Raw genomic sequence first — 72,089 nt, 5'->3', positions numbered from 1 at the left:
GTGTATTTTATGATTTTTTAATCTGATAGAGTATAAAACATATTCATGGGCCTTAACCATCAGCTTAATCTTTTGGTTGAGTTGGTCATCTAACATGTTATCGGAACCAACGTGACATAGAGGTCACGGGTTCGAATCTCATCCACCCTTCCTTCAAAGTGGAATTAATTCGCATCAGGTATGGGTGGGCCTCAACCACCAGCTTAAGCAAGCATTTGGTTGAGTTGGTCATCTAACATAATCTATACACCAATTTGCAACAGGAGCCAAGAAAGGGTTGCAAACATACGTCAAAATGAAACATATGAAGTCATCACCTCCTTCTTTTAAGTTCTTCAAAATCATTTACATTGAAATCGTCATTATCACTTATACCATGCTTTTGCTTCCACTCATTTGTAATATTTGCATGTTCTCTATTTATCTTGTTTCCTTCATTGAAAATTAACTTGTTTTCATATGCTTTTGGAAGCAAAAACATGTCATGAATAGTTGCACATTTTTAATGTAAACTCCTTATTGCACATTTTTATATTGTATTGCTCCTTATTATAATTTTTTTTTTTTTTTGAGAGTATATATTGTATCATATAAAGTACATAGTATTTATTTAAGTTGGATTAAAAAAAATAGAAAAAAAACAACTAAAGACCAATATATATTAATAAATTCTAATTTATTTAACAATGTATTACAATACTCACTACAAGAAAAAAATTTATTTGCTGCTAATAATTTGCTGCGTTTTGTGCTATTCGCTGCAAATTAAAGCATGTTTTCCCTTCTTTTTAATTGAAATTATTAATTTGCAGGGGTGAAACATTAAATCCGCTGCAAATCATTCATCTTTCCTATACCCCCAAACCCTTATTCCTTTGTCATTTCATTACTCATTCAGTCATTCTCTCACCCTTCACCGCCGCTCTCTTTCCTCTTTCCTCACCAGATCGACTTCATCTTTCTCGGTCACCGTCATCCTCACCGGCGCTAACCGTCATCTTTGCCGCTAACGCTTCACATTCTCTCCACCACTGTCAACACTCTTCACCGTCACGTTCTACTATGATCCTTCAATTTGCTCCTTAGTCTATCTCTTATACATGGATCCAATTCAAGTAATCTCACGTTCTCTCTCTATTTAAAGATTTGAACATGTTTGTATTTAAATTCTAGGTTTAATTTGATGAATACAATTGTGCGATTATATTTAATTGATTTTAAAGTTGATTATTTTCAACATCATTATTAGATCTGTTGTTGTATATAATCTGATTTGATTTTTAAGCTTTTTTTGTATTGATTTTGATCTTAGTGTTGTTTATTGTCTTGAATTTGTGATTTGCCTAATATCGAAAAAAGCAATCTGATGTGAGAAAGACAGGAACAACTAGTACGATTTCCAGCCAATTCATCGCCCTGCTTTCGCTGATGTTTAGTCTTTAGCATCAATTCCTCCGCCTATCGTCACCGCTACTAACTCTTGGAATTTCCTCGTATCTAAGTCTAATTCTACTCTCATATTATGATTTATCTCTTTATTCTCTTGTTCAATTAATTGATTGAGGTTTTTGTATGATGAATTTTGAATTTTCTGGTGATTGTCTTATTTGATTAATGTTGGTTGATTGACATAATTTGTGTTGGTATATGAACTTTAGGATGAATGACGGAAACTATGTGATTTCTTTTGTTGTTGTGGATGTTTTTTGTTCACTGGGGGTTGGGAATTAGTTAATGCATATGAAGTTTGCCTTTTGTAATCTCTAAGTTCTCTAAGTTATGGCTGGGATATATAAAAGAAACTGTCTCCTTCTTGAAGTTGGGTGATTAACTGCAATTGCCCTTTTGTGTTACCTTTTGTGTTATAAGATAAATCAACTTTTAAAATTTGTGGGGATATTTTAGTTAGGAAATTAAGCTTCTAGTAATCTGTAAAAATTTATGAATACAAAGAGTTTTGAAATTATTAAGGAACAAAGTGTGGGATGGTGAATCTATCATATAGAAAAATCGCGTAAATTGGTTATAAAAGGTGGGTTACAAACGGCTGGGGTTGATTTATTATGTGCCTTATTACTATACTTTAGAGATTAGCCATGATATTTCTTCTTTGCTATGATATTTGCCATCATACGAAGCAAAAAAAAAAAAAAAAGTATAGTGGTGACTAGTTGACTAGTGCATGTATAAATTTTACTAGTTTGAGTTTTTTTTCCCCCCTTTTCTTTTCTAATATTTGGTGTATATATATAATTCTTGGATTTGTCTTATAAGTATCAAAAGCCAATTAAACAACTTCAGATTACCATCTACAGATAGTGCCCTGTGCATTTCAGCTTTGTGTTCTTGATTATGTTATTTGGCTAATGTCTCTTGCCTCTCCATCATAAAATCAATAGTTTGCTGATTATATGCTGTTTTAAGGATAGTTTTTTTAACATATTTAACTTGGGATATTTGCTAATTGTATGCAGGATAAAAGCACAAATTTTCAATTGACAATGTCAAATGATGATCAAGAATAATTGCTGGCAGCTCGACCCCATTGTTGTTGTTAGCTGCTTGACGCCACTACTATTGCGGCTGCTCTTTTATTATGCTAAGCTGTTGAAATGGCTGATGTATTGTAATTTTTTTTTTTTTTTGATAAAAGTGTAATTATACAGGCTTTTGTTAATGGGAATATTTAAGTTATATATATAAGCCTTTGAGTAGCAATTTAAAGTGCAATTTGGTATTTTTCTTTTTACTAGTGCAATTACGTCTTAAGAGTAGAAATTTTTTATACAGCAGATTATTAGCATATTAGACAAATAAAAATCCAACAATAACATATTTAATTATTTGCAAATCAAAATATTAATTTGCAGGGGTTTATGGAATTAACCGCTGCAAATGAATCTATTAATTTGCTCAATTATTAAATTTTTCTCTATCCACTAATAATATATCTCAATTATTAAATCCATCAAATTGTACAATGTATAAAATTAAGGTGGCTAACACACATGATATGAGCATCGCCATAGCTACCCATTTCCAAAGAGCTCTTTTAATTGTTGGCAACAAATTAGGGAAAATATGTCAACAAATAATTTTAGTGATATAAATGTCCAAAACACACTATTTTTAAGAGTTTAAAAAGAGGCAATTAACGTTAATGATGTTGGGTTTCGGTAAGTCTAACTCACCACGGAAATAAAACCCGAGCCCAAGGAAAAACTCACAATTAATATAACCAAAAGACATAAATAACAAGATTAGAGAAAAGACTAAATTACCCTTGATGCGTGCTTCGCTCGGCCAACGGAGCTCTTACTTGAGAAATCTAAGCCTCACAAGCGCAACGGCCTTCGACAATATCCACCCACAACACGACCCCGATCGGTCTCTTACTTGGAGGTTAGCCAAGTCGGACAAAAACACTACTCGAATAATTAATGAGATTAAAGGTTTTCTCTCGATAAAGTGTAGATGCCTTTTTGAGCTCTTACTCAAGTGAACAATCCCAAGGTATGCCTTAACTATTTATAAGGAGTGCTTCCTTGTGAATTCCTCTCATCTTTCAATGTGGGACTTTTTCTCAAAAAGATCCCACATGGAAAAAATGTTGAATTCAATTCCTAGTTAAATAAACCAAGGAATCACTAAGTAACAAGTATCACATGGTTAGGTGAGGACCACTTCCTCACTTTCTCCCCAAGGCAACTCACATCCAAGATGGGTTCAGTTGGGCTGCCACCCTTCGGTCCACGTCCATGACCCGTCACCCGAGTCCACGGCCCGCTGCCACATGGTATGCTGTCATCGTGCGCTGCCAACGTGGTGCGCTTCCCTAGCCTTTCGCGTGGCTAGGGTTTTTACTTGTTACTTGAAGCATTTTCCCGTCTCGCCAATTCCTAAATTTTGGCTCGACTTTTGAGATTCGGTTCCGACACTCTAAGCTCGGAATCCGACGTCTTTGTTCATAATACTCGAGTGACTCATTAATTCCTTTTGGATTAATTCGTCGTGTCGGATCGTTAGTTGCTTGGGTGTAACCCGAAGGGTTTAGTCAAGATTAAGCTGTAATATTAATTATACATTAATATTACTGATTGGAAGTAGCCTCCACCTAGGCATTCCGATCACTTGAACTTACTGAATAGTTAGCTTTCTAATAGCTCCGAACCCTCTATCGGAATAATAAACTTGTTCGAAGGACACCATTCCTTTCAATCTCCCACTTGTCCTTCCGAACAAGTGTGCTTTTAGTGTACAACCTTTGTCCTATGTCACTTAATGTCTCTTCACACTACTAAAATTCGGTCAAATTGCAACCGTTTTTCTACGACTGCCATCAAAACGGTCGCAAAATATGAAATTTACGACCGTCTTAAAAACGGTCGCAGATTTGCGACCGTTTTGCCCTTTTAAACCGTCGCAAGGGTATTTAAAATAATTCTACATTATAAAAATCTGTTGCGACCGTCAAAAACGGTCGTAAATTTTGTAAATTGCGACTGTTTAAGAAGTTTGCGACCGCCAAAACCGGTCGCAAAAAGCTTTTTTTTTATAAAAGAAATTCGGGTATAAAATGTTACCCATCTCACCCCAACCTTAATTTACTAAACTTCACGCCGCTCTTCTTTCTCTTTCCTCTCCTCTCTTCTTTCTCTTTCCTCTCCTCTCTTTCCTCTCTCCTCTGAATCTCTGATTTCTTTCCTCTCATCTCTCTCCTCTCTGTTTCTTCTCTTCTCTTCACCGGTTTCTGCCACAATTTTTCCTCCGCCACCATCTTTCCTCCGCCACAATCTTCACTGGCTCTCCTCCTCCTTAAAGGAGTTTGGCAGCGGCGATTTTATTGGCGAGTTTGGGTTCGTTTTTCTCAACAAGTACAATTAATGGTTTTTAAGGTGGAATTCGACCATGAAAAGTCTAGATCTAGACTTTTCATGGTCGAATTTGGCCTTATTAAACCAAATTTGAGGTAAAATTCTAAGTTTGAGGTATGTTTTCATTTTTTTGATTTATTTTTTGTTTCGTTTTTGGTTTATTTTCGTTTAGTTTTTGGTTAATTTTCGTTTCGTTTTTGGTTGTTTTGTTTGATTTTTGTTGTTTTTTTTTTTTTACCTGGTTTGTTTTATTGGGTTTGATTTTGTTTTCGTTGATTTTTAGGTTTGAATTTCGGGTAATGTTGGTTTAATTTCGTGGTTTAATTTTCATTAATTTTAAGGTTTGATATTCAAAGTGAAATTGTTTGATTTTTGTTATTTTTAGATTTATTTTTCGTTAATTTTAGTTGGTTTAATTGGGTTTTATTTTCATAAATTTTGTTGAGGGGTGGCTTTTATTGTGGCTGATTGGGGTTTTCACGGCAAAGGGATGGAAATTGTGGTGGTTGGGTGAGATTTAGGAGGTGGCTGGTGGTGTTTTAAGGTGGGTAAAGGTGTTTTAGGGTAGGTAAAAGTGATGGGGCTGGCTGCATTCACAAGAAAGTGGGTGCGGTTTTTTCTTTTTTTTTTTGTTTTTTTAAAAACTTTTTGCGACGACCTTAAGCGGTCGCTAATTTCCAGATTTGCGACCGCTTTGTATACCGGTTGCAATTACATAAATTTGCGACCGTCATCCAAGCAGTCGTTGAAAATATAAAAAACGGTCGCAAAAAATTTACGACCGTCAAACGGTCGTAATTTGTTTTTTTTTGCGACTATATGAATAACGACCGCCACGTTACGACCGTTGACAGTCACAATTAATTTCAGCTACCGTTTTTGCTATTTTCAACGAGCGTCAGAGGCGGTCGCAATTTGGCTAAATTTTAGTAGTGTCATGAACTATAAGGTAAGATTATTCGTCATCCTTATTACATCCAGAAGTGTTTCTCGAAATCCGAGTTAAACTGTCAATAAACAGATGATTTCTAAAATCCATCCGAGCACGGCCATGCATTTTCACAGTCTCGCTCTTCGAGAGGCCTTGTAAACAACAAAGGCATGTTCCCTATTGTTAGTAGGGGGACATTCCCAGTCTTATAATGTCAACTTCTCTTACTAAGAGGACCTAGCCGCCCGAGTGTTGCCGTTATAATCTCCATGTACGACAGACGTTCGACTAACATCAAAACGGACTAGTACTTAAACAAGAGAACTCACAATACCCATGGTCGAAGAAAGAGGTTCCGATAGCCATAATGAGAAGTATACTTATGACGATTTATAAATCTCTTAAAGTATTCTCATAGGTCGATCCAGTATGGTTCTAAACCAATACCTGTACAAATGATTTAAGACAATCATGTCCTTGTAGCACAAGAAACAGTGCTATAAATCAAACTACACACTAATCTCAAGCGGTCATTAATAATCGTCCATCATTTAAATGACCTCGATTAGGGATAATTTTCGATTATAATATTCAATGTTCACTTAATAGGTGTTTCTTTATCCAAGACTGGTCTTGATACCCTGTTTTGAATATTCTCATAATCGAATGGACTCAATATTTAATTCTAATCACAATTAAATAGAAACGGAGTAATAAAATTGCATGAAATTAAATTACTCCAAAACCTGAATGGTTCATCTTAGTGTCTTACATTAAAATGTTCAAAAATTAATTAAAACACTAAACAAAGAAATCAAAGCCAATCTCCAACGTGCCTAATTACCATTGCCTCAACGTGCTTGTTGTGCTTCACTTGAGGCAGAGGTTTAGTAAGTGGATCGGCTACAATGTCGTCCGTTCTAACTTTACAAATTATGATTTTACCCTCTGATTTCCATTCCCTTATCATGTGAAATCGCTGCTTAACATGTTTGACCTTCTGATGCTCCCTTTATTAATCCAAACTACCTCCTTAGCCGCTTCAGCAGCTGCCATAACTTTTAATCTGTGACTCTGATTGGGACGAAACCAACGCCTAATTAAAGATAAAACTCGGGGCTACAGATCCATAGGTTGTACGACTCGTGGTTCTTCCTAGAACTCCGGCTATGACCAAAACAAGTTGACGCATGTGCAGTATACGAGAATAAAAATCCGGGTTGACTTAAAGGAACTATGACTCGATTTTAGGCTTATTTATTAGTTCAAATTAATTAATTAATTAAACAAAGTCTTTAACTCTTAGTGTATGACCATTGGACTTTAAGTTCCTAAACTCAATTAAAGACTTAAACATGGTTTGAACCATTAATAAACTGATAAACTGATTAGTAGACTGTGAATTAGACTCGTCGTGATGACTCGAGCAAGAGAACTGGACTGTCGCTAAAACAACAGGACTGTCGCCACTGTTTAGAGCCTGTCGCCAGACGACAAAATTGTCGCCAGGCGACAGACACTAAACTGCAGCGCCACAGTCCAAATTTATGTGCCATTGCTGGAACATTAATCTGGACTGTTTCCAGTAATTTTTCTCTACATGGACATGCCTAAAGTCATACTAAGTCGAATTGATTAATTTATTAGCCTTTAATTAATTAATTAATTAGACAAAGTCCTTTTAGTCATTAGTCAATTTATTTAGTCTTAATCACAAGTCAAACAAACGGTTAACACATACATAATATATACAAGCAAGGGTGCACAAGTAGTTCACATAGTCACAATATGATGAGTTTGCAACCTAACCATGGCTCTAGTTCTCTAAAGGTCGAGGATATGGGTTAAGTCAAAAAGGTCCATGGTTAAGAATCCATATGCATTGCACACAAGCCTACCGGGAGGGTTGGAGCGAATGGACAGGATTCCGCGAGTGCGTGATGAAATCGGACTCGACTCCATGGTTTGGTGGATTCACAAACATTACACGTACCCAAATCTGAACTTTGCACATGATAGTGGGATATTCCATTGGGCAGGTGAAGCAGGAACCCCCAGAGGGTTATTTCCATATGTAGAACACATATGGGTTCAGAAAACTGAGAAAATAACTCAATCAATAAGCAAAATCGAGCCAACAACACTAGAAATGGTCAAAGCAAGAAGGCAGACCCCTGGCTCGGTATTGGAAGAACTTGGCGCCAGACTACAGGGACTGTCGCCGCAAAAAAGCTCCTGTCGCCAGGCGACAGAAAATTTTTACGGGCGACAAGCCCTGTTTTCTAGACGCTAGTTCCTACATGCCTTGGCAAGTTTCTGTGTTCTTCGAATTTTCCAGATTTCGCATCATCTTTTCGATTCTAGTCATGAAAGATATTTCTCAAATTTCCTACGTGTAAAATTCCTATGGATTGACTCATGGGGTACTCCCATGAGGACCTTTTAATGCATATGACAATAATGTTAATCAAATCACGCACATGAAATACTTAGAATTTTTCGAGTCTCATCCGCTCATTCTAAATAATTGCCAAAATTAAATAAATTTCAGGAATATAAATAGAAATCCTACCCAGTGGAGTCGCCAAAAACTGTAGGGAATATTTCAAGCATTATGATAACCCCAAACTTGAACCCCACTGTGATCATACACTAAAGTACGGTGGCGTTCCAAAGGGAAAGACAAAGAGCAAAAAGAGTCGCCAACAAGTTTTAGGAACTTGTAAACCCAAAAGACAATCCAAAGGACCGTCAACTACTCCATAAGGTCTTGAACCAAACAGGGTCCGGGGATGAGGGTACGAATCCAATCTACAAAAGAAAGGACCCGCCCTATAAAATAGGCCTCTACTTTGTTCTGCTCGTATTCATGTGCGCTTTTCGAATAACATACAAACATTATATTAAACCTACCCTGTTTATCTATGTTGGTTGAATATTAATGCACAAATAATACTATTATTGGCGATCACTTGACTTAAAATCACATTAGCCTAAACCAAATTAATAATTATCTTATTAAGCGTGATTTCAAGTACAAATTCCCTTTAAACCTGCATAAAAGGCGTGATCAAGCAATAACAATAATATATATCAAGCAACATAAGCATAATAACTAATAAACAATAACAACGATGATAATAACATGATATAATAAAGCTTAAATATAATAGCAAGATCCTAGGCATGATACTAACAAGATTAATAACAAATCCTAGCATGTCACTAAACAATAAAGATCAAAGCTTTAAACCTAACATGGTACTAACATGATATTAGAAAGGGGCAAAGGCATCCTAAACATGACACTAGAAAGCATAAAATAACATCCTAACATGATACTAGGAATCAAACAATAATAAACATGCTTTCTACATTGTGAAAGAAATAGAGAGTAAGCTAATCTACTTACTTTGAAGCCTCGTACCTCTTTCTAATAACAAAATACACAAGTTAGTAAACTTCAATGAAAATAATAAACAATAATTAAATAATTAAATTGAAATCAAATTAAATAAAGTTTAAACTAGTTTTGGACCAAACCCTCAGAAATTATCAACCTTTCACGTCTAGGGCGAAGGCAACTTCGAACTTGGCTAGGAGATTCAAGATCTTGTGAATGCGGAATATTTTATTTAAAAAGCTAGTTTGGAAAAAGAGAGAGAAAAAGAAGAAATTAAGGAAGAGTTAATGAGAATTGATCGAGAGAATTCATGATGAGAGTTGATGAAAGTTGATGAATTGATAGTTGATTGAGAGAATTGAGGAAGAATTGATGAATGATGAATGAAAACAGGGATTCGGACGCTATTTATAATGAAAATAATTTGGAGAATCATAGAATTTGATAAGGAATAAAACTCCACGCTGTCGCCAGGAATTAACTCTGTCGCGACGCGACAATGTCTGTCGCGAGGCGACAGGGTCTGTCGCGTGGCGACAGAGTCTGTCGCGTGGCGACAGACTTGTCGTTTGGCGACAGCCTGTATTAGCGCGTTTTTCTTCACGCGGAATCCGATCTTCAATCAACTTGATCTACGGAATCCGTACAGAAGATAAAATACGTATTTTTAAGATAACAAAACAATATTTTATTCCAAATAAAAATCTTTTAAAGATAATTAATTATTAAATCTAACAATATTAGAATTAAAAGGAACTTTCTAGAAACTTCTAGAAAACTATAATTAATCCTAATAATTTTAGGAATAATAATTAATATTGGGCCCTCCTCTAGATCATTGGGCCGTATTAAAATAAATAACTGGGCCCAGTTTAGTATTTTGGCCATAACTTCCTCAATATTCATCGGAATTGGGCTTATAATATATCGTTGGAAAGGTCTTATAAAGCCCCATCCAACTACACCATTATTGGACCCTTATCATGGACCAAAATAAACTGAATTGGACGTTTTTTATAAAATAGAGTGGGTTTTCGAAAACAGAAAGAAGGATTTTAATAAAAACTAACCGCAACACTTGACTTTTCACACTTTTACCTCATTCGATTATGTTTTGACGCAAAAGGTATTCATCACTGGGTTTGGTTTTGGGGAGACACAAATGGGTGTCTACAGAAGCCCCCACTTTGACTGAGTTTGAAGAAACTTAGGTTTCGAAAACGAAAGTCAAAGTAGCGACAGGGACGGAGAATGATTCAAAACGTTCTGCGATCCCAAATCATTCTTATAACGCCGATACCTGTAAAACAATCATTAGTTTAAACAGATAAAAGAGGTAAGAAACGCGTATCTTGCACCGTCGAGCACACGTCTCTGAACGTAACCGTTTTGCTGTTGCTTCATTTGTTGTTTGTGACAACACCCACAGTGCCTCGTGAACGCCATCGCTGAAGATAACCATATGTCGTCGCCTTCAGTATCCTTGGTGACAATCCTCCACAGTATTTCGGGAACATCGTCGAAAATAACTGTATGTCGTCATCTTCTAGGTTGTGGTCGTACGTCGCCAAGGCAGTGCATCGCCGCTATAGACAATCTCTTCTTTACCTTGAGGGACCGTCGAAGGTGACCTTGCTTCGCCATCTTCAAAATTTGTGACAACTCTCCACATACTAGGGAACGCTGTCTATCATTGCTGCTACATCTCGAGCTTTTCCTTGAATCATGGTGACAACCTTCCCAATCATAGCGAATGTCGTCGAAGACCGCCTCATCACGAACCGCTCCTCTCAAATATAGGTGACAACTTCCACAATCTTAGCGGGCATTGTCGAAGACCGCCTCATCACAAACCGCTCTTCTCAAATCTAGGTGACAACCTCCACAATCTTAGCGAATGTTGTCGAAGACCGCCTCATCACGAACCGCTCTTCTCAAATATAAGTGACAACTTCCACAATCTTAGCGGACATTGTCGAAGATTTCCCATCTCGTGCTATCTTCTCAAATCTAGGTGACAACTTCCACAATCTTAGCGGGCGTTGTCGAAGATTACTCATCTCGTGCTATCTTCTCAAATCAAGTGATAACCTTCACAATCTTAGCGAAAGCTATCAAAGACCGCTTTATCTTGAATCGTTCTTCTCAAATAATAACCTCCCCAATCATAGTGAAAGCTATTGAAGGTCACTTCATCTTGAACCGTCCTTCTCAAATCCAAGTGATAGACTCTTTTTAATCTTAAAGCCCCCTGTTGAAGGCTTCGTCATCTTGAATCTTCAAATCTTCTTCCATCCTAGGAAATCGTTGTGAACCGTTACTTTGGTGCTTGCGATGAGCCAATACTTAGGCTCTTTAAGCTAAGTGAGACGATATTTTGTCAGGTCGATCACTTATTGTGATTGTAATCGAGCCGATTACTAAATCATGTCAAATTGCTTAGAGGGGCTAACTGGCGTACCAAGGAACCCAAAATTGCTGTATAAGATCCATATGACCACATCATGAAGCCACGTGACCTGTCGCCGCACCGGCGCAAGCCAAAACCTTTTGTCGCCGCGATATCGTTCTGAACTTTCAATTTGGTCGTTTCCTTACAACCAAATCTGCTCAAATCTTTTGCAAATCAAGGCTCTTCATCTCCATATAATTTTGCTCAAACTTCTCTCATCTTGAAAGAATCTCATATATCTATACTCGCGGTTTTTCGAAAAAATCCGGAAACATTCTTGCTCGCTGGAATGTACCTGCATCTATATTTCAGACTATAGGACTTTGCTCATCTTTTATTATCTTAGGGTTGACCTAAGGCTTAGTGTTTCTTGACTCATTGACTTGTCATGACTCGACTCAAAGCGTTTGACACATGTGTAAGACTCCACTCGATGTGATATGACACAACATGACTCAAAAACAAAAATTTTCCGTCATTTTTGTGGAGGGTACCGACTTTCTCTTGAAAAAGAAAGACGCGAAAAAGAATCGAAGTGTTTGATGGTGCATGTTGAATGAGCTTAATCAAGTATATGCATTTGATACTATCCCTCAAGGTGCAAGGAGTAACCCATCCTAAACTATCTTAGTTGACTCGATTATGAAAGTATTTGGGTAACTTAGGCGCGGAGGCTAAGTACTTCATACTTTGATACAATGATGATTATAAGCGATGAGTGATGTGTGATATGACAAAGCATGCTTCAACGTTATGCTAAGACTTCATGGCAAAAGGTTCCTAAGGGAAGTATCTATTTGGTCATGTATCTGTGATGTGTGTGAAAGTGACACTAAAGTTAGGCTGCAAAGGCTAAGTGTATGGAAAAGTATTATTTGATAAGAGTCAAATAATGATGACTCTTAGGCTAGGTAAGCTAATGATGTAAGGATCAAGCCCCCAAGTCTAGCTCTAAGTAAATAGGGATGAGCATTGGAAATCCCTTGATATGATCATGGTGTAAGTGTGTGAATGTGAAAATGAATGCATTTTTATTATGGCCGCACCTCAATATGAGGTTGCCTACGTATCCGTTAGGAATCAGGCCAAACCTAGCTCTAGCCGAACCTCGCACAAGTGTGTGTATACCTCAAAAAGGTCTTTTAAGGGTTGTAACGTGGTTAGGCTAAAGTTTAGAGAAGAAGGGGATAAAGGCTCAAGACCCTAGATAAGCCCCCAAGGTGTGCAACCTTGCTTTTGAATCTTTTTTTATGCTTGAGTTTTCTCATTTTTGAGCTTTTTTTCTTTTTTGTTTTTGCTCTTCTTTTTTTGCTTTTTGCATTTTTTCATATTCGCATTTTTTTTATAAGTGTGGACAATCCCGATCATGCGGTCTATCACTCACTTGGCATTCATGTTTCTCAGGCACGGTACCGAGCACTCGATAAGAAACGCAATCTGAGACATGTTCTTATCAAAGATATTTTTATATCCAAGACATTGGAACACTTGCCCTTTTGTACACTTTTATTCATTTTTGCTTATTTTTATTTTACTCTTTTGAGATCACTCAAGCTTTCATATTTGGAACTTGCATAAGTTACACACCATCCCATCCCAAGGTTAGGTAGATATGGGTTGAAGAAAAAAGAGGTCTATCGTTAGACGAGGCTCAAAGTGGTTTATCAAGAAAAGGATTATATATTTAAAGGGTGAGAGATATGATATGGCTACAAGAGGTGCCTCAAATCATTGGTATACCTTGTGCTTAATTCGGCGTTTTTTTTCTTTTTTTTTTAATAATGCAATGATCATATGCAAGAAATTAAAATGCTCATTATATTAAAGGGGAACAAAATAAAAAACCTATGTAATAAATCTAAGGTAGACAAAGGGTGCCTATGCTAGACTTATGGGGGAAAGGTTTGAAAAAAGAAGAAGAAAGCATGAAATCTTAGTGAGAATCTTGCCTTGTGTTTTGTCTCATCATTACTCCTTTTTTTATTATTATTATTGTCAATCACATGACTCGAACTCGATTCAACATGCATAGATGGGAAGAGATCATGAAAGAATGAAGGGAATGATATGTATGGAGAAAGTATTATGTGGAGAGTGGGAAGATGATGGAGATGGAGAAATATGGAAGAAAGTATGTGGATAATAGGAAGAAGATGTAGATGAAGAAATATTGAAGAAATAGGAATAGAATGGACCCTCACTCAAATGACGGAAAAACGACTCATGCATGAACCTAAGACATGGTCATAGTGTGACAAACATGTTATGTGTGTGCTAAGACTAATGAGTGTAGGTGACATGTTAAGGCTTGTGTCATGACCATGTGGCTAGACTATGTGACTAAACTTAAGCACAGACTAAATTAAGACTTCACGTATGTGCATTAAACTGGACAGGCTGTGGTATTTTAGTCATAACTTTTAATCTGTGACTCTGATTGGGACGAAACCAACGCCTAATTAAAGATAAAACTCGGGGCTACAGATCCATAGGTTGTACGACTCGTGGTTCTTCCTAGAACTCCGGCTATGACCAAAACAAGTTGACGCATGTGCAGTATACGAGAATAAAAATCCGGGTTGACTTAAAGGAACTATGACTCGATTTTAGGCTTATTTATTAGTTCAAATTAATTAATTAATTAAACAAAGTCTTTAACTCTTAGTGTATGACCATTGGACTTTAAGTTCCTAAACTCAATTAAAGACTTAAACATGGTTTGAACCATTAATAAACTGATAAACTGATTAGTAGACTGTGAATTAGACTCGTCGTGATGACTCGAGCAAGAGAACTGGACTGTCGCTAAAACAACAGGACTGTCGCCACTGTTTAGAGCCTGTCGCCAGACGACAAAATTGTCGCCAGGCGACAGACACTAAACTGCAGCGCCACAGTCCAAATTTATGTGCCATTGCTGGAACATTAATCTGGACTGTTTCCAGTAATTTTTCTCTACATGGACATGCCTAAAGTCATACTAAGTCGAATTGATTAATTTATTAGCCTTTAATTAATTAATTAATTAGACAAAGTCCTTTTAGTCATTAGTCAATTTATTTAGTCTTAATCACAAGTCAAACAAACGGTTAACACATACATAATATATACAAGCAAGGGTGCACAAGTAGTTCACATAGTCACAATATGATGAGTTTGCAACCTAACCATGGCTCTAGTTCTCTAAAGGTCGAGGATATGGGTTAAGTCAAAAAGGTCCATGGTTAAGAATCCATATGCATTGCACACAAGCCTACCGGGAGGGTTGGAGCGAATGGACAGGATTCCGCGAGTGCGTGATGAAATCGGACTCGACTCCATGGTTTGGTGGATTCACAAACATTACACGTACCCAAATCTGAACTTTGCACATGATAGTGGGATATTCCATTGGGCAGGTGAAGCAGGAACCCCCAGAGGGTTATTTCCATATGTAGAACACATATGGGTTCAGAAAACTGAGAAAATAACTCAATCAATAAGCAAAATCGAGCCAACAACACTAGAAATGGTCAAAGCAAGAAGGCAGACCCCTGGCTCGGTATTGGAAGAACTTGGCGCCAGACTACAGGGACTGTCGCCGCAAAAAAGCTCCTGTCGCCAGGCGACAGAAAATTTTTACGGGCGACAAGCCCTGTTTTCTAGACGCTAGTTCCTACATGCCTTGGCAAGTTTCTGTGTTCTTCGAATTTTCCAGATTTCGCATCATCTTTTCGATTCTAGTCATGAAAGATATTTCTCAAATTTCCTACGTGTAAAATTCCTATGGATTGACTCATGGGGTACTCCCATGAGGACCTTTTAATGCATATGACAATAATGTTAATCAAATCACGCACATGAAATACTTAGAATTTTTCGAGTCTCATCCGCTCATTCTAAATAATTGCCAAAATTAAATAAATTTCAGGAATATAAATAGAAATCCTACCCAGTGGAGTCGCCAAAAACTGTAGGGAATATTTCAAGCATTATGATAACCCCAAACTTGAACCCCACTGTGATCATACACTAAAGTACGGTGGCGTTCCAAAGGGAAAGACAAAGAGCAAAAAGAGTCGCCAACAAGTTTTAGGAACTTGTAAACCCAAAAGACAATCCAAAGGACCGTCAACTACTCCATAAGGTCTTGAACCAAACAGGGTCCGGGGATGAGGGTACGAATCCAATCTACAAAAGAAAGGACCCGCCCTATAAAATAGGCCTCTACTTTGTTCTGCTCGTATTCATGTGCGCTTTTCGAATAACATACAAACATTATATTAAACCTACCCTGTTTATCTATGTTGGTTGAATATTAATGCACAAATAATACTATTATTGGCGATCACTTGACTTAAAATCACATTAGCCTAAACCAAATTAATAATTATCTTATTAAGCGTGATTTCAAGTACAAATTCCCTTTAAACCTGCATAAAAGGCGTGATCAAGCAATAACAATAATATATATCAAGCAACATAAGCATAATAACTAATAAACAATAACAACGATGATAATAACATGATATAATAAAGCTTAAATATAATAGCAAGATCCTAGGCATGATACTAACAAGATTAATAACAAATCCTAGCATGTCACTAAACAATAAAGATCAAAGCTTTAAACCTAACATGGTACTAACATGATATTAGAAAGGGGCAAAGGCATCCTAAACATGACACTAGAAAGCATAAAATAACATCCTAACATGATACTAGGAATCAAACAATAATAAACATGCTTTCTACATTGTGAAAGAAATAGAGAGTAAGCTAATCTACTTACTTTGAAGCCTCGTACCTCTTTCTAATAACAAAATACACAAGTTAGTAAACTTCAATGAAAATAATAAACAATAATTAAATAATTAAATTGAAATCAAATTAAATAAAGTTTAAACTAGTTTTGGACCAAACCCTCAGAAATTATCAACCTTTCACGTCTAGGGCGAAGGCAACTTCGAACTTGGCTAGGAGATTCAAGATCTTGTGAATGCGGAATATTTTATTTAAAAAGCTAGTTTGGAAAAAGAGAGAGAAAAAGAAGAAATTAAGGAAGAGTTAATGAGAATTGATCGAGAGAATTCATGATGAGAGTTGATGAAAGTTGATGAATTGATAGTTGATTGAGAGAATTGAGGAAGAATTGATGAATGATGAATGAAAACAGGGATTCGGACGCTATTTATAATGAAAATAATTTGGAGAATCATAGAATTTGATAAGGAATAAAACTCCACGCTGTCGCCAGGAATTAACTCTGTCGCGACGCGACAATGTCTGTCGCGAGGCGACAGGGTCTGTCGCGCGGCGACAGACTTGTCGTTTGGCGACAGCCTGTATTAGCGCGTTTTTCTTCACGCGGAATCCGATCTTCAATCAACTTGATCTACGGAATCCGTACAGAAGATAAAATACGTATTTTTAAGATAACAAAACAATATTTTATTCCAAATAAAAATCTTTTAAAGATAATTAATTATTAAATCTAACAATATTAGAATTAAAAGGAACTTTCTAGAAACTTCTAGAAAACTATAATTAATCCTAATAATTTTAGGAATAATAATTAATATTGGGCCCTCCTCTAGATCATTGGGCCGTATTAAAATAAATAACTGGGCCCAGTTTAGTATTTTGGCCATAACTTCCTCAATATTCATCGGAATTGGGCTTATAATATATCGTTGGAAAGGTCTTATAAAGCCCCATCCAACTACACCATTATTGGACCCTTATCATGGACCAAAATAAACTGAATTGGACGTTTTTTATAAAATAGAGTGGGTTTTCGAAAACAGAAAGAAGGATTTTAATAAAAACTAACCGCAACACTTGACTTTTCACACTTTTACCTCATTCGATTATGTTTTGACGCAAAAGGTATTCATCACTGGGTTTGGTTTTGGGGAGACACAAATGGGTGTCTACAGAAGCCCCCACTTTGACTGAGTTTGAAGAAACTTAGGTTTCGAAAACGAAAGTCAAAGTAGCGACAGGGACGGAGAATGATTCAAAACGTTCTGCGATCCCAAATCATTCTTATAACGCCGATACCTGTAAAACAATCATTAGTTTAAACAGATAAAAGAGGTAAGAAACGCGTATCTTGCACCGTCGAGCACACGTCTCTGAACGTAACCGTTTTGCTGTTGCTTCATTTGTTGTTTGTGACAACACCCACAGTGCCTCGTGAACGCCATCGCTGAAGATAACCATATGTCGTCGCCTTCAGTATCCTTGGTGACAATCCTCCACAGTATTTCGGGAACATCGTCGAAAATAACTGTATGTCGTCATCTTCTAGGTTGTGGTCGTACGTCGCCAAGGCAGTGCATCGCCGCTATAGACAATCTCTTCTTTACCTTGAGGGACCGTCGAAGGTGACCTTGCTTCGCCATCTTCAAAATTTGTGACAACTCTCCACATACTAGGGAACGCTGTCTATCATTGCTGCTACATCTCGAGCTTTTCCTTGAATCATGGTGACAACCTTCCCAATCATAGCGAATGTCGTCGAAGACCGCCTCATCACGAACCGCTCCTCTCAAATATAGGTGACAACTTCCACAATCTTAGCGGGCATTGTCGAAGACCGCCTCATCACGAACCGCTCTTCTCAAATCTAGGTGACAACCTCCACAATCTTAGCGAATGTTGTCGAAGACCGCCTCATCACGAACCGCTCTTCTCAAATATAAGTGACAACTTCCACAATCTTAGCGGACATTGTCGAAGATTTCCCATCTCGTGCTATCTTCTCAAATCTAGGTGACAACTTCCACAATCTTAGCGGGCGTTGTCGAAGATTACTCATCTCGTGCTATCTTCTCAAATCAAGTGATAACCTTCACAATCTTAGCGAAAGCTATCAAAGACCGCTTTATCTTGAATCGTTCTTCTCAAATAATAACCTCCCCAATCATAGTAAAAGCTATTGAAGGTCACTTCATCTTGAACCGTCCTTCTCAAATCCAAGTGATAGACTCTTTTTAATCTTAAAGCCCCCTGTTGAAGGCTTCGTCATCTTGAATCTTCAAATCTTCTTCCATCCTAGGAAATCGTTGTGAACCGTTACTTTGGTGCTTGCGATGAGCCAATACTTAGGCTCTTTAAGCTAAGTGAGACGATATTTTGTCAGGTCGATCACTTATTGTGATTGTAATCGAGCCGATTACTAAATCATGTCAAATTGCTTAGAGGGGCTAACTGGCGTACCAAGGAACCCAAAATTGCTGTATAAGATCCATATGACCACATCATGAAGCCACGTGACCTGTCGCCGCACCGGCGCAAGCCAAAACCTTTTGTCGCCGCGATATCGTTCTGAACTTTCAATTTGGTCGTTTCCTTACAACCAAATCTGCTCAAATCTTTTGCAAATCAAGGCTCTTCATCTCCATATAATTTTGCTCAAACTTCTCTCATCTTGAAAGAATCTCATATATCTATACTCGCGGTTTTTCGAAAAAATCCGGAAACATTCTTGCTCGCTGGAATGTACCTGCATCTATATTTCAGACTATAGGACTTTGCTCATCTTTTATTATCTTAGGGTTGACCTAAGGCTTAGTGTTTCTTGACTCATTGACTTGTCATGACTCGACTCAAAGCGTTTGACACATGTGTAAGACTCCACTCGATGTGATATGACACAACATGACTCAAAAACAAAAATTTTCCGTCATTTTTGTGGAGGGTACCGACTTTCTCTTGAAAAAGAAAGACGCGAAAAAGAATCGAAGTGTTTGATGGTGCATGTTGAATGAGCTTAATCAAGTATATGCATTTGATACTATCCCTCAAGGTGCAAGGAGTAACCCATCCTAAACTATCTTAGTTGACTCGATTATGAAAGTATTTGGGTAACTTAGGCGCGGAGGCTAAGTACTTCATACTTTGATACAATGATGATTATAAGCGATGAGTGATGTGTGATATGACAAAGCATGCTTCAACGTTATGCTAAGACTTCATGGCAAAAGGTTCCTAAGGGAAGTATCTATTTGGTCATGTATCTGTGATGTGTGTGAAAGTGACACTAAAGTTAGGCTGCAAAGGCTAAGTGTATGGAAAAGTATTATTTGATAAGAGTCAAATAATGATGACTCTTAGGCTAGGTAAGCTAATGATGTAAGGATCAAGCCCCCAAGTCTAGCTCTAAGTAAATAGGGATGAGCATTGGAAATCCCTTGATATGATCATGGTGTAAGTGTGTGAATGTGAAAATGAATGCATTTTTATTATGGCCGCACCTCAATATGAGGTTGCCTACGTATCCGTTAGGAATCAGGCCAAACCTAGCTCTAGCCGAACCTCGCACAAGTGTGTGTATACCTCAAAAAGGTCTTTTAAGGGTTGTAACGTGGTTAGGCTAAAGTTTAGAGAAGAAGGGGATAAAGGCTCAAGACCCTAGATAAGCCCCCAAGGTGTGCAACCTTGCTTTTGAATCTTTTTTTATGCTTGAGTTTTCTCATTTTTGAGCTTTTTTTCTTTTTTGTTTTTGCTCTTCTTTTTTTGCTTTTTGCATTTTTTCATATTCGCATTTTTTTTATAAGTGTGGACAATCCCGATCATGCGGTCTATCACTCACTTGGCATTCATGTTTCTCAGGCACGGTACCGAGCACTCGATAAGAAACGCAATCTGAGACATGTTCTTATCAAAGATATTTTTATATCCAAGACATTGGAACACTTGCCCTTTTGTACACTTTTATTCATTTTTGCTTATTTTTATTTTACTCTTTTGAGATCACTCAAGCTTTCATATTTGGAACTTGCATAAGTTACACACCATCCCATCCCAAGGTTAGGTAGATATGGGTTGAAGAAAAAAGAGGTCTATCGTTAGACGAGGCTCAAAGTGGTTTATCAAGAAAAGGATTATATATTTAAAGGGTGAGAGATATGATATGGCTACAAGAGGTGCCTCAAATCATTGGTATACCTTGTGCTTAATTCGGCGTTTTTTTTCTTTTTTTTTTAATAATGCAATGATCATATGCAAGAAATTAAAATGCTCATTATATTAAAGGGGAACAAAATAAAAAACCTATGTAATAAATCTAAGGTAGACAAAGGGTGCCTATGCTAGACTTATGGGGGAAAGGTTTGAAAAAAGAAGAAGAAAGCATGAAATCTTAGTGAGAATCTTGCCTTGTGTTTTGTCTCATCATTACTCCTTTTTTTATTATTATTATTGTCAATCACATGACTCGAACTCGATTCAACATGCATAGATGGGAAGAGATCATGAAAGAATGAAGGGAATGATATGTATGGAGAAAGTATTATGTGGAGAGTGGGAAGATGATGGAGATGGAGAAATATGGAAGAAAGTATGTGGATAATAGGAAGAAGATGTAGATGAAGAAATATTGAAGAAATAGGAATAGAATGGACCCTCACTCAAATGACGGAAAAACGACTCATGCATGAACCTAAGACATGGTCATAGTGTGACAAACATGTTATGTGTGTGCTAAGACTAATGAGTGTAGGTGACATGTTAAGGCTTGTGTCATGACCATGTGGCTAGACTATGTGACTAAACTTAAGCACAGACTAAATTAAGACTTCACGTATGTGCATTAAACTGGACAGGCTGTGGTATTTTAGTCATAACTTTTAATCTGTGACTCTGATTGGGACGAAACCAACGCCTAATTAAAGATAAAACTCGGGGCTACAGATCCATAGGTTGTACGACTCGTGGTTCTTCCTAGAACTCCGGCTATGACCAAAACAAGTTGACGCATGTGCAGTATACGAGAATAAAAATCCGGGTTGACTTAAAGGAACTATGACTCGATTTTAGGCTTATTTATTAGTTCAAATTAATTAATTAATTAAACAAAGTCTTTAACTCTTAGTGTATGACCATTGGACTTTAAGTTCCTAAACTCAATTAAAGACTTAAACATGGTTTGAACCATTAATAAACTGATAAACTGATTAGTAGACTGTGAATTAGACTCGTCGTGATGACTCGAGCAAGAGAACTGGACTGTCGCTAAAACAACAGGACTGTCGCCACTGTTTAGAGCCTGTCGCCAGACGACAAAATTGTCGCCAGGCGACAGACACTAAACTGCAGCGCCACAGTCCAAATTTATGTGCCATTGCTGGAACATTAATCTGGACTGTTTCCAGTAATTTTTCTCTACATGGACATGCCTAAAGTCATACTAAGTCGAATTGATTAATTTATTAGCCTTTAATTAATTAATTAATTAGACAAAGTCCTTTTAGTCATTAGTCAATTTATTTAGTCTTAATCACAAGTCAAACAAACGGTTAACACATACATAATATATACAAGCAAGGGTGCACAAGTAGTTCACATAGTCACAATATGATGAGTTTGCAACCTAACCATGGCTCTAGTTCTCTAAAGGTCGAGGATATGGGTTAAGTCAAAAAGGTCCATGGTTAAGAATCCATATGCATTGCACACAAGCCTACCGGGAGGGTTGGAGCGAATGGACAGGATTCCGCGAGTGCGTGATGAAATCGGACTCGACTCCATGGTTTGGTGGATTCACAAACATTACACGTACCCAAATCTGAACTTTGCACATGATAGTGGGATATTCCATTGGGCAGGTGAAGCAGGAACCCCCAGAGGGTTATTTCCATATGTAGAACACATATGGGTTCAGAAAACTGAGAAAATAACTCAATCAATAAGCAAAATCGAGCCAACAACACTAGAAATGGTCAAAGCAAGAAGGCAGACCCCTGGCTCGGTATTGGAAGAACTTGGCGCCAGACTACAGGGACTGTCGCCGCAAAAAAGCTCCTGTCGCCAGGCGACAGAAAATTTTTACGGGCGACAAGCCCTGTTTTCTAGACGCTAGTTCCTACATGCCTTGGCAAGTTTCTGTGTTCTTCGAATTTTCCAGATTTCGCATCATCTTTTCGATTCTAGTCATGAAAGATATTTCTCAAATTTCCTACGTGTAAAATTCCTATGGATTGACTCATGGGGTACTCCCATGAGGACCTTTTAATGCATATGACAATAATGTTAATCAAATCACGCACATGAAATACTTAGAATTTTTCGAGTCTCATCCGCTCATTCTAAATAATTGCCAAAATTAAATAAATTTCAGGAATATAAATAGAAATCCTACCCAGTGGAGTCGCCAAAAACTGTAGGGAATATTTCAAGCATTATGATAACCCCAAACTTGAACCCCACTGTGATCATACACTAAAGTACGGTGGCGTTCCAAAGGGAAAGACAAAGAGCAAAAAGAGTCGCCAACAAGTTTTAGGAACTTGTAAACCCAAAAGACAATCCAAAGGACCGTCAACTACTCCATAAGGTCTTGAACCAAACAGGGTCCGGGGATGAGGGTACGAATCCAATCTACAAAAGAAAGGACCCGCCCTATAAAATAGGCCTCTACTTTGTTCTGCTCGTATTCATGTGCGCTTTTCGAATAACATACAAACATTATATTAAACCTACCCTGTTTATCTATGTTGGTTGAATATTAATGCACAAATAATACTATTATTGGCGATCACTTGACTTAAAATCACATTAGCCTAAACCAAATTAATAATTATCTTATTAAGCGTGATTTCAAGTACAAATTCCCTTTAAACCTGCATAAAAGGCGTGATCAAGCAATAACAATAATATATATCAAGCAACATAAGCATAATAACTAATAAACAATAACAACGATGATAATAACATGATATAATAAAGCTTAAATATAATAGCAAGATCCTAGGCATGATACTAACAAGATTAATAACAAATCCTAGCATGTCACTAAACAATAAAGATCAAAGCTTTAAACCTAACATGGTACTAACATGATATTAGAAAGGGGCAAAGGCATCCTAAACATGACACTAGAAAGCATAAAATAACATCCTAACATGATACTAGGAATCAAACAATAATAAACATGCTTTCTACATTGTGAAAGAAATAGAGAGTAAGCTAATCTACTTACTTTGAAGCCTCGTACCTCTTTCTAATAACAAAATACACAAGTTAGTAAACTTCAATGAAAATAATAAACAATAATTAAATAATTAAATTGAAATCAAATTAAATAAAGTTTAAACTAGTTTTGGACCAAACCCTCAGAAATTATCAACCTTTCACGTCTAGGGCGAAGGCAACTTCGAACTTGGCTAGGAGATTCAAGATCTTGTGAATGCGGAATATTTTATTTAAAAAGCTAGTTTGGAAAAAGAGAGAGAAAAAGAAGAAATTAAGGAAGAGTTAATGAGAATTGATCGAGAGAATTCATGATGAGAGTTGATGAAAGTTGATGAATTGATAGTTGATTGAGAGAATTGAGGAAGAATTGATGAATGATGAATGAAAACAGGGATTCGGACGCTATTTATAATGAAAATAATTTGGAGAATCATAGAATTTGATAAGGAATAAAACTCCACGCTGTCGCCAGGAATTAACTCTGTCGCGACGCGACAATGTCTGTCGCGAGGCGACAGGGTCTGTCGCGCGGCGACAGACTTGTCGTTTGGCGACAGCCTGTATTAGCGCGTTTTTCTTCACGCGGAATCCGATCTTCAATCAACTTGATCTACGGAATCCGTACAGAAGATAAAATACGTATTTTTAAGATAACAAAACAATATTTTATTCCAAATAAAAATCTTTTAAAGATAATTAATTATTAAATCTAACAATATTAGAATTAAAAGGAACTTTCTAGAAACTTCTAGAAAACTATAATTAATCCTAATAATTTTAGGAATAATAATTAATATTGGGCCCTCCTCTAGATCATTGGGCCGTATTAAAATAAATAACTGGGCCCAGTTTAGTATTTTGGCCATAACTTCCTCAATATTCATCGGAATTGGGCTTATAATATATCGTTGGAAAGGTCTTATAAAGCCCCATCCAACTACACCATTATTGGACCCTTATCATGGACCAAAATAAACTGAATTGGACGTTTTTTATAAAATAGAGTGGGTTTTCGAAAACAGAAAGAAGGATTTTAATAAAAACTAACCGCAACACTTGACTTTTCACACTTTTACCTCATTCGATTATGTTTTGACGCAAAAGGTATTCATCACTGGGTTTGGTTTTGGGGAGACACAAATGGGTGTCTACAGTTTGGAAGCTTGCGTCGGTATAACCATCAACAACTAATTCTTCTGAGCCACCATATACCAGGAATTTATCCTTGTTCCTTTTCAGGTACTTTAGGATATTCTTGGTTGCAGTCCAATGCGCCTCTCCTGGGTCTGATTGGTATCGGCTCGTAGCACTCAAGGCATATGATACATCTGGCCTAGTACATATCATGGCATAAATGATCGATCCAATTAGCGAAGGATATGGAAGCTGATTCATCCTTTCTCGCTCATCAGGTGTCTTTGGACACTGCTTCTTGCTTAAGGTTATGCCATGTGACATGGGTAGGTGACCTCTTTTAGCCTCCTGCATACTGAATCGTGCCGGTACCTTATTGATGTAATTACTTTGGTTCAATCCAATCATCCTCTTAGATCTATCCCAATAGATCTTGATGCCCAATATGTACTGGGCCTCTCCTAAGTCTTTCATTAAAAAACATTTACCTAGCCAGGCCTTCACAGACTCTAACATCGGAATGTTATTTCAAATGAGCAATATGTCATCGACATATAAGACTAGGAAGGCGATATCACTCCCACTGACCTTCTTGTAAACACAAGATTCATCTGGATTCTTTGATAAAACCAAACTTACTAATGGCTTCATCGAATCGGAGATTCCAACTTCTGCTACCTTGCTTTAGCCCATAAATGGACGTTTTAAGCTTACACACCTTCCCATCATTGCTTTGATCGACAAAACCTTCAGGATGTGTCATGTACACAGTTTCTTCCAAAATTCCATTGAGGAAGGCGGTTTTGACGTCCATCTACCATATTTCATAATTGTAATATGCAACAATCGCTAGGATGATCCATACGAATTTAAGAATTGCGACCGGAGAAAATGTTTCATCGTAATCAATGCCATGAATTTGCCTGTAACCTTTTCCTACCAGTTTAGCTTTGTAAATGAATACATTTCCATCTTTGTCGGCTTCTAATTTGAAAGTCCACTTACATCCGATAGGTGTGTAACCTTTGGGTAAGTCAACCAAGTCCCAGACTTGATTTTCAAACATGGAATCCATTTCAGATCTCATGGCCTCTTGCCATTTAGCAGAGTTGGTGCTCGCCATCGCTTGCTTGTAGGTTATCGGTTCGTCTCCATCCACTACCAGGATGTCCTGATTCTCGGTTAACACAACACCAAGATACTTATCAGGTTGAGATCTCGTTCTCTGCGACCTACGTAGGGTAACGGACTAAGCATTTGCATTGTCGGTTTGACTTTGCACATTTTGACCAACGTCAATAGATGTTGTTTGAGCACTTTGACTGTCAATTTGATTTTGTTGTTCATCCTCTCGAACTTCATCGTCTTCGATTTTCCTCCTACTTGTCATTTTGGAAAGGTGTTCCTTCTCCAAAAAGACACCATCGTGAGCAACAAACACTTTGTTATCGGATTTGTTTAATACCCTTTGGCTTCTTTTGGGTAGCCCACAAAGAAAACCTTGTCAGATTTGGGGTGAAGATTGTAAGAAATTAATTTCTTGACATATGCTTCGCATCCCCATATCTTGAGAAAAAACAACCTTAGAGGTTTCTTCGTCCATAGCTTGTATAGAGTCTTTTCTACAGCTTTTGATGGAGCACGGTTCAGTCTTAGTGTCGCAGTTAGAAGTGCGTGTCCCCAGAAAGATAGGAAGATCACTAAGACCTATTGTTGATCGTACCATGTCTAGCAAGGTTCGATTTCTCCTTTCGGATACTCCGTTCCATTGTGGAGTTCCTGGATGTATGCCCTTTTCTTTCAGATGGTCATCGAATTCTCGGCTCAAGTATTCACCATCTCGATCCGATCGAAGGGCTTTGATTTTCTTGCCAAGCTGATTTTCAACTTCACTCTGAAATTCTGTGAACTTTTCAAACGATTCAGATTTGTGCAACATAAGATAGACATATCCATATCTACTATAGTCGTCTGTGAAGGTGATAAAATATCGACGGTTGTTTCTTGTGGTTGTGCTCATTGGTCCACATACATCGGTGTGTATTAGGCCCAACAAGTCACCTGCCCTTTCTCCCAACTTGGAGAATGGTTGCTTTATCATCTTGCCTAATAAACATCCTTCGCAATTCTCAAACGATTGTAAATCGAATGAGTCAAGAACACCTTCATGTACTAGTTTCTTGATGCGTTTGATGTTAATGTGGCCTAGACGACAATGCCCACTAGTATGTCTCATTTGACTCAATGGTCTTAGCTATCTTAGTGGTATTGTTAACATTATAAACTTTCTTGTCTAACGAAAGCACATAAAAGACCATTTTCGGAATGTGCAATACCATATAAAACATTATCGAGATAAAACGAACATTCATTGTCCTTTACTAGAAATTAAAAACCTTTGGCGCCCAACGCCGAAATTGAAATAATGTTTTTGGTAATGTTGGGAACATAATAACAGTTTTCAAGTTCCAAAACTAGCCCCGAGGGCAAAGACAAACTGAGAGTTCCTACGGATACGGCCGCAATTCTAGCTCCATTGCCGACCCGAAGTTCAACCTCTCCCTTCGCTAGCCTCCTAGTGATCCTTAGTCCCTGAGAATTGGAACAAAGGTGTGAGCCACATCCGGTATCTAATACCCATGATGCTGAGCTAGTGAAGTTTAAGTATATAACGAATATACCTAATCCAGAAGTAATGGTTCCGTTCTTCTTATCTTCCTTGAATTTAAGGCAATCTCTCTTCTAATATCCCTTCTTCTTGCAATAGAAGCATTCGAAATCAAATTTAGAAGATGCTACCTTCTTATCCTTGTTATCTTTGGTAGCTTTTGGCATAGGAGGAAAGGTCTTCTTACCCTTCCCCTTGAAGCCTTTCTTCTTCTTGCCTGAGCGCTTGAACAGCTTGCCCTTTTTATCATGAGCATATCATGCTTCCCCTCATCCTTGACCGTTTACTCGGCTTGCTTCAACATACCATGAAGCTCGGTGAGGGTTTTCTCCATGCTGTGCATGTTATAGTTCATCTTGAACTGATCATAGCCTTTGTGCAGCGAGTGGAGAATGATGTCAATTGTCATCTCAGTTGAATACCCTGCGTCAAGCCTTTCCATGTTTTCAAATAATCCTATCATTTTGAGTACATGTGAGCTGACCGGCTCTCCTTTCTTGAGCTTACTCTCAAGGATCTACCTGTGGGTTTCAAACCTTTCAATTCGGGCCTGCCCGTGGAACATGTTTTGCAACTCATAAATGATCTCAAAAGTTGTCTCCTTCTCAAAGAAAGTCTTTTGTAGGTCGGGAGACATTGTGGCAACATGATGCATTTAACATCCCGATTGGCAGTTTGCTATCGGTTCAGGGCAGCCTGAGTCACTTCCTCATTGGGAGTCTCAGTCATTTCCTCATCAAGGACATATTCCTTTTGCTCTTGCATGAGAACTATACGCAAGTTCCTTTGCCAATCAAGAAAATTTGTCCCACTCAACTTCTCCTTGTCGAGAATTGAGCGCAACGAGAATTGGTTGTTTAAGTTATTTGCAGACATGGTTCTACAATTGAAAGAATTTGAAATGAAAAACCATTCATAATACTTAAATAAGATTGAAGTCATGCATATTTATTAAACTTATTTAAACATCTTATTCACACATTAAATTGTCCCTATTTGGTGAAAATAAGTCGATTCCAAGATCCAAATAATCAATGAGTAGTTAAGCATGCTTTGGCTTGTCTTAACACTTAATATTCTAAGGTAAGCAACTCTTTGATAATGGCTCCAAGCCACTCTTGGTTAGATAAATCGTCGCATCTAATGCTCTCTCAACAATTTATCCACTTTGCCACGACATGTTAGGACTCCATTACTCATATCATTGAGTATAACCAAAACCAACATGTAAGCGATGTCTTGCTTTGGCAAACCCATTAACATACCCTACGTTTCTAGGAGTAATAGTGATGCCTCGCTTTGGCGTAGCCCATCACTACTCTCATTAGGTCGATAAGTGTTGTTTTGGAATGGCAAGTTTTACTCAATATTTTAGGGACCTAGGGTTTCTATGTTGGTTGATTTAAGTGAACTTAATTAATCATCACAACATTCGAAATCCTAGACATGCATCTAACATATTTATTCATATATATAAGCATAAATATATATCGAAAACATAAGTAAATGATGCATTTGGCAACTAACATGACCCCTTGAGTCTTCAACTCTTCAAACGTCTTGAATTGCAACTTCATGACTTCATATTCCAAGAAACTTCGTCTTCAAGACATAACCAAAATTGCAAATACTAGTATCTACGATTAGGACTAATCTGAATATTAAGGTACAAAAATACTCAACGGTTCGCAGACCGTATTTAGATTTACAAAAATACATGACGGGACGCAGTCCATATTTTCTATCCTAATCAGGCTCCACTAGTTGCCATTTTTATAAAACCTGTGAGAGAATATACATTCCATTCATCCATTCACTATATGTGAATGGCCCATGCATTTTACAACGATAAACAAGTAACAATGCACAAACACGCGTAAACTAGTAACTAATTTAGGTGGTTAATCCGATTAACACGCCTAATTAAAACTAGTCAAAGTTGTTAACCAATTATGTGATTAAGCGCAATTAAAAATAATGAAGCTCCCACTAAATTTCGCATCCAACTTAATTAATCTGATTAATTAAGCCGGTAAACCCAAAATTTTGCCAAATAAAAAAAAATTTCAAGTGTCACTCAAACCCGAGGCCTAGCCTCATTTTAATTAAAATAAATAAACCAATTAAATAAAATAATTAAAATCGGCAAAATACGCAAAACATATAGCCCCTCACTTTGCTCGAGTGCCTAGCACCAAGCAACGAGGCTTGGTTTGCTAGGCACTGAGCCTCGACGCTTTGCGTGGCTTCTGCTCGCACAGCCTCTTGCTGCTGTGCAAGGCTCATGCTGCCTAGCAACCACAACCCGCAGCTTTCCGCAAGGCCTTGCCTTCACGCACCAAGCATCGCACCATCTACTCGCACACAATCACACATCGATGCACTAGCCACCAGCCTCTGCAGCCACATGCGGGCTGCGTAAGCAGCCCGGCTAGCCGAAGGCTTGCTCGTGGCTATTGTGCCTCAATTTGCGTGCTCGTGCTTTTCGGGTTTTTGTCCCGATTTTTGTGTGAAATTTATCATCAATTCTAAATTAATTTTAGAATCATTTTATTGAGCAAAATAAATGAAAATTATAACAAGTCCAACTTAATAAAATCATTCAAGTGCACAAACCAAATTAATTCCAAGAACTATTCTTTAATGAAATTTGGTTCAACTTGATGCAACAAAATGAATAAGGGCTATTCTCACTATCAATTTAACCAACATAAATTAATTATGAGATTTAACAAAATTAAAAGAGAGTTGGAATTATGAACATAAATATTCAAATAAAGATTCCAACTTTAACTTGTGAATCCTTGAAAAATTACATCTTCCAATATGAAGATTAATTAAAATTCTATCACAAGTTTGAAACTTTATGATTCCAATCAACTTAATAAATGATTAAATCAAAAAAAGTTCAATAAACATACATGGAATTTAGTAACACAAAGTTCCAATCACTTAAAATAATAAAAGATTGAATCTTTAGTACTTATGAGCCTCAAGATACAAACTTTTCACACTGAAAGCAATTTATTTGCAATTATGTGAAAATTTGAGCCAACTATTAAGCACCAATTACTACCAAGTAATTATGCTCAAAAGTGGTCTAAAATTGTAGAAGTATAAAGGAAAGAACCAAATGCATAATCACAATTAATATGCCATTAAGATTCAAGATTTAAAAGATTTCACCCAAAAATGGTCAGAATGTTTCCAGAATATCGATTCCGCCAAAATTCACTAGTCTTGGGCGAAAATCTGGTTCTGGAGCCAAAGTTCTTAATAAAACAAGATTAAAATTAATAAAATTGATCTACTAATCTAATTAGCAACATAATCAAAAATTAAATCCATTTTTAAACCCTTGAAAATTTTAGTTACAAAAATAAATGAGCAAGGCTCCGATACCACTATTGGTTTCAATAAGTCTAACTCACCGCGGAAATAAAACTTGAGCCCAAGGAAAAACTCACAATTAATATAACCAAAAGACATAATAACAAGATTAGAGAAAAGACTAAATTACCCTTGATGCGTGCTTCGCTCGACCAACGGAGCTCTTACTTGAGAAAGCTAAGTCTCACAAGCGCAACGGCCTCCGACGATATCCACCCACAACACGACCCCGACCGCTCTCTTACTTGGAGGTTAGCCAAGTCGTACCAAAACATTACTCGAGTAATTAATGAGCTTAAAGGTTTTCTCTCAAGTGGAGATGCCTTTTTGAGCTCTTACTCAAGTGAACAAAACCAAGGTATGCCTTGGCTATTTATAAGGAGTGCTTCCTTTTGAATTCCTCTCATCTTTCAACGTGGGACTTTTTCTCAAATAGATCCCATATGGAAAGAATGTTGAATTCAATTCCGAGTTAAATAAACCAAGGAATCACTAAGTAACAAGTGTCACATGGTTAGGTGAGGACCGCTTCCTCACTTGCTCCCCAAGGCAACTCACATCCATTGTGAGCTAACCATGTGGCACCCAACCTTAAGCCCCAAGATGGGTTCGGTTGGGCCGCCACCCTTCGGTCCGCGTCCATGACCCGTCACCCGGGTCTGCGGCCAGCTGCCACGTGGCACGCTGTCATCGTGCGTTGTCACCTGGCGCGTTGACAACGTGCCGTGCTTCCCTAGCCTTTCGCGTGGCTAAGGTTTTTACTTGTTACTTGAAGCATTTTCCCGTCTCGCCAATTCCTAAATTTTGGCTCGACTTTTGAAATTTGGTTCTGACGCTCTAAGCTCGGAATCGGACGTCTTTGTTCATAATACTCGAGTAACTCATTAATTCCTTTCGGATTAATTCGTTGTGTCGAATCGTTAGTTGCTTGGGTGTGACCCGAAGGGTTCAGTCAAGATTAAACTGTAATATTAATTATACATTAATATTACTGATCGGAAGCGGCCTCCACCTAGGCATTCCGATCACTTGAACTTACTGAATAATTAGCTTTCTAATAGCTCCAAACCCTCTATCGAAATAATACACTTGTTCGAAGGACAACATTCCTTTCAAATGAGGACAAATAAGTAAATAGGCGTTTTAAAGGGTATAATTGTCCAAACATTATTTATAAGAATTAAATCATTAAATCACACAAATAAAAAATAAGAGGCAATTCACATAATATCAATAGGGTCATATAGGTAAACAAATATTTTTATAATTGTCCTCACAATATTTTAAGTGTTTTCTTATACTTTTTAAAAGGTATAGGTAGATAAGAAAAAATGTGATCAAACTTCAACCCTCAAGATTTTTTTGGTTCAAATTTTAAGGGACCAAATACTTGGAAGTAAGGAAGAAGGTAAGGGAACCCTACCTCCAATAAGTACGCTCACTTGGTATGATTTGAACCTTATAGCTATAGGGTCTAAGGTAAATCTCTTACCAAGTGATCGAGCCAACACTTTTTTTGTTATACTTTTTTAATTCTTTATTGTTGATAAGGAGAAGGCCCAACGGAACCAGACTCCTTTACAAGTCCTCCCGACCCACGGGTTAAACACTTTGGGAGTTGGTGAAGGGTATGGGAATCCCACTCCAAAGTGTCTCTAGTAGCGTTTGATCCCATAACCTTTTGGTTGTGAAATGCAAACTTTCCCAATAAACTAAGCTGGCACTTTGGAAGTAGGGCCGTAGGGGGAGGGGGGACGGGTAAGGGAATCCACCTTATGATTGTGAGATACAAATTAAACTTTATAATTAGACTAAGCTATGCATAGTATAAACTTTTTTTATTGTATTGCTCATAATTGTACATTTTTTGAAAATATATATTGTATTGTATTATATGAAGTACATTTTTTTTTAGTTAGATTTAAAAAAAAAAAAAAAAAAAAAAAAAAAAAAAAAAAAAGCAACTTATTACCAATTTTAATCCAGTTAATATTAACTAATGATATTTACTTCGTTTAGTCAAACACAAATAAATACATTATTTAAATCTATAAAATAAAAAGTATAGCAACTAATTACAAAGGAGTGAAACGACACTAGCTAGATCATCAAGGAAACTTAGAGTTGAAGCTGAATATAATGAAAGTGGCTAAGTGTGCCCACACCATCTATAAACACAAAACATGGAATGTGCTAAACCTAGATCAAGTACTAGGCTTGATATGTTTTTGCTCCCCCTTTCCCTTTCTCATCTAACGCCTTTTGATTTGTCTCGATTACTGATTGCTGCGTTTCAACCACAACTCTAGACAAATTCTTCTAAATATACGAGTGTTCTATTTACGTACCCTTGTTTGATAATGTTCTTAAAACCTACTTTGTTTTGTACTTTTCTCAATCTGCTTTATATATTACTCTGTATTAACATATTTAAATCATAGGCAAATTCCTTTTATTACGTTATTAATCTTACCCCATATTTACACTTTATTTACTCAGTCTCTCTTACTTTGTGCACTTTTTACTTATACATCTCAGCGAGCTTAATACACTCTATTGTTAGAAAAATTATAGTGGGGTGAATCGGATATGTTCTTCTAGGCACGTAATTGAATGCCGCTTTCCTAATAGTAATTTACCGACCCCACTTAGAACAACGGAGTTAACATGGTAATACTATTGAGATACAAAGAAGACCAACTAGGCTTGGTTGTTCTTACAAGACTAGTCTAACAATGGTTTGTGTTATGTGTTTATCACAAATCTCTTAGAAGAAAACTCGAGAATAACTTATAAGAGAGAAGCAAGAGAATGATATATTTTTCATGACCTACATTTCACAAATGTGGCATTCTCTATTTATAGAGAAATAACATACTTGAACATACGTTTTTCCAATTAAGATAAAAGTCTTTAACATGCACCTAAACATTTAATATCCATTAAAAGATATGGTTCAAAGAAACATCACTTTTAATCCATAAACGTTTAACACCCAAAAGACACCAAAAGTTATTAAGTTACATAACTTTCATAATTTATCAAGTACTTTAGATAATTGACTATGTCATTTAACTACACAACTCCAAATGACATAAACATAAAAAACTTATAAGCACATTCATTACATAAATGTTCCAACATCTATCTCTTACTTTATGCACTTTACTGGTACATCTCAGCAAGCTTAATACACTTTATCTCTTACTTTATTCGAAATTTTCTTTATATAGTCTCCCACATTTATATTAACACCTATGCAAACAGTAAATGTTAAAGATGTTATGAATTAGAGGTGTTAGTTCAATTATATTATCTAGTCACCTACACTACAGTATAAACAACTTAGACAATATATAGTCCCATCAAACAATACCCATACCTGGATTATAAAGATGTGATATTTTTATGGACTTACATAATCTAACAACAAAATGGACTATTATAGTACATTTGACATCTTTTGTGGTTGTAAGAATGCAAGTTTACATTTCAGTTTTTAACTAGGTGATTGTTATATTTGTAAAAAAAATAAAAAAAAAGTCCGAAAGAAATTTGTGAAAATAATGTAGACGAGATTTTATGACTATTGTGGTTTGTTGTAGATGTACGCATTGACAATTTGACATATGGAGGTATAGATTATGCTAATGCTGATACTAATAATTTGAGAATGAAGGCTTTTAAACAAGCAACAATGAGTGCGTTGCACTGTGCACAAAGGCTGAAAAATGGCGAAAAGTGGGAGATGAAATCAGATATGTTATGCCCAAAAAACTGAAGGAAGAAAATCATTGATAAGCAGCAATGAATAAGTGCCTTTTTTCATAATGTTCTTATATATATTTTTATTTTTGCCTATATATAATGTTACTAAGATATATAGTATGCATCATTTGATTCATATCATATTTGATAAATTCCTTTTATTACCTTATCTTTCTTAGGCCCTATTCTCTTTACCTTAAAAAAGATAATATTAAGTAAAAATAATTTCAGTTCAGTAAAAATAAGTTCAGTTCGGTAAAATTAATTTGAATTCAGTAAAAATAAGTTTAGTTCAGTAAAATTTAGTATTCTTTAAGAAGAATTATAATAGAAAATCAGTAAAAATAATTTCAGTTCAGCAAAAATAATTTCAGTTCAGTAAAATTAATTTAAGTTCAGTAAAAATAATTTAAATTCAGTAAATATAATTTTGTTTCAATAAAAATAATTTCATTTCAACAAAAATAAGGTGAAGAGAACGGGGCCTTACTCTACAAGTCCACAATATATATACGACTACTTTGCAAGTTTACTGATTAGACTTTATTTTATGCACTTAAAGCATAGGCCCTACGGGTTATGGATATACACCATATGAGGGCACAATGACAATTTGATATCTATAAAGGTGATTTTTAGGATTACTATGATATTTAGGAGTAAAATCATTACAATATATGTTGTCTTACTGGTATTGTAACTACTTTTTTTTTTTTTTTTTTTTTTTTTACGAGAATTACTGTTATATCTCACATTAATATAGTATTTGATGACCATTTTCTCACGCATTCTCTCTCATTTATCAATTTACCTTAATTTTTGTGCAAGGTATGTTAGAGATACTATTTTTTTTTGACACAATATGTTAGAGATACTATGAAACAAATTAAGGTAGTAGTTTAATAATTTTATTTAGTCACATTCGAAGTATAGACTGATAGAGTAAACAACTTGGACTATATAGTCCCGTACTTAGGGGCTTGCCACGGCCCACTTTCTCACTTAAAAAATACTCCCATACTTCCATCAAACAAAAATTTACTAGGATTATAAAGATTGAGATGATATTTTATGGACGTACATATATAATATGTTAATCCAACAACAAAATGGACAAAAGTATAGTTCATTTGACACCTTTTGTAATTGTTGTATAAATAATTTAAGGGGACAATAATATGAATGAGATTCGATATTTATTGTGATTTGCCATCGACACTTTGACAAATGTTCTTGTATAATATGCTAATGTTACTACTATCTAAGAACGCTATTTAACAAGCAACAATGAGTGCATTGCACTGTGCACAAAGGTTGAAAAATGGCGTAAAGCGGGGGATGAAATCAGATATGTTATGCCCCAAAAAATGGAGGAAGAAAATCATTAATTAGCAACAATGAATAAGTATGAGTATACCCACGCTCTTTATCAAAGTATGGGGGGCCGGTTGGAGTAACTGATAACAGAGGGGACCTTTATATATACCTTCGCCATTATGTCAATTGGGATCTTAAGGACACTCGGCAAATATTTTGCAAACAACCAATTTTACCACTCTTATCATACCTCAATCCGGTTTTTCAAATCAGTATCTACAGGCTTAAGGCTTGTTCTGATTTACTGAATTGAACTGAATTAAAATGAGCTGAATTGAATTGTTTATGAGAGAAGTAAATTAGAAACTGAATTGAACTAAACTTAACTGAAATTAAACTGAAGAGAACAAGTCCTTAGTACATGGAATGGAATTAAAAGGGAACGGTAAGCGATTCATCCTCAAGTACCACAATTAAGAGGATTTGACCTTATGACCTCAAAATTACAAGGTGGATTCCTCACCAAATACACGAAACCTTGCTTGGTATTCTACAACTTCTTTATATGTACAGACATATATACATATATATTGATAAGCAGTTTCACACTTTTCTTAAAACCTAATTTACTCTCCTAACAGTTTTAGGGTAAGTCATTGTCAATTACATATAAATTGGTTTAATAATGAGACAGCTCCAGTTAATCTTTATGATTGACAAAATTTGTCAATCTAATGACATTATTGTTATAATAGAGAACAATAACTGATGCCACCTCATGAGCGAAGATAACGCTAATTTAACAGTTGCTTTGCCGTTACTCCACTGACACCACCATTAAAACTCTCTCTATTAGGATGAAAAACTTCTTGCCCATTAAAGCTTCCCCGACCTTGACCACTAAAGAAGCTTCCCCGACACCAACACCACTGAAGCTTCCTTGACACCAACATGAGATTCCCTGATGTCTACCCACCTTCCCCCGTCTTAAATGAAATTCCTATGAATGAAGGGTGAAATAAAGGGCATTATCAAGTTCAAAGGGTAGGGGTGGCCATGTCTTCCATTGAATCTCCCTCAATTGAGCTTGATTTTCGAAAATGATAAAAGAAGTGATGTCAGCAGCAAAGGGGAGGAGATAGCAAATGACAGTGATGATTGTGATAATGGTTGTGGTTGTGGTGGTGTAGAAGTGAGGTCGAAAACTTTATTGTTGAAGCTCCATTGTTGAGTTAGGGGAGTGAGGGGAGAAAGGAGAAAGCAGTAGGAAAGAAGAAGGAAAATGCTAAAACTAATGGACATCCTAGTGAATTTACAAAATTATCCCAAATAATTCATGAAAATGTCAATTTTACCCTTATGATTAACATATTTTGTCAATCATGAAGATTAACATGTATTAACCCTTTAAGAATTGGGTTGTTATGATTTCACCTAGCTAACTCATTTTAAATATTAGATATGTTAGATTTCGGAAAACTTCTCAAATTGGAGTGTATAGCATTGATCGATATATATAGAGTAGGAAACCTAGTATGATATGTTAGATTTTGGGGGAAAACTTCTTAAATTGAAGTGTGTGCCATTGATCAATATACTACCTCCTGTTCTTGTTACTCGCAACTTTCAGAGGAATTGCGAACTCCTAGGCAAAAGATCCTAAGCATGTTTATTGAAAGATAAGAGTATTAATCCAACTAAAGAGAAAAAAAAAAAAAAAAAAAAAAAAACAAATTCAACCAAATTTAAAATAAAGAACCACCACCACCAGCACCACCTAGTTGTACATAAACCACCCACCAGGCCACCACCACCACCTACCACCGAACCCAGCAAACCCAACACTGATGACCTCCGAACCAACAACCCAAGCACATTCGTACCCAACAACCACCGAACCTAGCACCGCCGAACCCAGGCCACTAACCTACGAACCCAGCAACCACCAAACCACGACCCCACCTAACTCACCAATCTCAGCCACGACCACACCAAACCCACCACAACAACCCACCAAAGGACGTACCCACCAAACCCACCGATCTAAAATACGGCGAACCAAACCCACCGATCTAAGAACAATCCACTAAACCCTCCGCAGCAACCCACCGACCTCAGCTAAACCACGAACCATCGACGATCTGGAATAATCGACGACTGGGAACTACCAACGAACCCACACTTGGAACACCGACGAACCCACCTTGAGAATGGGGTTGGAGGAGGAGAGAAAAAAAATTGGGGATGAGAGTAATTTAATTAACCTTGGGGTTTAATTTAATGTAATCATATTTGTAGTTTAATAAGGTTGATTAAAAAAAAAAGTAAGGGTAAAATGGTAAATTTAACACTAAAAACTTACCATAAAAAGGAAAGAAAAAAAGCTGCAAGTAACGTGAACCATCCAAAAATGGCAAAAGTTGCGAGTAACAAGAACCGGAGGTAGTATATAGAGTTTACAATACTAGTCTTAATCACGTTAGAAAACCTAATACAATAAGGATACAAAATATACATAAAACTTATCTTAATCTGTGACAAATATTATCATAAATATAATATCTATCACGATATATAAATGAATTAAGTACTAATGAGAGAAAAATGGGAGAACAAGAATATCTAATATCCCATACAATTGAATTTAGCAAGACAAATTTCTCCTTCAACCGATTAATTTTACGCAATATAATCACAAGTTATTAGATAATTCTACCAAACACTTTTATACAAACAGTTAATATAATCTGAATAGGTAGAACAGCTAATGCAATAAACTTATATTGTCTTATGACGCTTATCAACCATTTACTCGATAATGAGCAAGCAAGATCTAAAAAGCAATGCTTAGATACTTTAACAGCTAAATTGTAGCGACCATATAAACCAAGTGGTGCACCTAAGTTAAAACAAAAGTGATAGCTATACTTATTAAATAATGAATTGTCAAATTTTTCTATTGAATTTTTTTATACACCTAGATGTAAATCATGATTATTTTTTGCTCATTTGATGATATTCATCTATTTATTTCATCATCAAAATAACCCGAAAAAAAAAAAAAAAAAAAAAAAAAAAAAAAAAAAAAAACATTGATTACACCGTGTATCCTAGTGTATATTAATAGTTTTAAAAATTTGTCATCGGACTTGTTCAATTGTTCTGACCTCTTAGCATTCCAGCTCAAAAATAGACTACAACAACACCATATCTCAATTTGCCTGGCCCAAAGCAGCAAGCCCAAAGCCCAACGCATCAAGCCCAAGGCCCAAAACGATTTAATTTTTGTGTTTCCCCGCCAAAACGCTCACCAGTCAACCTTCTACACATTCTCCATTTCTTCCTTTTTCAAAAAGTTTCCACTACTCACTCTTACTACCTCCGTTGCATATTATTTGCAACGATTAGACATTTTCCCTCTCTACTTTATGTCAAATCGTTGCAAATAATATATAACAGAGAACCAAACGCCACTGAAATCATACCGAGTCACAACTCACGGCTCACTCTCCTCCCATCTTCAAATCTCGCTTTTCATTTCAATTCAAATTCCTCAATTAAATCACAACAATTCAAATTAGAAATTCCTTCCTTTTAAAAAATGGGAAAGAGATGGACGCCGGCGCCGCTGATTCGACACCAACAAAGACGATAGCGTACGAGTTAACCCAGTCCAGGTCTTGAACTCCGAGACTCTTCATTAAGGAAATGGTCATGAGAAATTTCAAATCTTGTGCTAGTGAACAAGGTGTTGACCCATTTCACAAGGCAAGTGTGTGGGATCACATTTAATTGTACCAGTAAAACCTTATATAATACCATTAGTTATTTAGTTATACTATATGAGTACGTAGTCAGTACTACTAAATGTATACTTCCTCCGTTTTTTAATACTTGTAACACTTCCCTAAAATGGAAATGTCACAATACTTGCAATACACTATAAATGGAAAAAATTTTGGGAAAAAGTTGTATTATTTCTCTTATTTAAAGCACATGACCCACTAAATTATACTCCAAATAACCTCTCACCCCATTTTAAAGTGTATTACTCCATTTGAACCCCATTTTTCTTAAATACCGTGAAAAAGTGTGTGTTGCAACTATTAAAAAACGGAGGAAGTATATAGTACCACAACATACGTATATTGTAACACTGAATATTCTCTGAAACTATTTGATCACCCAATAGTAATACCCTAAATTTAGAATATACATTTATGTGTAATTACACCCTTGCCTCTCATTATGCAATTGTTAGTGGATAACAATCCTCCCTTTGAATGCCTTCAAAAATTTGATACTTTCGAGTTTTGATTACAATTGAAGTAACAATAATGTTCTTTTCAAGAGAGAGAGAGAGGGAAAAAAAAAAAAATTGTTAACGTGATGTGCACTTGTCTAGCTTCATAGGTCACAACGTGAGGAAATGCTTGCCTCTTCCTTGGTAGTTGATGCAAAACACCAATTCCTTAACAAAAAAAAATTAATTAGCGTATCTATCATTGAATGAGTATATTATACGAGGAACAATACCAGGAGAAAGACTAATTATTAAACTCAAAGTCGAGATATGAAAGAACAAAACAATCCTTTGTAGTTTGTACTGGCAACGATATATGATTAAAGAGAAGCATACAACTATACAAGTATAATTCTTCCGTCTCATTTATCTATAATTTCAATTATTACTCCCTCTATTTTCATTTAAATGCCTCAATTTAATCGGTATATTTGTCAAATCATAACTTTGAGTTAAATCATAACTTTGAGTTATAATATCTTTAATTATCGATAAGTCTAAATTATAAAAAAGTAGATAGAGTATTTGAAAAAATACGCATTTCGACGATTCTTACAAGTACCCACATGATGGATTAACATTCCCTAACCCGACCCAAAGTTAATGAGAGAAACCCGAGCCCAAACAACCAGAATCAACCTGATTTGACCCAAATATCATATTTTTTTAACATTAAGTTTTATATTAGTTTTGATAGTTTTTAAGCACAACTCGAAATCAACCGAATCCGACTCATTGACCCGAATTGCCACCTCGACCCACATTATTATATTAAATCTTATTTATAAAGCAAAAACTTTGGTCAAAACAGTGCACGTAAATGCTGCCAAGTCAATAGGGCACTTAAATAAAAACGAATTTAGAGTGCATTATATTTTCTTTGCGTTTTGTGTGCAATTGACCAGTATTCAGTTGGCCATATCATGTGGCCGCTTGTAAAAGAACAAAATAGTATTCAAGAATTGGTTTTTTCCCAGTAGTACGTTGTTGAATTTTTGTCTTTTGATGGTATACCTAATTAAGGAAAATATTATCCTCTTAAACACCTAATATTTCGATTTACGTGTAGAATATTATTCGATTTGAAAAGTCATTTTAGAAATCGAGACATTTTTTGACGTATTTTCGATTTACGTGTAGAATATTATTCGATTTGAAAAGTCATTTTAGAAATCGAGACATTTTTTGACGTATAGAAGGAGACATTTAACGTGTGATTCCAATGCTACCATCGATTTCTTGCTTGGAAAATGGAACCTGAATCAAACGTTGTTCCTCTAGTGTTGGTCCACAAGCTTGGAGTTGGATTGAATCTCCATGAATGTTGGTTGATAGAAAGAATATTGATTTTTCCTCAATTTGGGGAGAGGGGCACCAGTTTGATAGAATTATGTAATCTTCAAACGTTCAATTTTCACTTAAGCATAAATATATAAAATCCTTATTATCTAAATTCTAAATGTATACTAGGGTGGAAAACTAATCATATTAATTTCCTCTTTCCAACGGCAACTATGTCCAATACCAACAAAGTGTTTGGAGGTAGATATTCCTTTATCCTCCCCTCTACTCCCAAAGTGTCTAGCTTATAAATATTGGACTAAAAAAATCGTGAGAATTGAAGTCTGATTAGAGTCATCCTTATTATTTTTTTTTTATTTTTTTTTTATAAATATAAAAAATACGGCCACTATGTCCAATATGGGCTAGGGCCTTAGAGTGTCAATGTCGATCCAATATAAGTACTTATATATTTTTTTTTTTATTTGATGCAATATGAGTACTTATATTGTGACATTATAGGATCCACTATCATTATTGGTCACTTGTAAAACTTCAGTTTCACTAATTTAAACGAACTTATTATCCTTGTATAATCTATGTTATACTCAAATATCTCCATAGTATTTATTAACCACACAAATGATTGAAGAGACATTTCCTTCAAAACTATCGCAAAACATCAACATTTGTGATTGTGAATTTATCAATTATTATGGAATAATTAACAAATGTGACCTAGTTTTTCATTATGAATTCACTTTATAAGGATTTTTACTCCTTATTTTATTTTATTTTATTTTTTTTTTAAATGGTATACTTTGAATTTATTACTATCAACGTAATGATTTTGACTATTTCACTAATTCATCAAAAAAAAAAAAAAAAAAAGGCCGGTGGCATGTCATTAAAAAACCAAGTAAACTACAAAACCTCAATGCATGATAATATAAATCATCCATACTCCCTAATAATATTGGTCAAAATACCATTAAACCTTAAACGTTTAAAACTTAAAACCACTAAAAGTCAAACATACCAAATTGAATGATGAATTCATCTACCATTAAGCAAATCTCCGAATGCTTTGTGAAGCCAAAATATGTGGTTGAAGAATCAAAATTGCCATACCACCTTTCTCCCACGGATTTATGCATGCTTTCTTTTCATCACATCCAAGCCGGTCTCTTGTTCACCAAACCTTCCCATCTAAGTGATCATCAAGAGTTTTCAATCCTTTCGTTCCTCGACGGACTTAAGGAATCACTCTCTATCACCCTCGTCCATTTCTACCCATTAGCAGGTCAACTTGTCTCGGAGGTAGATGAGGAGAACCACCAATGCCGCGTCTATGTAGATTGTAACAAGGGCCCTGGGGTCAGATTCATCCATGCCGCTTTAGGTATGGTCAATTATGACATTCTTTCTCCAAAGGACGTACCTTTGGTTGTACGTTCATTTTTTAACCTTAATGAAGAGGTTGTGAACTATGACGGTCACACAAAACCTTTGTTATCGGTACAAGTCACTGAGCTCTTAGATGGGGTGTTTATTTCGTGTTCTGTAAATCATTGTATCGCGGATGGAACTTCATACTGGCATTTTTGGAACAAATGGTCCGAGATACATAGAGCAATTCAAAATAATCAAAATTATGATGATTCAAGTCGTCTACCAATCCACAACCGTTGGTTTCCTAATGATTATACTCCGCCAATTGCCCTCCCCTTTACCCATCCAGACGAATTCATAAGACGATTTGAAGCTCCTCAACTTAGAGATCGGATCTTCCATTTCTCATCGGAATCTATAGCAAAACTAAAAACCAAAGCCATCAAGGAAAGTAATAACACCAAAATCTCTTCCTTTCAAGCGTTGTGTGCACTTGTTTGGAAGTCAATGGTTCGAGCAAACCGCTTACCTAATGATCAAGTTATCCATAACTACTTACTAGCTAATACCAGGCATAGTATACATCCACCCTTACCTGAATTCTATTTTGGAAACTCTATCAAAGCACTCGATACGAGTACTACATCCGGTGAATTACTTGAAAACAGTTTAGGCTCGGTTGCATCATTGTTGCACCACACAGTGGCGAATCTCAATGATAAACTTGTGCGTGACTTTGTGAATGAATGGTTGGAATCTCGTTGTTGTTTCCATCATGCAGACCTCCATGATTGTAACACGATAACAATAGAGAGATCGCCAAGATTTGACATGTATGGCAACGAATTTGGGCTAGGGAAAGCAGTAGCTGCTCGTAGTGGGTATGCAAACAAAGCTATTGGGGTGATATATGCTTGTCCAGGACACGAAGGGGGCGGAGCTGTCGATCTCGAGATATGTTTGCCACCTGATTCGATGAATGCTCTCGAATCAGACCAAGAATTCATGGCTTTTGTATCATTGCCGAAGTAAGGATAAAAATCCATGACTTTCGTAGTTTCGCATATTATGTTTTGTTGTGGTTTATTTGCATGGTTTAATGTTTAAGAAATTTCTAATTTTGTAAGCAAATTGTCACTTGTTAAGTGCCGCATGCTATTTCTATTTCACTTAATTATGTATAAGAGTGATCTACTAGCTTATTGTTCTTAGAACCATTTTGTAAGCTTCAGTTTTGATTGTTTATACAAGTTTATTTATTCTTGTTTTTACCTTCGACCTTAAAGTAATGTTAAAGGTTGTAATTTGCATCAATAATAATTTGTCTCAATTAGGGCCTGTTTTGATTTACTGAACTGAGCTGAGCTAAACTGAACTGATTGAAGCTAAATTGAACTGTTTATAAGAAAAGGAAATTAGGAAATGAAATGAAGTGAACTGATTATATCTAATTGAACTAAACTGAAATCAAGTTAAAGAGCCACGGACCCTTAATTTATGCTGTATAGTTATGTGACATTATTATATAACATAGTCTTGTGCGCCTCAACCATTGGTACCGTATAAAATTTGAATCACCAATATACTTTTACTGCTCCGTAGCAAATAAAATTCTCTAATGACTGGCTGAACTTTATAAATTTGTAACTTGCAAGGCCTTTATTTATTTTGGTCAAAATCTACTTGTAGCTCGATCTGATCTGTTGAGACAATGAGCTATATCATTCGCTAGCTTGTACTCGCTACATTTTAATGTATGCATCAATAATTGAGATTGCATAAGTTTGTGGAGGGTTTATGTCTTAATTTTTTAATTTTTATTTTTACATGTAATTTTTTATATGCATTACGTTTTATATACTTCCTTTGTTTTTTTTATAGTTGAATACTTTCTTAAAATGAAAATGTCATAATAGTTGCAATGCATAATAATTGGAAAATATTTTACTTCAAAAGTTGTACTATTATCCTTATTATAATCTCATAGCCCACTAAATTACACTCTTAACTATCTCTCTCCTCCATTTTAATTGTTTTAAATCACATGAGACCCACTTTTCTTAAATACCGTGAAAAGGGGTGTGTTGCAAGTATTAAAAAACGGAGGAAGTACGTAGTATGAAAGTATCATATTAGATGCATCCAATGGCGGATTTACATATATTTTTTATACTTAAATATTATTTAAAACTAGTGATAATATGATATAGACTTTTTTTATATATATATAGAAAGGCTAGTACGAGTATACTGTATTTTACTCAAAAAAATCTGTAAAATATGTCGATTTACTCGTATCTTTCAATTGGAGCAAGCTAAGCTTGGTCTTATGGAAAAGGTAGTACCTTCCAACCTTGAGGTAGGAGGTTTAATAAATCCCTACTAGAGGCATTTTGGGGTGGGGGTTTCCTTACCCTTCTCCCCCACTTCCAAAGTGTCTAACCCGCTAACCCGGACCGGGAAGACCCGTGAGAGGTTCTGGCCCGGTCAGGCCCTTCTCCTTACCAACGCAGTTGTTAATGGCCAAGGTCGACCTCAGCTAGTGTTGGCTGAAGTCGCTGCCAAAATGAACATATACTATAGTGAAAATGAACATGTTCTAACTGAACATATTTTACAATAATTTTGTATTCCTCAATAATCACATGTTCATTTTCATGCAGCATGATGTTCATTCTTATAAAATAAATGTTCATATCCATGCCGTATAATGTTCATTCCTATAAAAATAAATGTTCATTTTATTTTTAAATTAATACAAATTTTTGTGTTTGTTCAGTTGTATAAAATGTTTGTTTTTATAATTGTAGACACCCAAATGTGTCTCCCTAAAATCAAACCCAGTGATGAATACCTTTCATGCCATTTGATTATCGAACAAAGCGAAAATGTGAAAATTCTAGTGATGAGGATTTTTTTTATTAAAATATCTCTCTTTCTGATTTTGAAAATATTTCTTTTCTTATCCTATTTATGAAAAACGTGCATTTTAGTTTAGTTTGGTCCATGATATGGGTCCAATAATAGTGTAGTTGGATGGGGTTTGAAAAGACCTTTCCAACGATATATTATAGCCCAATTACGATGAATAATGAGGAAGTTATGGCCAAAATACTAAACTGAGCCCAAACCGGATTTTACCTACGACCGAATGATCATGTGGAGGGTCCAAATGTTTAATCCTATTCCTAAACTAATTAGGATTAATTAAAAGCTTCTATGAGTTTCTAAAAGATCTTAATTATCCTTTTTGAAAAGATAAAATCAAAGAGTTTGAAATTGAATAAAAACTTTCCTTTTTTAAAAACTTTCCTTTTTTAAGTCCTAATTCTATTCGAATTTAAAGATGTTCAAAGACAGTCAGATATTATTTTCGTGCCTCATAATCTTTATCCAAATCTTATATGGTTGGATATATCTTGAAATTATCTTTCCAATGATATATTATATTATTAATTCCGAGCTATAACGAAAAAGATATGAAAGGAATATGAAAGTTTATCTAAAACTGACATCGTCCCACTATTTCGGCCATATATTTTTATCTACAAAAGATTTTAATCCGATTCTAATTGGGTTGGAAAGTAGACTTCAAGAGCTTTCCAACGACATATTATATGACTTATTTTGACTTCTGAATCAAAAGTTATGATAAAAACAAAATCTGCAAAAACTGCTGACCGACGAGTTTTATTTCGATTCGAATTCGGATTCTTTTCTACTCCTTCGACCCTCTTTTTTTTCTTATAAATAGAGGTCATATCACCCCTTTTTCAATCATCAACAGTCACCAATCATCTCTCTTCTCTCTCTAAGATAAAGCTTATTCTCCCTCTATTCTTTTTCTAAGCCTAGCCCTTTTCAAAATACATCATACCGCGTTCACAAGTTCCTAGACACACCTAGCTAAGTTCGAAGTTGCCTTCGCCCTAGACGTGAAAGGTTGATAATTTCTGAGGGTTTGGTTCCAAATCCCTATTTCAATTATTTAATTTAATTGATTGATTCTATTTATTTTCCTTAAAGTTACTAACGCGTGTATTTTGTTATTAGAAAGAGATACGAGGCATCGAAGTAAGTGATTTAATTACTTTAATTATTGATCTTTTGATATAGAAATCATGCTTAGATTATCATATTAATTCCTAGTATCATGTTAGGATGTTATATTGCTTCCTAGTATCATGTTTAGGATTAACTAATATTTCTGATATTATTATGATGCTTCCTATTTCTTTCCTAATATCATGTTAGTATCATGCTAGGAATAAAGCTTTAATCTTTATTGTTTAGTGACATGCTATGGTTTGTTATTAATCTTGTTAGTATCATGCCTAGGATCTTGCTAATATTATTATGCTTTGAAATGGAGAATATTATGTTGATGATTGTGATTGTTTATTGTTGCTTGATATTATATTATTATTGTTATTGCTTGATCACGCCTCTCTTGCAGGATTAAAGGGAATTTGTACTTGAATCACGCTTAATAAGATAATTAATAATCTTTTTTAGGTTAATTTGATTATAATTCAAGTGATCGCCAATAATAGTTTTGCTTGTGCATTAAATTCAACCAACATAGATTAAACAGGTTTAGGGTTAACCTATTGATTGCATGTTAGTCAGAAAGTGCACATGGATGTGAGAAGAATAAAGTAGGGGCTTATTTTTAAGGCAGGATCAATCTCTTTTAGGTTGGATTTGTACCTTCATCCTCGAACTTCCAGTCATGGTTCCAGACCTATTGGAGTTAACGATCTCCTGGATCGTTAAGGGGTGTAACCTTCACCCTGTGAACGGTTTACAAGTTCCTAAAACTTGTTGGCGACTCTTTTACTCTAGCTTCCTTTCCTTTGGACGCCACCATGCTTAAGTGTATGATCACAGTGGGGCTCAAGTATGGGATGACTTGAAATATTCCCTACAATAATAAAGGATGTTTAATTAACATAAACATTTTTTTCATTATTAAAAAACATATTGTTGATTTATTTAAGGAATATGGACCTTTTATTTTTCTCCTCTACAATAATCTCTCATTTGTCCTAAAAAAATAAAAATGTGATTTTAATGACATGGGTAAAATCTTCATCAATACTTTAGTTTCTCTCTTCTCCCTAAAAATGGTGTTTCTAACTCAACTCCGCTCTCTCTCTCTCTAGTCTCTACCTTCCTCTTTCCTTCCCAAACCTCCTTCTTTCAATCACACATTTTCTCTCTCCTTGAAGATGAAGACCAAGTCACAGTTTACAGCTCAAACCAACTGTAAGGAGGGTGTGCCTATCGTAGGAGATCCTTCTCCTTAAATGCCCATGGCCCTTTAAAAGCCTAGGACTTTACACTTGTTAGGGTGTATTAGGATTTGAATTCCTGACTGTTTGGAGGACCTTGAATTAGAATTGATTCTATCATTACGCCTTTTTATAAGAAACAAGTAGGAGTCGCCAATGAGTTTTAGGAAAACTCATAAACCTTGTTCATGCCTTTTTCCTAAGTAGATTTCAAGGGATATTTAACACGAATCGTAAGTTTACCCATGCCCAAATTGGTCTAAATGTACTAGAAATGAGCTCAGGAGCGAGGGTACTAAAATAACGTTCCCTTTAAGGGGGAATCGCTATCCTAGCCCTAGTACGGCCTCTACTAGCTCTTCCTTTTTCACAATTTCATCACCAAACAATATATGCAACGCGATACCTAACAGATAAGTTAGTTGATTTTATTTACAAGCATTAATCACGTAGGAATTACATTGCAAAGGTCATTATTCTTATTTAATCAATATTTGTGAAAAGAACGATAAATAAACAAGATTCGCCTTGACTTAGGTGATCAACCAACAATTAATTATTCAATTCTATTCTTTATTTAACACAAGATACTATGTGGAATTAATTAATTAAAAGTTCGTTTAAAGTGATCAAACAACACTACTTAATTAATTAAAGGTTATTTAAACAAGAAAACAAAGGTGATTGATCTAAGTGCTCGGGAATTTACCACTTCTCCTTGCTAGATCTTCGTTTAGAACACTTATGGACTCCTTGTTCGGGAACCTCCACTGTAGTAACAAGTATTGAGGGGGGTGAGTGTTTAGGACAAAAGGGTTAAGAGCATACAAATTCACAAAATTTCTGCCAGAGTTTTTAGGTTAATTTTTGTCTGTTTCAGCCTCATATTAAGCCTCTATTTATAGGGAATTGATGCATTTAAGGTTTCGAGTATTCTGCCGCAGCAAGTGTCGCGCGCATCAGAATGTGTTGTGCGCGACAACCCAACGCAAGTGATTTAGATGCGCTGCTCAGGGAAGCGCAACTAGATGTCTTGCGCGCGGTGTTATGGTAAGATTCAATTTTATATTTTTATGAAATTCTGAATCTTTCGCAAGCGCATCACTAGACGTTGCGCTAGGTGTCACGCGCAACCATGTGAGTTGCGCGCGCCAGACCAGCACGACTCATTGAGATGCGCGCGGATTTTTCTGCGGAAGCATTGGTTTTTAACCTAGGCGCCTCTAAATCTGTCATAATTAGGTTTTAACCTCGGGCTTAAGCCTAATTATGATCGAGCTTAGTTAAATTGGACCTTAATTCATTTCGTTTTGGGTTAGGCTAATCATTTTGCATTCTCATGACTTAATTAGCTGTCCATAAGCATTCCTCACGTTGATCCAACACAAAGATGGTTTTATTTATCGTCATAGCACTTCCTGTTGGGATAGGAGGCTAAAAATAGATGTTTACAGTTAGCCCCCACTTTGATCGAGTCTAGAATAAACGAGGATCAAAGTAGACAAGAAAATAAATCCGAGACTCACTTTGCGAAGTTCCCTAAGAATAGACAATCTTTCAGTATTGTTAAGGATGTAATTTTCAAAATGAAATGTTTATTTTTTTTCTAGTAAATGTTCATTTTTTTATCTAGTATATGTTCATTTGCTGAGCGCGACCTCAGCCAAAAATTTGCGTTACCAACTTAGGCCCCGTTCTTTAGAGCTGCTCTGCTCTACTTTGCTCTGCTGTAATTTGCTCTGCTTCAATCTGCTCTGCTTTGCTCTACTTAAAAATAATACTTAATATTGAATTATTATAATAATAACTAATATTTAATAATAATAATAATAAATAATTAATATTTAATAATAATTATAAATAATTAATATTTTATAATAATAATAATTAATATTGAATAATTGTAATAATAATAATTAATATTTAATAATAATAATAATATTAAAAATTAATATTTAATAATAATAAATAATATTTAATAATAATATTATTAAAATTAATATTTAATAATAATAATAAATATATAATATTTAATAATTATAATAATAATTAATATGGAATAATAATAATAATAAAATATATAATATTTAATAATTATAATAATAATAATTAATATTGAATAATAATAATAATAAAAATAATAATAATAATTGATTTTTTATAAGAAAAATTAATAATTAAAGATAATAACTAATATTAAAGATAATAATAATTATTAATTTTTAATAATAGTAATAAAAATAATAATTAAACAATATTTAATAATAATAATAATAATAATAATAATAATAATAATAATAATTATAATATTTAATGATTATAATAATAATGCGATGATGATGATGATAATAATAATAATAATAATAAAGTATTATTATTATTATTATTATTATAGTAGTTGTAGTAGTAGTAGTAGTAGTAGTAGTAATAACAATAATAATAATAATAATAATAATAGTAAACCTATATATAAAGTGAAAGGGGGTTTTTGGTAATTGTAGACACCTGATTGTGTTTCCCCAAAACCAAACCCAGTGATGAGTATCTTTCACGTCATTTGATTATCGAACGAAGTGAAAGTATGAAAAGTCTTGTGATGCGGTTATTTTAATAAAAATATCTTCTTTCTGTTTTCGAAAATGTACTTTATTCATAAAAATGTCCAGTCCAATTTAGTTTTAGTCCATAATAAGGGTCCAATAATAGTGTAGTTGGATTGGGCTCGAAAAGAGCTTTCCAACGATATATTATAAGCCCAATTTCGATGAATAATGAGGAAGTCATGGCCAAAATACTAAATTAGGCCTGAGATGGTTTTATGGCCAATGATCTTGTGGAGAGCCAATTAATTAATATTCCTAAGTTATTAGGATTGATTTTAATCCTCTAGAATAATCTAGAAGGTTGTTTTGAGTTCTAGTAGAGTTAAGATTAATAATTATATCTTTATGAAAATAGAGAATTCTATTTGGATTAAAACAAGTGTTTTAAAAAGATTAAATCTGATTTTCAAAGATAAGTACGAGCGTTATTAATCGAATTTAATTTGATTAAGGATTCCGTACAGATTTTTAGAAAACGCGTGAATCAACGCGAAACGACAAAGTCAGCGTGCAACGACAAGCCCGTCGCATGGCGATAGGGCTGACGCGTCGCGCTGGACCCTGTTGTTCTGCGACAGGGGCAGTTTTACTCCTAATAGAATTCGGTCTTTTCTGATCGTTTCCGGGTTATTTTCTCTATAAATAGGGTCGTATTTCCCCCTTTTTAGGGATCAACAATTAACAATAATTCACAATTATTATCCAATATTCTTTCTCCTCTCTCTCAAGCTAGAAGCTTTTCTTTCTCTCTCTCTTTCTAAGCCTAGCCTTTTTTCAAACACAATTCCGCATTCACGAGTTCTAGACACACCTGCCCAAATTCGAAGTTGCCTTCGCCCTAAACGTGAAAGGTTGACAATTTTTGAGGGTTTGGTCCCAAATCCCTATTTCGATTATTTAAATTAATTGTTTGATTTAATATTTTTTTTGAAATTACTAACGTGTGTATCGTTTTGAAAGAAAGAGATACGAGGCAACAAAGTAAGTTATTCAATTGTTCTATTTCTGTAGGAATCATGCTTAGATTATTTTAATTCCTAGTATCATGTTAGGATGCTTTTATTGCTTTCTAATATCATGTTTAGGTTGCTTCCTATTTCTTCCATCATGTTAGTATCATGTTAGGGATAAAGATTTGATGTTTATTGTTTAGTGACATACTAGGATTTGTTATTAATCTTGTTAGTATCATACCTAGGATCTTGCTAATAATATTATTATGCTTTATTGAGATTATTGTTATGATGATGATTTATTGTATCAATTCCATGTTGCTTGATATATATTATTGTTATTGCTTGATCACACCCTCTCTTGTAGGTTTAAAGAGAATTTATACTTGTAATCACGTTTAATAAGATAATTAATAATCTTGTTTAGGCTAATGTGATTTTAATTCAAGTGATCGCCAATAATAGATTTGTTTGTGCATTAATATTCAACCAACATAGATAAACAGGTTTAGAATTAATATATTGATTGTATGTTAGTCAGAAAGCGCACATGAATATGAGAAAAATAAAGTAGAGGCCTATTTTTAGGGCAGATTCAATCTCTTTTAGGTTGGATTTATACCTTCATCTTCGGATATCCAGTCATGGTTCCAGACCACTATGAAGTTAGCGATCTCATGGATCGTGAAAGGGTGTAACCTTCACCCTGTGAATGGTTTACAAGTTCCTAAAACTTGTTGGCGACTCTTTTGCTCTAACTTCCTTCCCTTTGGATGCCACCATACTTAAATGTATGATCACAGTGGGGCTCAAGTGTGGGATGCTTGAAATATTCCCTGCAGTGATAAATTTCACTTTCCTAAAATACCCCTCTTATTTTTGTTTTTTTTTTTTTTTTATAAAAAAACTACAATCCTTAAAATAAAAAAAAAATACTGCCTAAAATAAACTACCATTTGAAAAAAAAAATCATTTGAAAAAAAAACCGGAGAATCAAGCTTAATAGATACTAGTAATTTATATTCACACGCACAAATTTTTGTGCGTCTCTTAGCTTGTAATAATAATAATAATAATAATAATAATAAATAATAATAATGAAATCTGCTCTGCTCCGCTCGGCTCTACTTTGCTTTGCTCTGCTCTGCTCTACTCTACTCTGCCCAGAAGTTCAAAAGAACAGGGCTAAATTGTATCTTTCAATTAGAGCTGCTCTTAGCAATTAAGGCCTAAAGATGGACCAACAACACATAGTCCGATTTTAAGGCCCAAAACGTTTCAAGTCCCAAAACGATTCAATTTTTGGGTTTTCCCGCCTAAACGCTCACCAGTCAACCTTCCACTCAACATTCTCCATTCCCCTTTTTAAAAAGTTTCCACTACTCACTCTTAATTTCAAACTCAAGAACAATAACCAAACGTCACTGAAATCATACCGAGAGTCGCAACTCGTGACTCACACTCATTCCAAATTTCCAACTTCAAATCTCACTTTCGTTTCAATCACAACAATTCTAATCACAAATTCCATTTACAAATTCCATCACCTTTAAAAATGGGGAAAGAGTTGGACCGCGGCGCCGATTCGGCGGCAACAACGACGACGGCAGCGTACGAGTCGACCGAGTCCGGGTCTCGAACTCCGAGGCTTTTTATTAAAGAAATGGTCATGAGAAATTTCAAATCTTATGCTGGTGAACAGCGTGTTGGCCCTTTTCACAAGGTTAGGGTTTATAATATATCATCAAATTCACTTCAATTGATTTCTTCTTCAAAAAATTGCTGAGTTTTTTAGATGTTGAATTTTGGTAGAGTTTTTCGGCTGTTGTTGGACCAAATGGAAGTGGGAAAAGTAATGTGATTGATGCTATGCTCTTTGTATTCGGAAAAAGGGCGAAACAGGTGATTTTAATTTCCAATTTTTATGAATAATTCTTGTTTATTGAACCATAATTACTTAATTTTGATAAAATGGACGATAAATTAATGGTGTTTGTACAAAAATTGTGATTCATTTTTGGTTTAATTGAATTAAGATTAGTCTAAGTGAATGATTTTGATTTTGAACTTCGCAGATGAGATTGAACAAAGTTTCTGAGCTTATTCACAACTCGACAAATCATCTGAACTTAGATAGTGCAGGTGTATCAGTCCATTTTCAAGAGATTATTGATCAGGTAAATTTATTTTTCGCCGATTTCTTGTTGCAGTAGTTTCTGAATAGGGGTTATATGATGGGGGATTTGTGGTTTCTGATGTTTTGTGTCATGTAGGATGATGGAGAATATGAAGTTGTTGTTGGGAGTGAATTTGTCATTACAAGGGTTGCATTTCGAGACAACTCTTCGAAGTATTACATTAATGATAGAACAAGTAACTTCACTGAAGTTACAACTAAATTGAAGGCAAAAGGAGTCGACTTGGATAATAATCGATTTTTGATCCTTCAGGTCTATTAGTTTTTTTTGAAATTTAATTTTTTGGTTCAATTTTCTTCTGTTTGTTTCAATGTATTTCATACAAAGTAACTCATGTTGGTTGGATGTTGTTGTTGGGTTGTTAACTAGGGTGAGGTTGAACAAATTTCACTAATGAAGCCGAAAGCTCAAGGACCTCATGATGAAGGGTTTCTTGAATACTTTGAGGATATAATTGGGACTAATAAATATGTGGAGAAGATAGAAGAGTCTTCTAAGCAGTGAGTTTTCTATATTCAGCTTTTAGTATTGCAAGATGATAAGTAATTTTCTTTGTATTTTTGGTAATGCTATTTAATCTTGGTGAAGTTGGTTCAATTTTTTTTTTTGATCTCAGGACATTTGAAGTTGTGTAATATGGAGGAACTGAATAGATTTAGGTGGTTTAAACAAAAATCTTTAAATAAAATTTATAGAGCAATTGGACCTTTCATGGTTGTATTCTTGTATAAGCATATTAGCTGTGAGCTGCTTTTGCATCGTGCTGTACTCCTGTCAGGTTTAAGATTACAGCAACACATTCATTAACTTTGTTTAATAAAATCTGCGTCATCAGGTTAGAAGATCTAAACGAGAAGAGGTCTGGAGTTGTGCAGATGGTCAAGTTGGCCGAGAAAGAAAGAGACAGCTTAGAGGTATTCACTATTATATATTTCATTATAGTCTTTGTGCGTGTTATGGACTTTGAAGAGGCAAATGAAAGTCTTTTAGTCTTTTACTGAATCTGTATTCTCATGATTAACAGGATGTGAAGAACGAGGCAGAATCGTATATGCTGAAGGAACTTTCACTGTTTAAATGGCAAGAGAAAGCTACAAAGCTTGCTGCTGAGGACAACAATGCTAAAATGGCTGAGCTGCTAAATAACTTGTCCAGCTTGGAAGAGAATTTGAAGTTGAAAAGGTGTTCTTGGTCATATGTGATTAATACAATTTTCCTCTTACATGAGTGTATTTGCTAATGTCATTTTAAACACTTGTCTCAGAGAGGAGATCAAGGGAAATAAATCTACTTTGAAGGAGCTTGAGACTTTGCACAATAAATATCTCAAGAGACAAGAGGTTTGCATCATTTGATTTCAACCTTTTATATTTCGTATATAGTTGCACATTTTAGGTGTTGAAGCTGATATTAGCACTTCCGCTAAATCTTGATTGCTTTGTCTATTGTGTGTTATGCATGTTGGAAATCCCAGGAACTTGATTATGACCTCAGGAGTTGCAAAGAGGAGTTTAAAGAGTTTGAAAGGCAAGATGTAAAATATCGTGAAGATTATAAGCACATGAAGCAAAAAATAAAAAAGCTTGAAGATAAAATTGATAAGGTTGGATTAATGTCATTGATTGAACATACCACTATTTTGGCAAATTTCTAACCATTGGTTTCAAAATAGGATTCGTCGAAGATCAATGACTTTACAAAGGAGTGTGAGAATGCCACACAAGCAATTCCGAAATTAGAGGAAGATATTCCTAAGCTGCAAAAGCGCTTGGTGGAAGAAGAGAAGGTTTTGGAAGAAATAAAAGAGAAATCTAAAGGTGGATTTTCACTTTTATATAAGTTTGTGATGCATTGTCATTTTCTGCTGCCTGAGTGATTTATTAATGTTCATGCTGTACTTTTATGTTATGTGTTCTAATTTCTCAAAGGACTGCCGAACCTTCCGAAGTCTATATAGTTTAAGAAAAATGTTTGTCAGAATATACTGCTCGTCTTTGTTGCCTGGATTTTTGTGCAAGTTTTGTAGTTTAGATTTCCCAAGCTTTTTTTTTTTTTTTTTTAATCACATAAATGCTTTGATAGATCTCTGAAATAGCTATTTCCATTGCTTTGGCAATTTAAGCTTTCAAATTTTAATTTCTATAAATATTTTGAAATCTTTGAGCAGTCACTATTCCAAATATAGCTAGGTGCATTGAATCATTAGAGTTTTGTTTCTTTTAAAATTTTCTTGTTCATATTTTACAGACTTGTGTTAGCTGGTTTTTGGTAAACCTGCATGCTAAATATCTTTGATAAATTGTTATTATTTTACAGCGTAATCTGTTCTATTTTTTATGCTATATTTGTTATAGTACTGAGAATATTTTTTGTGATGGACAATGGTTGTATTGTCTTCATCTTAAAATTTGAAAATTCAGTTAGAAACTATCTTCCAACTTGATCCTGAACCTGAACTTGATCTCAGATTCTAATATTCTATACATCTTTTGTGAAAAATGTCAATCTTGATGAATCTTTTTTCTTTGAAAATGAAATTAGGGGAAACTGAGATTCATCGTTCTGAGTTGGCCAAGGTTCGCGCTGAGTTGGAACCTTGGGAGAATCAATTGATGGAACATAAAGGGAAACTGGAAGTTGCATCTACAGAGCGGAAGCTTTTAAATGATAAGGTGATTCAAAAAGCATAAGCAACTATGATGTCGGTGTCACTCAGCTATGCATGCATTTGATAAAAAGTGCTCTAATTTTTGAACTAAATTGTTGAATTGCTATATCGCTTATGTGATCAGTGGACCAAATGCAGTGCCTTCATGGCTGTGGGGAAGATGATTTATTGAGCTGTAGGTGAGGCGTGCCTTGTAGAGCATGATGTAATTACAGTAGTTAAGTTTTTGCATGGGATGATTTACTGCAGTTGTTATGTGCTACCTAGTGCCTGATAAATTACAAAAGTACTTGTTTTTTGTACTCCCTCCGTTCTCAATTTAAAGTTTCATTTTCTTTTTTCACAAGTTTATAGGATAATAAATAGAAAATATGGTAGTAGGGTTTGGTTGGTTAAAAGGGAATAAATGAAATAAGAGAGTTTAGTTTGGTTAATTAAATGTGAAATACAAAATAAATAAGGTAGAATGAGACTTTTAGTTAGGAACAAAGTTTTGGTGAGAAATGAAATATTTTTTTGGATGCAATAATGTATTTTGATGCAATATGTTTGAAGCTCATTAGCTTGATTTTTCGTATTTTTTTTTTTTTAAAAGTAAATGCCTAGCTATTGACCCTAGAAATATGTGCCTTGCTTTGGAGATGGTTCTCGTCTTATGCATCAGCTTCAAGTGTGATGTCATGTTTGGACACCCTGTGACTTTGAAACTCTTGGTATGGTAGATTTGTAGTATTCTGGTTTTGGAATAGGTAGACTGCTGCGTTCTTATGCTAAATTCTTGATTTAATGTGCATAAATGTCATATATTTGATTATTCACAGGTTATAACTCAACTGGAAAGTTGTTTTAATGTATTTGGTTGGATTGTTGGAAGAATTATGATGCTTTTCTGTTCTGTTTTGTTATGTTGAGCTCATGTACTTGCCTTTCATGAGTATGATCTTTATGTGTTAAAAGTGTTTTATTTGTTTATTTCAGCATGAAGGTGCACAAAAGGCTTTTGAGGATGCTAGAAAGCAGCTGGAAGATATAAGTGATAAGATTAACTCTAAATCTGCTGCAATCACAAGCTTTAAAAACGATTTGGATAAAAAAAAGTCTGAGGCTGCTAATGCTCGTAAAGTAGAGCAAGTAAGTGCATTATTGGTTCAACTTTTTGTTTATGATTGATACTTTGTCAGAACTTGCGTATAATTTTATCAGAGCCAGCTAGAAGACTGACCTTTTGTGGCTGGACAGGAATGTGTCAAGGAACAAGAATCTTTGATTCCTCTTGAGCAAGCTGCAAGACAAAAGGTTGCTGAGCTTGTATCTGTTATGGAATCTGAGAGGAGCCAAGGATCTGTGTTGAAAGAGATCTTAAGAGCAAAGGAAACAGATCAGATAAAGGGAATACATGGGCGAATGGGTGATTTGGGTGCTATAGATGGTGAGTCTGTAGATGCAAAACAGTTGACCATAGTTGCTTTTATGACACTGTTTTATGATGTGTGAATCAGTTCTGGGGATTATTCTTTGTGTTCGATTCTGTCATGTCCTGTATCTTCACAGTAAAATATATCATATTGTAATGTTATGGTCTACTTTTGGCTCCTTATATTCCTATCTTATTGACTTTATTCACTTGTTTTTGTTTCCAATGCAGCTAAATATGATGTTGCTGTGTCAACAGCATGCCTTGGCCTTGACTATATTCTTGTAGAGACAGCTGAAGCAGCCCAAAAATGTGTAGATTTGCTACGTGAGAAAAACCTTGGTGTTGCGACCTTCATGATACTGGTACACTTTAAATATTCTTTCATCGAAATCACTAGTTCTATTGTTGATGACGTCATATCTCAGAAGTAGTCCAAAATTTCCAAGGATGATGATTGCTAGCACATCTAAGTTACGTATCTCATCTCTTTAAAGAAATGAAATAGTAATTTAATGTAACAAAGTGAGGTGCAGACTATATAGTCGCCAAAAGAAATTTGAGCTTATCAACTGTCATTGATGTTGATTCCTTAAATTAGGAACAGCTTTAGCAAATTAAGCTTTTCAATAGAAAATTATTTTAACTTGTGTATTGATTTTTAAAAGTTTGTGTGATTGTTCTTTCTGTTTCATATTGTTTTTGAAAATTGGGTTGGTAGATATATAAAATCAGCATATTGGTGGGCATGACATGTGATAGTTATAATATCTAATGGGACCATTAGGCTTGCAATATTGTTGAAAGAATTTTCAACCATTGTGTTTTTGTACCCAAAAAAAAAGAATGAAACAACTTGTGAGTTGGGATTGTCTTGTTAAGGAGGTGTGAAAAACACTGGGAGGAGATACCAAGAATGCCCATGTGACTACGATCAAAGGAAAGAGAAATAAGGTGGGTAATAATGGATATTATTAAATTTACTCAAGGATATCATCAAATTTATATAAGGGTATAAAGAGGTGTGTGAACACATGAAAAAAAGGTTTATGAAAGCATAACATAAAGGGAAATGGTGCAAATAAAATGTAATTTCCAAAAAACGAAAATGGTGCAATTAAACAAAAATCGAAGGAAGTAATTGACATAAGACATATCATTCTAGCATGTTAAGGGTCTCTTATGGAAGAAGAAGAAGAAGAGCTGGAAACTTTCAAAATGGGAAACTACACTCTAGCAGTCTGTATGGATTATTACTGTTCAATGGCCTGTTGGCCTGTTGTATATCAGGTTTATGTTACTGTGGTAGGACTTAGGATGAGTAAACTTGAGATTAGCCTGCATCATTAGAAAAGATCAGCACAGAAATTGAATTTGCAGATATCTTGATGACCTTTTTCCTGTGGAATACTTCTTTGGAAATTGGTTTTATTCTTAGTTTAATAATTACAAAACCGAGGTATATGCTTGCTTTAATTGGGATTTTGACTGGCATGACCGCAAAGCAGACTCTTGATTCTTGAAAGAAATGAATTTTGTTGAACACATTTTTTTGTTTCCTTTTGTATTAGCATTTCCTGGATCTGTGGTACAGCATCCAGGTTTATATATTAACAACTGTAGTCCTGTGTTTCCACAAGATATGCTGTTTGAATTCCATAAGGCAAGTTTTACGTAGACAAACGTTGAATTTAGCTCTTCCTTTTTGCAGGAGAAACAAGAGAGACATGGTGATCAGTTGAAGAGAAAAGTAAATACCCCGGAGGGTGTTCCTCGGCTTTTTGACTTGATTACAGTCAAGAATGAAAGATTAAAGCTTGCATTTTTTGAGTTGCTTAAAAACACTGTTGTGGCGAAAGACCTTGAGCAGGTAATGTTTTCATCAAAAGCATCTTAGTATGTTACTTTGACCCCATATTTTCGCTCTTTAATTTTTCTGACTACTTCGAGAAGATATTTCCCTTGGTGATGTTGCGTTGTTATCAGTTGCCAATGTTGCACTTAGCAAGAAAAATGTATTGACATGTGTTGACTAGGTTATACATATTGAGTTATTTGTAAGCCTTGATTAGTTTAAATTTAAGTACTAGCCTTTGACCTGAGCTAAGCACTTATATTGTTTATTTTTATTATAGTATTAGCTTTAAATTTTTTATATTTTTGATTTAAATTTGCACATCTGAAGTTTAAAATCCTGATAACTAGATTTGAACAAAATTAGTCTATCTAAAAGAAATCTCAGAAATCAGTCGATCTGTTTTCTATTATTTTTATCTTCTATATACTGCACTTTCCACTTTTCCAGTGATACTCCTAAAGTAATATCTGTACGTAACTCTTATCAAAATAAATACAGAAATAACTAACTGCAAGTAATACTTGGCAAACAATACAATAAGTTCATGGTTTCTATATCATAATTATAACTTCTAAAGTTGTTTAAGAGATAAAAACATGTTTATTGCTGAGCTTATCTTTTATCGAAAACCTTAGTTATTTATCTGTGTTTTTGTAGACCCATGGAAGTTGTTAGATTTCGGAATGATGTTGCCCCCTATAGTAGTTGAATCCCTTTTTGTTTCATTATTCTATAGGAAAATGGTACATTTCATATTTTGGCATAGAAAAACAATTTAGGCAGAAAATTGTTAATGAGAAAATGATGTGTACTTCTAGAAGGAATTTGCTTATTGCTTTAATAGGAAATTGAAGTATATAAAATAGACAGTCCCAAATCAGTAGAAGAATTGGGTTATATGAGTAACTGGATGATGTTATCTTAAGTTATACTTTGTTTAATAATATCTTACCATAGAATGACTAAGGGAGAGATTAATCATTTTTATTTGGCTGGTGCATGTTCTTATCCTTTTTTACTAGGGAAATGTCTACCCAAAAGGCTGAGGTGATGAAAGCTATTATAATTTACAGCATTACACTGTTTCTATGTCAGTTGCTTGATGGTGGTTCAATAAGATCAAGACTCAATTGTTTAATGGAACTCCCAATAAGATAAAAGAAAGTTCTTAGCAACAATCTGTTGTGAAATCTGTTTAAGTGTTAACTTGCTTGTGGAGGCTCCTGTGATGATTTATCTAACTGTCTTTTTGTAGGCATCACGCATAGCTTATGGTCAGAGCAGAGACTTCAGGAGAGTGGTTACACTGGAAGGTGCTCTCTTTGAAAAATCCGGGACTATGAGTGGAGGGGGGAATAAACCACGTGGAGGGAAAATGGGAACATCTATTCGTGCTGACACTGTTTCTAAAGAAGCTGTTGCTGATGCTGAAAAGGAACTTTCTATTTTGGTTGATAAACTAAATGCAATTCGGAGAAAAATTGCTGATTCTGTTCAGAGTTATCAGTCTTTAGACAAAGCCATCCAACACTTAGAGATGGAATTAGCTAAGAGTCAGAAAGAGGTGAATCCTGAGATTGAAATTTTGTATAAGATAGCACATTTTTTTTCATTGTTCCCGCTAATAACAGGTTGACTTTTGACTTGATTTGACTTTACAGATTGACAGTATGAATACTCAAAATGATTATCTAAAGAATCAACTTGAGTCTCTGAAGTCTGCTGCAAAACCAAAAAAGGAAGAAGTATCCAGGCTTGCTGCGCTCCAAAATATAATAAATGCAGAAGAGAAGGAGATTGCCAAACTTACACAGGGTTCTAAGAAATTGAAGGAGAAGGTATGATAATTGCATTTGAAGTAATATTTCTTCTACCTTCATTTTCATCATGAAGTTTGTTGACTGGCTGATAATTGAAATGTGAGTGCTTAGCAACTAAATGTAGAATTTTTTTTTTTTTTTTTTCATTGAATTCCAGGCATCAGAGCTTCAAAATAAGATAGAGAATGCTGGCGGTAAAATACTTAAAAACCAAAAAGCAAAGGTCGACAAACTCCAGTCTGTAAGTATCTGACATGGTGCTGACTGCATTCATTTTTAAAGAGGATTTCTAAATAAGAATTTGCCACTGATAGCTCTATTGTGTCATTAGGATATTGACAAACACGGGACAGAGATAAATCGTCATAAAGTTCGAATAGAGACTGGTGAAAAAATGATAAAAAAGCTGACTAAAGGGATAGGGGATTCAAAGAAAGAACAGGAATTTCTTCATCAAGAGAGGGAAAAGATGCAGTCAACATTTAAGGCAATAGAACAGAAGGCATTTGCTGTTCAAGAGAATTACAAAAAGACAGAGAAGGTCTTTCTCAGTCAATCTTGTTAATTAGAGTTCAACTTCAGTTAATAATTTGTGTTGCTAATTGACTCTTTAATCCTTGCTAATTTACACTATCAGCTGCTTGGTGAACATAGAGAAGTTCTGGACAAAGCAAAATCTGACTATGAGAGCCTGAAGAGGAAAATGGATGAACTGCGGGCAACTGAGGTAGAATCTCTTGTTTTAAATGTTTCTAGTTTAAATTTCATTTTTATCTTCCCATATTTAGTAATAGGTGATGCTGGTATAGGTTGATGCTGATTTCAAACTTAAAGACATGAAGAAACTTCACAAAGAGATGGAAGTTAAGGAGAGGGGATACAATAAAAAGTTTGATGACTTGCAGAATGCTATCATGAAGCATATGGAGCAGTATGAACTGACCTATTTGTACTTAGTTTGTTTGCAAAGACTTATTCTGAACATATTACATTATGTATAATCTGATGTTTTCAGAATTGCAAAAGACTCTGTAGATCAAGAAAAACTAAAATCAACACTGGAAGACGAGACTCTTTCCGTGCCTTGTAACCTTAAAAAGGCCTTCGAGATGGTAGCTTTGCTGGAAGCACAACTGAAAGAAATGAATCCCAATCTTGATTCAATCTCTGAGTACTTTTCTCCCTATTGACTCAAATTCTTTGAATTTATGCTGCTGCAAACAGGTTACTAATTTATTGTCCAACATTTTAGATATCGTAAAAAGGTGGCATCATACAATGAGCGGGTAGATGAGCTTAATGAAGTTACTCAAGAGCGTGATGACATTAAGAAACAGTACGATGAATGGAGAAAGAAAAGGTTAGTTTATTCTTTCCTCGTTTGTCCTGTCTTTACCTTGGCATAATTTTATGCTTTTGAACTAATGTGGGAACACTTGTTTTCAGGTTAGACGAGTTCATGGCTGGATTTAATACCATATCTCTGAAGTTGAAGGAAATGTATCAGGTCTGTAATTGATGGTTGTAAATATTTCGTCAGTATCTATGTTTATTTATCCTTGCTTGTTTGGAATAGTTTGGGAAAGGCATATGAAGTAGAGTGATATCTGAAATTGCTTAATGCTTATGAGTGATTTTCATATTGAATATATTAGTTGCCTTCTGTCTTTTCAGCTTGACTGTTTTATCTATCTTTTAGGGTGCTGCTTCCTTTGTTTCTCAATAATAATATGTAGTTAATGTTAGCATGTTTTATAGTGTAATTAGTTAAAATGTACTTATTTAAATTTAGAAAGTGTATGCTTGTTTCTTTGAATGATATCTATGGTACATCGGTACCACATTTGTGTAGCTATAATGCTCATATACTTAATAATTGTGAGCCACCCTGTCATGCTAATGCACCTAGTAGATGATAACATGGATCAAATTCTTAAGGAAGTTGGCACATGTTAAGTTTTTATCGTGCATCTCCTACATGCATCCTCTTCCACACTTTGTTTGGATAGGAGGAAATAGAAGGAAGAGAAAGGGAGGGGAACAAACTCTCTTATTTGGGTAAAAAGATTGGGGGAAGGAAGGGAAAGGAGGAGGGATCCATTTTCCCTCTCTCTTTAATAACCATAATCTCTCCAAAATTGTAGAGATTTGGAGGGAAAATGAAGCCCATCTATCCCTTCCTTTCTTTTCCCTTCCTCTTCTTTTCCTCCCCTTCCTTTCCTTCCTATTTCCTATCCAAATAAAGCGCCAGTGTATTTGTGCATCATAAAGTGATTTTGTTTTTATGACTGAGATGCAGATGATTACACTTGGCGGAGATGCAGAGCTGGAGTTAGTGGACTCTTTAGATCCTTTTTCTGAAGGGGTGGTCTTCAGCGTGAGACCACCTAAAAAGAGCTGGAAGAATATTGCAAATTTGTCAGGTGGTGAAAAGGTAAATTGCTAAATGTTATTCAGTTTCGTTTCAAACACTGCTCTCTTAATTTCCCTGATGCTGGTCTTAACCTTTACTGGTTTACCTTTTTCCTTTCAGACTCTCAGCTCTTTAGCGCTTATTTTTGCTCTTCATCACTACAAACCTACCCCACTTTATGTGATGGATGAAATTGATGCTGCACTTGGTATCTTCTTAAATCATTCAAGTCTTCTTTTTTATTTTATTTTATTTTTATTATTTTTTTTGGGTTGTTAAATATCGCCCTCGAATATCTAACTATCGCCTGTAAAATAAAATAAAATTACGTACTTATCCTTATAATAACAATTATAAAAATAATTAAATTTACCTTAATTTCACACTTTTACCGTACACAAAAATTTTAACCGTTCTCTCTAGTGGTCAACAGCCACCAACGCTCATCGGTCAACCATTCCAACCACCGTGATTTTCAAAATCAAACAAATTTTTTAAATTAAAAACCGTACGAACTCGGTACGTTGCGATAATTTTTTTATAAAAATTCGAAACCCAGGAAAACGCCTAGGATTTTCGAAAACCCCAGTGTGAAACGCCTAGTTTTTTTGAATATCCTAGGATGTTTCGAAAAAACTAGGCGTTTCAGCTTAGGATTTTCGAAAATCCTAGGCGTTTTCCTGGGTTTTGATTTTCGATCCAAAAATAAAACAAATTGGTAAAAATCTAAACTATAAACAAATTAATGAAGTTGTATTTTTTTTTTTTTTTTAAAAAAACAATAATAATAAACAACAATAGCGAAAAATAAAAAAACCGAATTTAAAAAAAAAAAAAATTAATACCAGGCAAACGCCTGTTTTTTCGAACGTCCTAGGCTCAAACTCCTAGTTCGTGCAAACAACCGTGTAGTTGTTCGAAAAAACTAGGCGTTTGAGCTTGGGACGTTCGAAAAAACTGGGTGTTTGCCTGCGATTTCAGAAAATAAAAAAAAAACAAATCTTTTCTCCGGCGACCGACTTCCCTTTGTCCTTCCTCGTCATTACCGTGGCTGTGTAGATCGTGAAACCGAAGGTAAAAGGAGTTGGTGGTTAAAAGAGGAAGTGGTGTTGGTAGTGGTGGGTAGTATGAAGAGGTGGTGGTGGTTGTTGTTTAGGGAGAGAATTATGTTTAAGAGGGTGAACAGGGAGTGAGAGTATGAGGGGTAATTTTTTTGATAAAGTAAGGGTAAATTTGTAATTTTTTTTTTCTGGCGTTAGTTAGATATTCAAAGACGACGTTTAGCTTTTTACTTTTTTTTTTTAATTAATTTATTTATTTTTAAATCCTTAAATTTGTGGATTTCTGCTGAAGTGAGTTTGCTGGATCTCGTCTTGGCAGATTTCAAGAACGTTTCAATCGTTGGGCACTACGTAAAGGATCGTACAAAAAATGCTCAGTTTGTAATCATAAGGTTGATATTTTTATAATCTCATATGTCAAATTGTTATATATTTTCCTGACCTTACAATCTTATCTGTTCATTCTTATGTATCCTGCAGCCTCAGAAATAACATGTTTGAGTTGGCTGACCGTCTTGTTGGTATTTATAAAACTGATAATTGCACAAAGAGCATAACAATTAACCCTGGTAGTTTTGCGGTCTGTCAAAAGGCTGCCTGAAGAAGGATGGAGCGGTTCTGAATTTGGAACAAATCATAATTCTTTGCATTAGGTTGGCTGATTTATGAATGCGGCGATATTTATTGGTTACTGAAGGCCTAATGTATTAAACGTCATATAAACATGCCTGTAAATTGTTGTACACTCGGTATTGATAAATTTATGTTCATACTAGTTTAGCCTAATATTTATGTATTTATTGCTAGTTTTTGCTTCTTACGCAACATTAGTGATCATGGTTAGAAACTTTTGAAAATAAAATAAAGGTGTATTGTTATAGTTATTAGCCATATGGACACGCCTTCACTCCCTTTCCATCATAATGATGTCATCTTATAATTTTTCGATTTTGAATCACATAAAATGTTCATTTTTATATGGGTAAATGTTTAATTTTGTATTATTAAATATTCAATCCCGCTAATACTACGTGGTATATTCAAATTACTCCCTCAATTCTTAAATTATATTCCTATTTCTCTCTATTATGTGAGGAATAAATGCTAAAAGTAGGAATGTAATTTAGGGACGGAGGGAGTAGTATTTTTATTCCACATTTATTTTTAGACAGTTTTTTTATATTAATTTGTCTTATTGTTTAGTTAAATTAATAGGCTTTGTTTGAAAATATATCTTTCAATATAGATATTAATTGATTCAATTACAAGTACTACCTTCGTTAAGTTTTATTTGCAACTTTGGGGGTGAACACGGAACCCAAGTCAAAATTTCCAAATGGTGATCAGTAAAAGCTTATGCATGAGATAATGTGGAAAGAGAAAGTGTGGGGACCAATTTAACCCCTAGAAAAGGAGGGATTTTTTCTCGTATTTTTTTTGGTAGGATTCCTGTTCCCTCCTTTTCCCTCCTAACATTATGGCTACTTTTAAATATTTTAAACTTTTCACAAATTTTAGGATTGAAAGTTTCCCTCCATTACAAAAGCAGGGGTTCAATATTAAAGGACCATATAAATACAACCACCCCTTGCAGTTTTTTCACCACTTCTTCTCTCAAGTCTCCACAAAAAATTTACAGACCATGTTTCTAAAAAAAATTGAAGTTAGCTGAATATTACAGGTCATTAGTTTTAAACCACTAAGAAAAAAAAAAAAAAACCTTCATTCTAGTTCAGCGACATTCTGTCAGCATTCTTCCATTAGAGCACATCAGCAAAAAATCTCTTCTTCTACACCTGTAATCTGGAAGGAAAAAAAAAGAAGCACAGATATGGAGGAGGAAATTGATGATGGGTTTTTCAGCATGGAACAACTACTAAATGAAGAAATGCAACAAAATTCAGATTCTGAAGCAAAATTAGAGATTATGGCACAAGACCAACATGAGCAAATTGTACGAAAACAGAAGCCACAACTTACTATCGCAAAGAAAAGAGAGATTGTTGATGAGATGCTAAGACTTCTACATAATGACACATTACCGAAGGGTGCTTTAGCGAGATTTGCAAGGCATTTTGGGATTCACAAGTTGACAACAACAAGATTATTTAAAGAAATATGCAAGCAATTGGTAAAAGGGACTGTTATCGATGTCAGGAGCAAGAAGTTAGGCAAGTGTGGCAGAAAAGCAAGGCAGTACACTGAGGAATAGTTACAATCAATTCCATTATACCTCAAAACAACTGAGAGAAGTTATGCTGCTCCACTTGGCATTTCTCATGTTACCCTCCACTCATTGAAAAAAAAAAGCATTCTCAGAACACATACAAGTACGAAAAAGCCAAGACTGACATCAGATCACAAAATAGCAAGGCTTAGGTGGGTTTTGGAACTGTAGACACCCATTTGTGTCTCCCCAAAACCAAACCCAGTGATGAATACCTTTTGCGTCGAATGATTATCGAACAAGGTGAAAGTGTGAAAGGTCAGGTGTTGCGGTTAGTTTTTATTAAAAATTCTTTCTTACTGTTTTCGAAAAACAACTCTATTTTATGAAAATAGTCAAACCAGTTTAGTTTGGTCCACGACAAGGGTCCAATAATAGTGTAGTTGGATGGGGCTTGCAAAGAGCTTTCCAACGATATATTATAAGCCCAATTCCGATGAATAATGAGGAAGTTATGGCCAAAATACTAAACTGGGCCCGGTTTGATCTTTACATGCGGCCCGATGATCTAGGGGGGCCCAATAATTATTATTTCTAAATTTATTAGAATTAACTATAGTCTTCTAGAATTCTCTAGAAGGTTCTTTTAAGTCCTAATAAAATTAGAATTAATAATTATATTTTAATGAATTTTACTTGGAATAAAATATTATTTTATGAAAATACGATTTCAGTTTTCATATGGACTTTACAAATCAATTTTGATTGATAAGTGGACTCCGTGTTTGAAAGCGCGTAGAAATCCAAGCCTTGTCGCCAAGCGACAAAGTCGGTTCTGCAGCGACAGTGTGGAGTTTTATTCCTTATCAAATTCTACCTATATTTCAGACTGTTTTCTTATAAATAGGGTCCTGAACCTCCGTTTTCAACAATCAATCAATTCTCATCTACAATCAACTGTCATCAAGAATTTCTTGATTCTCTCTCTCTTTCTAAACCAACCCTTTTCACAAACACAATTCCTCATACATTAGCACTAGACACACCTAGCCAAGTTCGAAGTTGCCTTCGCCCTAGACGTGAAAGGTTATAATTTCTGAGGGTTTGGTCCCTAATCTTTATTTCAATTATTTAATTTAATTGTTTGATTTTATATTTTTCTTGAAGTTACTAACGCGTGTATTTTGTTATTAGAAAGAGATACGAGGCATCAAAGTATGTAGTCTTATTGCTCTATTCTTGTAGAAAGCATGTTTCAATTTGTTTAATTCCTAGTATCATGTTAGGGTGTTATTATTGCTTTCTAGTAACATGTTTAGGATGCTTCCTATTTTCTTTCCTAATAGCATGTTAGTATCATATTAGGGCTAAAGCTTTAATTTTTATTGTTTAGTGACATGCTAGGGTTTGTTATTAATCTTGTTATTATCATGCCTAGGATCTTGCTATTATTATGCTTTAACATGATTATTTTAATTATGATTGTTATTATGATTATAATTATGATTTATGATTATTATGTTGCTTGATATTATATTTATTGTTGTTGCTTGATCACGCCCTCTCTTGCAGGTTTAAAGGGAATTTGTACTTGTAATCACGCTTAATAAGATAATTAATAATCTTGTTTAGAGATAATATGATTATAATTCAAGTGATCGCCAATAATAGTTTTGCTTGTGCATTAAGTTCAACCATCATAGATAAACAGGTTTAGGGTTAACCTATTGTTTGCATGTTAGTCAGAAAGCGCACATGAATACGAGAAGAACGAAGTAGAGGCCTTTTTAGGGTAGGTTCAATCTCTTTTAGGTTGGATTTGTACCTTCATCCCCGAACCCTATTTGGTTCAAGACCTTTTGGAGTTGACGATCTCTTGGATCGTTAAGGGGTGTAACCTTCACCCTGTGAACGGTTTGCAAGTTCCTAAAACTTGTTGGCGACTCTTTTTCTCTAGCTTCCTTCCCTTTGGATGCCACCATGCTTACATGTATGATCACAGTGGGGCTCAAGTGTGGGATGGCTTGAAATATTCCCTACAGGAACACATACAACCAGCAACAACAACTACAAATCCAACCTTTGAAGACATGAGCAATGTGATTTATATTAATGAAAAAATGGTTTTACATTAACCCGGAGACAAGAAGATTTTATCTTTTGCCCAAGGAAGAAGATCCATTCATATGTCAACAGTCCAGAAGGTTCAAGATAAAAGCTATGTTCATGGGAATGATCGGAAAGCCATTGTATGATGCATAAGGCCATTTGATTCATGATGGGAAATACGGAATATTTCCCTTTGTGTTTGAACAAACGACAAAGAAAATGGAGCCAAAAACAGAGATGTTGGAACAATTGAAACAAAGGCAAATTAAATCAGAACATAAACAGTGAAGCAAGTAGGGAAATGTTGCGTAACACTGTGATACCAGCCATTGTAAGCAAATAGCCTGCAAACATGCCAAAGGACGTGGTTATCTAATGGGATAATGCCCGGCCACATCAAGTGGCACAAGATGAAGAATTCATTGCATCAACTAGGCAAGGGGGGTTTAACATCAGAATTGTCTTCCAACCAACACAATCTCCTGATTTAAATGTGCTGGATTTGGGTCTGTTCAGGGTAATTCAATCCCTACATTACCAATCTTTTCCTAAAAATTTGGATGAAATGATAAAGAAGGTCAAAGAGGCTTATGATGCATTTCCACCAATTGTCAACAAGTATATTTGGATAACATTGCAAACATTTATGGTTGAAATACTCAAAGAGGGAGGTAACTAATACAAGATTCCACATATGGGGAAGCATAAACTACTAAGACTTGGGTTGTTACCAGACAATTGGAGGTCAGTCAAGCCCTTATTATACAAACAGTCAACTACCTAAACACCATGTTCATACAGATAGATTAGAACCGGGAAGGGACTTAAAACCAGCAAGGAACTCAATTATAAGTGGATGCAGATTAGAGGGAGAATAGCCAACAGGGACTGCCACACATAACCAACATTTTGTTGATACAATGGGTTTGTAAGTTATGTGTACTTTTGTATCTAGTAAGTTTTTGTCTAAGGCAGTCATGTTAGAAGACATTTTGTCAACGGACTTAGTTTGTAGCTTATTTTAAAGTGATATGAAGTCTTCTTAGTAGTGTTTTGTTTGAAATTCTTATTTTTTTTTTGCACATTTACAAACATGCACACGTAAGTTCCAACTAAAACTTAACAAAGGGTGGATAATCCATCAGAGAGTGTAATTTTTCAAAAAAAAAAGCCCAAACCATGTTACCTCAACAGTAAGTGCACAACACTTAAAACTGGAGCAAATCATAGTGTGGACCATTTTTAATTAATTGAGTCCCTTCATCATTTGGGTTAATAATGGGCATGACAATGTAAGACAGGGACTCATTCCATTAGGGACTGAAAACCAAATTAGGGACATAATAGGCAACAAGAAGGGACTTAATTCACTTCACAGTTAAGCAAGGCAACAGGAAGCTAGGTACTCACTCAATGCACTGCTTACTAACTTGCAAAGACAGTGTTCTCTTAAAAAATGTCACGAGAACAACAACTAAAAATGCTCATACACATCATTCATCAATAACAATCCCTTATATGCAAGGCAACAAAACACAAACCAATAGGCAACATGCATTGTAATAGCAAGGGACTCATTCATCAACAATTAAACACAACAACTCATTCATCAACAATTAAACACATCAACAAAATGTATCACCAACACCAACTAAATTAACAACATATCATTCACCAATTTAACATCATTCAGCAACAATAGAATCTGATTTCACTAATTTAACATCATAATCTATTGCCAATCTCACCAACAACACTTCACCAATCAACCCAACACATAAGAACATAAAAATCGATAAGTTAAGGATAAAAAATTGTTACCCAAAGCAGGTCAATCAGTGGGAAGGCCAAATTTCATTCGCTTACTTGTAGGCACAGTATCAAATTCACCAATAGCAGGAGGGACTCATGTTTGTCATCATCATCGTAAATGGGTGCGATCTTAGCACCAACCCATACATTCTTCTCATTTGTGCCGCAGAGACCATATGTATCATCTTAGGATAGTAGTTAGGTCTGGTAGGGTGCTGCGTTTTAGGTTTTTTTCCACGACCCGACCCTGACTTCGCACCCATCCTAGAAACAGATCTGGGTTGTGTTAAACCACCAATCTCAGAAACGGATCTGGGTTCTTTTGAACCACCCATCTCAGAAATTCCAGATTTCACTTTCCCTGCCCCAAGACGTTCGCATTTCACTTCCCCTGCCCCCAAGAGGTTCGCATTTCACTTCCCCTTCACCAATAGGTTCGGTTTTCACTTCCCCTTCCCCAACATTCGAGCTTACCGTACTTAATGTATGGGTGGCTTCCTCTGTAATACCCCGTATTTTTGAAACGTATTCTCTAATTAATTAATATTTTCTAAAAAGGGTATTTTAAGTAATTGATTTTACTATTTGAATTTTGGAGCCAAAATGATATTTGAATTTTGGCGCCAAAAGTATTTTAAAACTCAATAATTATTTTGGATTTTGGATAAGATTTATTTTCCATTTATTTTATTTAAAAGCCGGATAATTTATATACATATTTCGTATATTTTAATTAAACAAATTATATTTAATTATTTAATTAAAAGAGCCAAATTTGCAAAATAATTAACTATGAATTTTTGGATTTTCTTGGTAAAGAAAATCTGATTTTCTTAGTGAATTTAAAT

General features: G+C 35.2%; 2 protein-coding genes and 1 long non-coding RNA gene across 3 annotated transcripts; all 3 read left to right on the top strand.

Annotated features, from left to right (window-relative positions):
* The first annotated feature begins 802 nt into the window (after positions 1–802).
* LOC145584843 (uncharacterized) lies at positions 803–2,730 on the top strand. The gene is made up of 2 exons (XR_014100428.1): positions 803–1,115; positions 2,475–2,730. It is a non-coding gene; the product is annotated as an uncharacterized LOC145584843 (long non-coding RNA).
* A 39,796-nt stretch (positions 2,731–42,526) lies between these two features.
* On the top strand, positions 42,527–43,929 carry LOC145584842 (uncharacterized). Its single transcript, XM_081641631.1, has one exon. The coding sequence runs from the start codon at positions 42,527–42,529 to the stop codon at positions 43,901–43,903; it is 1,377 nt and encodes a 458-aa protein (XP_081497757.1). The 3' UTR covers positions 43,904–43,929.
* Positions 43,930–53,141: 9,212 nt separating this feature from the next.
* LOC145584841 (structural maintenance of chromosomes protein 4-like) lies at positions 53,142–66,037 on the top strand. Its single transcript, XM_081641629.1, has 28 exons — positions 53,142–53,444; positions 53,534–53,623; positions 53,797–53,898; positions 53,995–54,171; positions 54,289–54,419; positions 54,755–54,833; positions 54,944–55,101; positions 55,184–55,259; positions 55,394–55,522; positions 55,592–55,736; positions 56,461–56,591; positions 57,566–57,718; positions 57,827–58,016; positions 58,233–58,366; positions 59,713–59,871; positions 61,115–61,423; positions 61,521–61,697; positions 61,837–61,920; positions 62,011–62,220; positions 62,317–62,406; positions 62,489–62,610; positions 62,695–62,850; positions 62,932–63,039; positions 63,126–63,186; positions 63,979–64,113; positions 64,213–64,300; positions 65,473–65,545; positions 65,634–66,037. Exons 1-28 carry the CDS (start codon positions 53,277–53,279, stop codon positions 65,752–65,754), a joined length of 3,756 nt encoding a protein of 1,251 aa, XP_081497755.1. The 5' UTR covers positions 53,142–53,276; the 3' UTR covers positions 65,755–66,037.
* The last annotated feature ends 6,052 nt before the right edge of the window (positions 66,038–72,089 follow it).

Source organism: Chenopodium album, chromosome 16 (genome assembly GCF_948465745.1).
Source record: "Chenopodium album chromosome 16, dcCheAlbu1.1, whole genome shotgun sequence".
NCBI classification, from domain to species: Eukaryota; Viridiplantae; Streptophyta; class Magnoliopsida; order Caryophyllales; family Amaranthaceae; genus Chenopodium; species Chenopodium album.
The sequence above is the reverse complement of the archived record's forward strand: the minus strand, read 5'-3'. Positions and strand labels throughout refer to the sequence as shown.

Bases quoted from the DNA above. Each gene is read 5' to 3' on its own strand.
- LOC145584841 (XM_081641629.1), top strand. From the start codon at position 53,277: ATGGGGAAAGAGTTGGACCGCGGCGCCGATTCGGCGGCAACAACGACG. The intron at 58,367-59,712 runs GTACACTTTAAA...TCCTTTTTGCAG, and splicing joins TTGCGACCTTCATGATACTG to GAGAAACAAGAGAGACATGG. The intron at 62,851-62,931 runs GTACTTTTCTCC...CCAACATTTTAG, and splicing joins AATCTTGATTCAATCTCTGA to ATATCGTAAAAAGGTGGCAT.
- LOC145584842 (XM_081641631.1), top strand. From the start codon at position 42,527: ATGATGAATTCATCTACCATTAAGCAAATCTCCGAATGCTTTGTGAAG.